Genomic DNA, 72,089 nt, shown 5'->3' on the forward strand with positions numbered 1-72,089 from the left:
AACCCGTGAGAGGACGTGAGAGCTTCCCGTTTACCATATGTGGATGACCAATAGGGTTGATGAGTCCGTAGTCAGGGACTATGAGGACTCTAGTGTGAAGGATATAGGAAAGGATCGTCAGGGACGAGGAATGGACGTATCTGGATCTGACTTGATGTAACTGAGTAGAAGACTTGCATTTGGCTAGGCTTTAACCCTGACATGCGCCGGTACTTAGACCAATGGTGATGTGAGAGAGTGGTGACCTATACCCCAGCCATGGAATGTCCTGAGGGATGAAGGACCCATTACCAACTGATGATGAGTGAATGAGACTTTCCTAAAGAAGTACGGTGCTATGACTTAAAGCATGTCTTCCATTAGAGACCAGCATACATAGAGTTAGATTCATACATTCATTGTTTGTCTCATACCACATTGCATTTATGTTTGTTTTGTAATCCTGCCATTTTATGTTATTATGGATTTAATCGCTTTATCGAGTTTCTTTGAAACTCATTCCTTTTGTACAATGTTTGTTAGACTACTCTACAGGGTCTGAGTATCATGATTGCTCGTATGAAGAAGCGCAAGGAGAAGAGGCATATCTCCAGGAAAGTGATTGCGGTTACGACAATTACACTGAAGATTCCGCGTGTGGTTATGCTCCGTACGATGCTTAGTCCGACCATAGAATGGAAGCGCCCTTGTGCCATTTATGAGATTTATACTTATAGGGATATTGTCTATAAGATTGAGAACAATTTAGTTACCTATTGTATATGCTATTGGGATTAGATTCTATTCTGTTTCTTCTCTTTTAGAACTACATTTCTGCTGGTTGTAGAGTGGGATTTCGCCTCACTTTACTTATTTGATTTAGACACTCTGATTATATTTAGTACTCTGATTTATATATATGATTCATTCTTTCCTTATTTGGATCTATGGTTTATCTTTCGCACATCGATTATTATTGTTCATGATTATGTTATTGTTTATGTGGGAGGTTGATTACTCGATACCTGATCTTCGGGCTGTGGATCACACTCTCGGGTATGCCAGTTAGGGTACCGGCTAGGAGGATGTGACACAAAGTCACATCACCATTGTCACGGGTCATCCGGCTTCAATTCCTCTACTGAAAGGACAATAGTATGTGGGGTACCTAGCCATTCAATTCTAGACTCCCTATGTATGTTATCCAGTAGTCATGGTAGTGCTCGAGGCATAATTGAGCATGTGTCCCATACCACAACCCTTTGATATCTCAAGCCAAGATATCCCAATGGAATACCCTTTTCATCACAACTACTAAACACTATTCACCATCACACCACAACTAGTTGTTCAATATCATAAATGATAAAGTACATAAAAGAACACCACAAACATCAAGTATACAATAGTATCATCATGCTTTATACAGATACATCAAGGTACATGATTAATGAATAGTAAAGAAAGCAACTGATTCATCATGTACATGTTATAGCATATAGATAATAATGTATGTCCTTACCTGTAATTGAGTAGAAGCTTTCTAGAGAGCAAACCAATCACAATTAGAAGACTTTCTGTGAAACCTAGCCCTAACCTTGACCCAGAAACCCTGTTGTTTGTAGGTCCGAAGACCCGAAGTAAAGGAAGAAACCAACTGTAAAATCCAGCCCAAACCTAGCCCAGGATACCCTATTTGTTTTGGGATAAAGAAAGACTTGTTTAATGTTAGACCTTGAAGTTGGACCTTGATTTCAATGTTGTTATCCTTGAAAGCCTTAGGAGGCCATGTCCGGCCTTATCCTTACCCTGACCCGGCCCGGAATTTGTATTGTCTGTAGATCCAATGACCCAAAGTGGTGGGAGAAGTCCTTGTGGACCCTTTTGGTTGATGATTTGGTGTCGGAGCCCAAGCCCATGGACATTGGCGATGATGCCCCTCACTTGAGAGCATTGTCAGCGTTAGTTTTGAATTTGCGCACCGAAGAGGGGTGAATTAGTTGAAATACCTAATAAACTTCTGTGCTCAATCCAAAAGTATTTCCCGAAACTAGACTTCTTGATGGACTTGGAGGAGAAAAGCCCACTCAATTTGACCCCATATAGCCCTCCAAGTCCACACCTTAAGTTGTTGAACTATGTCTGGAAAATCCTGCTTGCGCATCGAAGAAGGTGAGCTTAGTTTATGGACCTAATGAACTCTCATGCTTGATCCAAAGGTACTTATGGAAATTAGACTTCTTTATCGACTTGTAGGAGAAGACCTCACTCAATTTGACCTTGTATAGCCTTCCGAATCCCTGTTCGAAGTTGCTGAACTATTCCTGAAAATCCTGTTGAGACTCTGTTGGTCGATACTGTTGGTCGATACTATCAACCAAAGGTATCAACCAAAACAAGCCCAGAATCGTGAAAAAGATGCTTTTTGGATATTCCTTTGTCCTTTTAAGTAAAACCTCGAACCTAAATCATTATATCACTCATTCCAACATCTGAGAACGTGGCAAAGCTCCTCTAAGCCTCCTCCTTGGCTTGGGTGTTGATCTTCTTCAAGAATCATTGTCTCTCTTCTCTAATCTCTTCTCTAATCTCTTCTCCAAGGTATGTAATCTCTCACTCTCTCTCTAATCTGCTCCTACCCCATCTAGTTCTTGCTACTGAGTTTGTGAAGAAGGTGCTGCAACCTTGCAACCACCTCTTCTACAAGCTCTTTTGCTTTGATTAAACCTCTCTTCATCCTTTCCATGCTATGATTCTCATACATGATGTTCTTGCTTTCTTATTTTGATTTTCCTCTTCTTTACAACATGAATTCATCTCTTAATCTGATTTTCTCTTTCAATTAGGTCTGATTATATGTTAGTAATTGTCTATATTCTGTTGTTTATCATTCTATTGCTTAAATTCCTAAGTTCTCTTGCAATTGCAATTGATTTCATTGAAGAACATGATTCTTGCAAGTTTGAACCTAAGACCTCAAATTGGGGGTTTTTCAATTCGACCATTGGATCATGTTAATTCTTGCTACGTAGTCTCTTGCTACTGTTCTTAAGCATCCCTCCAAGTTTCGTATCTATCCGAGACCCGGAAGACAAATTTTGAGCCAAAACCCAAAGAAATAGCCAATGCCATGATTAACAACTCTTGAACTTGATATGCCAATTTGGGGATTTCTAATTTGACCATTGGATGATGTTAATTCTTTGATAATTAGTGTCTCTATATAGTGTTTGAACTGTTCCCCAAGTTTCGTATAGATCCGAGACCCGAAAGACCAATTTTGAGCCAAAACCCAAAAAGCCAGCTTGCTGTCCGAAATTCTTTTGGTCGATGCCTATTGGTCGATACTATTGACCCAATGTATCGACCAACAAGGTTGCTGTCAGAAACTTTTGCCCAGTTTTGATCTGTTCGATCTCCGATTGTCTTGATTTCTTCTCTAATCCTTCATGTATGTTTGTTTAGGGCTTTAAGACTATAATTGGACCATTCTCTTGTGACTTCGGATCATCTTCTTCACAATTTGAGGTAAGGATGGTTATTGCCATATAACATAGACTGTGTGACCTTTACACTATTGTTGGTAACTTAGTAGACTTAACTTATTAATTGATTTTATACATCATATGACTACTGTAGTTACCTTATGATAGTAGCACCATGCTTAATTACTTGATTTATCATGTTCACTTATTCTTGTCATTTATTTATATATTGTATTATGAGATGTTATGACATGTTTTCAATATGATAATGTATTGTTGATATGTAATGGATGGAAATAAGCATGTGATTGCTTAGGTATGATTTGGGATTGGGGAGTGCTCTATTGGTACTTCTGTCCTTGGACATCGGAGGGAATAGTATGGGATGTTCTCCGAAGATGCCCATCGACGCTTTCCTGGATCGGATGACATACATAGGACTTGTCTAGATGTATGGCTAGGATGTCCCTGTCATATCATACCCGAATCGGAAGGGCATTGAGACCGAACGACCCGTGGTAGTAGTGTGGATTTGTGGGCTCTCAAGACCGGTAACCACTCCATGAGAGGACATGAATTGCATTGCGGTTACCCAAAAGGGGCCATTTATTGGTAGGGTTGCAAATGGCTAGACTTGGGCTCATGGGCGCTCAAGACCGGTGAAATGATCCGTGAGGGGACGTGAGAGCTTCTCGTCTACTATTTGTGGATGACCAATAGGGTTGATGAATCCGGTGAGTAATATCCGTGACTCTAGTGTGAAGGATACCGGAAAGGATCCCGAGAGGGGAGGAATGGACGTATTTGGAACTGACATGATATGACTAAGTAGATGACTTGCATTGGGCTAGGCTTTACCTGGACATGCGCCAATACTTAGACCAAATGGTGATGTGAGAGAGTGGTGACCGAAACCCCCAACCATGGATTTGTCCGAGAGGGATGCAGGACCCAATTTCCCCCCGGTGATGAGTGACTGAGACTACCTAAAGAAGTATGATGCTATGACTTAAAGCATGTCTACCATAGAGACCAACATACTTAGAGTTAGAATCATATTTGCATCATATGTCTCATATCATATTGCATCATGTTATGCTGTGCATCATATGATTTATGTATTATGGAATAACTTTCCATGCTGAGTTCTTTTGAACTCACTCATTTTTGCAACATATTTTGTTAGACTTTCTGCAGGTACTACTATTGTTGACTGTGACGGTCAACACTTTGAGGACTAAGTTGGTGACTTATACCACTTTGGCTACGGTGACTACATCGGTGAAGGCTATCAGTTCAAAACTCATATTTGTCAGGAGTAGATCCGACCTGGTTTAGTTTCTTATGATTATGTTATTGAGGAGACATTGTATAAGTTAGAAGAAACTATAACTTAGTTGCTTACCTTGTTATTTCCCTTCTTTGGAGATCTGGTTGTAATCTTAACCTTAATTTTAGTCGATCTACCTTCCGCTATTATTATAAGATGGGTTTCCTCCCTCCTTTTCACACTTGACTGTTTATCCTATTTGAATCATTTCCTCACTCTGATGTTATTTGTGAAACCTTCTGAGATCCTTTCTTGATTTTACTATTAAATTATTTGAATACAAAGAATTGTTCTTGCTTTTGATTATATTATTGTGATAAGTGGATATGATCGTTCCTAAACTGGATCTGTTGGGCTGTGGATCACTCCCGAGTAACCCAGATAGGGTACCCCCTGGGTGGATTTGAGGCGGGATGTGACACCAACTATGGGCCATCTCAGTGGCAGACATGGTGTTTGACCCAAAACCCATGGAAGTTGATAAAGGTGTTCCATACTTGGAAGCTTTGATAGATTTGGAAATGAAACTGCACCTTGATGAAAATGAGACTAGTTGATGGACTTAAAGAGTAGTTGGACATGATTTAAAGGCATTCCTCTATACTAGGTAAGCTATATGTTGAGTTGGGAGAAGCCCATTGGATTTGGATTAAGTTTAGGTCCTCATTTCCCTGTTTAGGCCTTGATAGCATGCTTGGTCGACTGGACCAGTCAACCAGCCAATCAACCAATAGGGACAAAATCTGCCAAAATCCTCTGTTTAGGTCTTTTGGTGCTCTATATAATAGAAGTGCGTGTTTCTTAGCCTCCTTTGTTTCTAAAACCCTTAGAGAACGTGGAGAATCCCTCTCAAAGCCTCTCTTGTGATTGAAGGAGATCTACTTGCAAATTTTCGAAGTTTTCATCGATTGTTCTTCAAGCAAGGTTAGTAATCTCTCATACTTGTTGCTGATTTACTCTTGCATGATCTAATCTTTGTACTATGATTATGAAGAAGCTATTGCATACTTGCAAACACCTCTTTTACAGTATTCAAGGTTGGGATGCATCTCCATTCACTCCAATGATCTTCATACTTGATCATAGCTATGATTCTTATGATTTCTTCATGAAGCCATGATCATTCTTTCGATTTGATTTCTCTAGCATGTTAGATCTATTTTCATGTTAGATTCATGTATGATCTACTGTTTATGTTCTACTAGAATGAGATCTTATCTCTTGAGTTCATAGCTTCTTTTCATTGAAAACTATGATTTTTACAAAATTAGAAAGTCATGTTTCCAAATTGGTATGTATTGTTTCTGATCATTGTTAGTGCCTAATCTATGCTAGGTAGTCTTAGATTACTGTTCCTAATGATCCCTTGAAATTTCAGAGTGTTTTGAATCTCGGAAGATGAGTTTCAGATCAAAATTCTGATTTCTACTGCGTATTGTTCAGGTGGTTGATTGCTTGGTCGATTGGACCAAGCTACCACCCAATCGACCAAGGCTAACAGTAGATGTGTTCTTCATCCGATTTGATTCATTTGAACTTTGATCTTCTAGGCCTCTTTTCTGATGATGTATCTATGTTTGTTTAGGGTTTATTTGCGAACTTTGGAACCATTCTCTTTGATCTTCGGATATCCATAGAAGCTATTTAAGGTAAGGACAGTTGTTTCCATATTAACATAGATTGTGAGAATCTAAGTTTCCATTTTGGGAATTTCATAGATTCACTACCATTCTTATACTTTCTTTGTCACATCCACCTAGCTAGTACCCTACCTAGCATACCCAGGTATGTGATCCACAGTCCCAAGGATCAAGTATCGAGCAACCATGCCTCCCACATACACGATAACACAATAATGAATAATAAATAAATCAAGGTTATAGCATATAAACAATGAAATCATGATAAGGATAAGAAACAATATAATCAGAGCATGGAATTAAACGATACCATTGTATATAATCAAAAAGTAAGAGAGTGAGCAGAAATCACTCCCTTAGTAGCAACGGAAAGTAGATCAATCAAAGTTAAGTTTTACATATCCAAATCTTAAAAAGGGGAATTAACAATATAGAATCTAAACAATAGTTTCCTCGGTCTTATACAAAATATCTACGTAGGAATAAACATAAGAGACCAAGCATGGCCACTCCCACACCAGTGTCAAACTAATCCTGGTACGAAGCATAATCACCCTCAGGATCTTCACAGTGATCTTCATGGTAGCTAGTACCCTGAGGGTAGTATGCCTCATCGGGGTTCGTCTCGATGTAGGCGCCATCAAATCCTTCCGTACTTGTAGAATAGTCTAACAAAACAATTGCACATACTGGAATGAGTTCAAAAGAACTCAGCAAGGCAGTTATTCCATAATACATAAGATACATGATACAAAACATAACATGATGCAAGATGATATGAAACAGATGATGCAAATATGATTTTAACTCTATATATGCTAGTTTCTATGGCAGACATGCTTTAATTCATAGCACCATACTTCTTTGGGTAGGTCTCAATCACTCTTCCCTCAACCATTTAAAATATCTTGGGTTCACCATTGGTAATTGGGTCCTGCATCCCTTGGGACAATCCATGGCTAGGGTTTAAGTCCCCGCTCTCTCACATCACCATTGGTATGAGTATCGGCGCATGTCAGGTAAAGCCTAGCCCAATGCAAGTCATCTACTCAGTCATATCATGCCAGATCCGGATACTTCCCTTATGGCTACAACCAACTCGGTTTGGCATCCTTCACACTAGAGTCACGTATCTTATGGCACCAACCGACTCAGACTATGGAACTCATCAACCCTATTGGTCATCCACAAATAGTAGACGGAAAACTCTCACGTCCTCTCATGGATTGGTTACCGGTCTTGAGCGCCCGTGAGCCCAAGTCTATCCATTTGCAACCCTACCAATAAATGGCCTCTAACGAGTATCTGCAATGTGATTTATGTCCTCTCACACGTTGGTTACCAGTCTTAAGCGCCCATCAAACCACATTACTACCACGGGTTTGGTCTCAATGCCCTTCCAATTCGAGTTTGATACAATAGGTGTCACATCCACCCAGCCAGTACCCTATCTAGCATACCCGAGTGTGTGATCCACAGCCTCGAAGATCAAGTGTCGAGGAAATCATCCTCCCACATAAGCAATAACATAATCATGAACGGATAAAATCAATTGTAATATTATAAATAAAATATCCAAATAAGGAAAAGAATGACAGTATAATTAGAGTGCGGAAAAATGATACTAGATGTAAACATCAAAAATGAGTAGAGTGAGGCAAAATCTCACTCTATAGTTACAGTAGAAATGTAGCACGTAAGTCTAAAAGAATACAAATGTTCTCAAAAGAAAGTAAAGGAATGGAAATCAAACTAAGCTAAGAGTCTTCTACTATATAGATAACGTCTTCAAAATAGTGGACTTCATCAATCCAACTAAGACGTTCCCACTCCACATTAGGTCTAATTGTAGTACGCAACGTGACCAAACGTGGGATCATCAATGTGATCTTCATTGTAGCCAACACCTTGTGTGTAGTACGCTTCTTCAACTGGTGCTTCTTCATATTTCCCTTCATAGAAATCAGTACCTGTAGAGGAATCTAACACAAGAGGTTGCACAAAAAGGAGTGAGTTCGAATGAACTCAGTAAGGCAAGTTAAATCATAGCAACATAAATAACATGCTGCAGAACATAACAAAATGCAATGCAATATAAATCAACAATGTATGTATGCATCTAAACTCTATGTATGCTGGTCTCTATAGGCAGACATGCTTTAAGTCATAGCACCGTACTTCTTTAGGAGGGTCTCATCTCACAACACCGGTTGGTAGTGGATCCTTCATCCCTCGGGACAATCCATGGATGGGGGTTAGGTCACCGCTCTCTCACATCACCATTGGTCTAAGTTATGGCGCATGTCAAGGTTAAGCCTAGCCCAATGCATGTCATCTACTCAGTCATATCAACTCAGTTCCAGATACGTCCATTCCTCGCCCCTAGTGATCTATTCCGGTATCCTTCACACTAGAGTCAGCATAGTCCCTAACTACGGACTCATCAACCCTATTGATCATCCACATATAATAGACGGGAAGCTGTCATGTCCTCTCACGGGTTGGTTACTGGTCTTGAGTGCCCATGAGCCCAAGTCTACTATATGCAACCCTACCAATAACTGGCCCCCACAATGTGATTCCTGTCCTCTCACGGGTTGGTTACCAGTCTTGAGCGCCCATGAATCCCCATTGCTACCACTGGTCATTCGGTCTCAATACCCTTCCGAATCGAGTCTGATATAATGAGGACATCCTAGCCAAACACTGCTAGACAGCCCTAGGTATGACATCCAATAATCCTAGAAAGCGTTGATGGGCATCTTCGGAGAACATCCCATACTATTCCCTCCGATGTCCAAGGACAAAAATGTCAAAAGGACATTCCCCAATCCCAAATCATACCTAATCAATCACATTCTCAGATCAGTCACATCCGACATCTCATCACATAAGAGAATATGTAAAAGTATTCATTAACAACATACATGAGTAAGCATACATATATACTTGAATAAAAAAAAGACAACATAAGTAAGGTACTTTTGTACATATAGCAGTGCATCATATTAGAAAGTATAATATCAGTAGCATAACTAAGAGTTTCCGAAATCAAAAACAAACATACACGCAATCTATGTCATTATGAAGATAATTGTCCTTACCTAAATTAGTGTTGAAGATTATCCAAAGGTCAAAGAGAGAGGTTCCAAACCTAGCAAATAAACCCCTAACAATCATAGATACAACATTAGGAAAGAAGCCTAAAAGATTGGAGAGCAAACGAATCAAACTGAGCAAAAAACAGAGCTACTGACTTGCTTGGTCAATTTGTTGGTCTACTGACCAATTGGACCAACCAGTTGACCGAGTTAGTACGAAGCAAATCAATGGATTTTGATCCAAAACTCAATCTACAAGATTCTAAACTTCACGAAACTTGGAGGAAACCTTTAGAACAGTAAGAAAAACACTAAAGGAGTATAGACTAGGCCTTAATAATGATTATAAACACTACCTTCCAATTTGAAATCATGGTTTCCCCAATTGGGTGAAAACCCTAGAATTCGATAAAAAATATACTATGAAATCACAAAAAGGATTAAAAGAGATTAGATCTAATTCTAGAAGAAGGTAATCAAAATCAAACACAAGTACGTCATGAGAATTGGATTCAATCATGCTAAGAAAGTGATTAGAAAGGGTAAAATTAGGGTTTCAAAAGGAGTTTATCAAGGATTAGGGTTAAAATTATAATGTTGATCATAAACCCTTAAGAAAAGAATCATGGAAGAGATGGTTGCAAGAATGCAGCATCTTCTTCCCAATCTCAATCAAGAATAAGATCGTAGAAGGATAATTCACAACACCCAAGAGATTACTAACCTTAGATTGACAGATCGGAGATGAGAAGCTTCAGATCTAATCAAAGATTCTTCGAAATCACCAAAGAGAGCTTTGAAAGAGTCTTCCCACGTTCTCAAAGAGTTTTGGAGGCAAAGGATACTAAGAAACACGAAGTTAACTTAAATAGAAAGTGAAAAACCCTAAAATTGGATTTTCACGGATTTAACACCCTGTTGGTCGACTGCTTGGTCGATTGGCCCAGTCGACCAATCAATCGACCAAGCTGGTCAGCAAGGCCCAAATAGGGAATTGGAGGCCCAACTCAAGTCCAAACCTCATGAGCTTCTCCCAACACAACATATGACTTATCTAGTATAGAAAAATGCCTTCGAATCATATCTAACTATCCTTCAAGTCCATCAATTAGACTCTCCTTTGCCAAGCTGCAGCTTTCTTTCCAGATCTGCACAGACTTCCAAGTATGGAACTCCATCATCAACTTCCATGGGTTCTGGGTCAAACACCATGTCTTCTACTGAGATGGCCCATAGTTGGCTTCTTCCTTTACTCCGGGTCTTCGGACCTACAAACAACTAGGTTTCCGGGTCAAGGTCAGGGTTAGGATAGGGCTGGATTTCACAACAGGGACATCCTAGCCAACACTTCTAGACAAGTCCTATACATGACATCCAATAATCCAGGAAAGCGTCGATGGGCATCTTCGGAGAACATCCCATACTATTCCCTCTGATGTCCAAGGACAGAAATGTCAGTAGGACATTCCCCAATCCCAAGTCATACTTATCCAATCACATTCTCAGTTTCATCATATCATACTTAAGTGATACTTCATCATATTGAAAAGTAAGTCATAACATCACATGATCAATCATATATGTAATTGACAAGAATGAATAGTCATGATAAGCAATAGTATATAAACATGGTACCACTGTTCTAAAGTATGTACAACAATCATATGATGTTCAAATACAACCAAGGAGCTAAGCCTACTAAGTTGCCAACATCAATGTAAGATTCATATAGTGTATGCATATATGGGGATAATTGTCCTTACCTTGAGTCGAGATGAAGATAATCCAATAATCACAAGAGAATGATCTAAAGATAGTATATAGACCCTAGACAAACATAGATGAAAGATTAGAAAATAAATCATGAAAATCGGAGGTCAAACGAGTCAAATCGGCAAAGTACACAATTCAGCAACCAATTGGTTGGCTAACTTGGTCGACTGACCCAGTCCACCAAGGGAACAGTGCGGGGCTGAATAGTGGATTTTGATCGGAAACCAAGCTTTCGGGGCTCGGATCGATCTGAAATTTGGACGGATTGATAGTAATAGTATAAGAACATTATCTAGCAAGTAATTAGCATAATCCAATGGTCTAAATAGGAATCCCCAAATTGAAACCCTATGTTCTATATGCAAGAATCATAGTCTTCAATGAAATCAAATGCAATTGCAAGGGAAATTAGGGAATTAGCTAGGGGAATTGATATGCAATAGATTAGGATCATATGCTAGCATAGAAATCGGACTTAGCATGCTTCATAAATCAGTTTAGGATAAGATAACAAGATGCTAAGAAGAAAATCATGGAAATGCATGTACAAGGATCAAAATGAGAGCATAGCATAGGTAGAAATGGAAGGGGCTTATGCATCTGTAAGGAATGAACACATGAAGTTGTGGTTGCAAGGTTGTAGCACCAACTTCATGGTTACAACAGCAAGTAAGAGAAGGGAATAGAGAGTAAGATAGAGAAATCATATCTTAGAGATGATCTTGAAGCTAAGAGACAATGATTGATGCAATATTCCTTCACCACTACCAAGAGAGTGCCTTGGGAAGCTCTCCCCTCTTTCTCAGCAAGCTAAATGAGTAAATAGGGTTCAAGTCATGAGGCTCACTTAAGTAGAGAAGAGAATATCCAAAAAGCATCAAAATCTCAGACTTGGGAATCCTTTGGTCGACTGGCTTGGTTGATTGGCCCGATCAACCAAGCTAGTACAGCAAGCTTGATCCAGGGAATTGAAAGCTAGCACAACTCAAACTCAAGTGGGTTTTCTCCTACAAGTCAATCAACAAGTCTAGATTAGAGTATTACCTTTGAATCGAATCTGGAAGTGCATTAGGTACTTCAACTAAACTTCCCCTCTTCTAGGTGTAGCTTCTCACTGAACACTGACAGTGCATCCAAGTAAGGGGTACCATCATCAATGTCCATGGGCTCAGAATCAAACACCGAGTCTTCAACTAAGAGGGCCCACAAGTCTCTCCTTCTTCCACTCTGGGTCTTTGGACCTACAAACATCAAAGGTTCCGGTCAGGGTCAGGGTCAAGGTTAGGATAGGGCTAGATTTCACATTCTTAATATGATGCTACTGCTAGAAGTACTTCAAGTATAGTAGTACCTTGTTCATGTATTTCTTTATTACTTGAATCATGTATGATTTCTTATTCTTGTCATTTACATATGAAATTGATCATGTTTATATGTATCTTTCTATATGATGAGATATTGATTGTGTATGTTATGATTGCATTGGGAATGTGATTGATTAGGTATGATTTGGGATTGGGAAATGTCCTTTTGACATTTCTATCCTTGGACATTAGTAGGAATAGTATGGGATATTTCTGATGGTGCCCTTTGACACTTTCCCGAATGATTGGTTGTAATACCTAGGGCTTGTCTAGCAGTGTTTAGCTAAAATGTCCCTGTTATATCAGACCCGATTCGGAAGGGTATTGAGACTGAGTAACCCGTGGTAGCAATGGGGATTTATGGGCACTCGAGATCGGTGAGTTATATCCGTGAGAGGACATAAATCACATTGTGGGGACCATTTATTGGTAGGGTTGCAAATAGTAGACTTGGGCTCATGGCACTCGAGACCGGTGAGTTATATCCGTGAGGGGACATGAGAGCTTCCCGTCTATTATTTTTGGATGACCAATAGGGTTGATGAATCTATAGTCCGAGTTGGTTGTAGCCATAGGATATGCTGACTCTAGTGAGAAGGATCCCGAGAGGGGGAGGAATGGAAGTATCTAACTCTAACATGATATAACCAAGTAGATGACTTGCATTTGGCTAAGCTTTACCTTGACATGCGCCAATACTTAGACCAAACGGTGATGTGAGAGAGTGTTGACCTAAACCCCGGCCATGGAATGTCCAAGAGGGATGCAAAACCCATTACCCAACCAAAAGAGAGTGATTTGAGACCTACCCAAAGAAGTATGGTGTTATGGCTTAAAGCATGTTTACCAATAGAGACCAACATACATAGAGTTAGATTCATACATGCATTATCTATTTCATATCATATTGCATCTGTTATGTTTTGCTATCATATTATTTATGTTGTTGTGGAATAAGTTGCCTTGTTGAGTTCTTTCGAATTCACTCCTTTTTGCAAACATTTTTGTTAGATTGTTCTGTAGGTACTGAAGAATATGACAACCAGTACTATGAAGCACAAGCCGATGATGCATACTTGTCACACCCCACCCGCCGGTCTCGGTTACCCGCCCGACAACCCGTGGGAGTGATCCGTCACAGGATCCACGGTTTTAGTCTATCAACAATAATAAATACAAATAAAGACAATCAAGAGCAAGAATAGTGTAATTAATGAATTAACAGATTACAGGAGTCCAAATACTCCAATAAAATAATCAATGAAAAAATAATAGATTATGAGAATACGAGTTCAGTGGAAGCAATCAAAAAGAATCAAATTATTTTCCTTCCAGTTTCTTTTTCTAAAGCTAAGTAATGTTTTTCATAAATATCAAAAAAAGGGGTCCTCCAGTTTTTCTCCATTCGCTGAGCAAACTGTCTAGCAATCTGTCTAGTATGCCCATGAATGGGTGCGATAAGCGTACTCCATGCACTCGCAGGAGCTCCCGCACAGGCTATCTCCATTTCCCATTACCGGTGCCACATCTTCTTCATACGGGAAGGTTCCTTCATAGGAAACCAATCCATCTTCCGACACATTTCCTCCATCTGCGTAGGCTAATAAACATATACAAATAAAGGAATGAGTTCTAGAGAACTCAGTAAGAATAATAACAATTCCCATCCTTATGTCAAACAAATCAGCAATGCATAAATTATATGTATGAATGCAAAATATGAATACCATTAAGATCTAACTATGCAAGTCTCTAATAGTTGACATGCTTTAAGATATACACCAACCCTCCTTTGGGTAAGTCTAATCACTCTGATCCGGTAAGGACTGGTTACCTCTGTAGGGATCCTGGGTAAAATGGAAAGTCCACACCTGGCTCTCTAACCATGGCTGGGGTTAAGTCAACACTCTCTCAGCATGACCATTGGCATGAGTACTGGCGCATGTCGGGGTTTCTAATACAATGCAAGGTCATACAGGTAACATACTACATGAAGTTCAAATACATCCCCTATGGCACCAACCAACTCGGTTCAGTATCCTTCGCAACCTAGGAATGATAACCCTCATGGACTGGCTACCACTATTGGACTTCATTCCATAACCCTATGGTCATCCACATATTGTTGGGGCAGAAAGCTCTCATGACTCCTCACGACACCCAATCTGTTCCTTGGACGTCCATGAGCTCAACCCTAACATATGCAACCCTACCATTTATATGACTAACAGTGGACCGTCGTCACATCACTGTCATCACAGGTCATCCGGCTTTAATTCCCCTACCGAAAGGGTAGTAGCATGTGGGGTACCTAGCCATGCAACTCTAGACTCTACCTAAGTATGTCATCCAGTAGTTATGATAGTGCTGGAGACATTAGCAGGCATGTGTCCCATACCACAGCCTTCTGATATCCCAAGCTAAGATATCCAAATAGAATACCTATTCCATCAGAACCACGTACTATCAACCAACATCATATCACATTCATAATCGACAAAGTGTGGTATAAACAATACAAATAGCAGTCATATAACAAGATCAGCATGTGAAACATGATTACAGCAGCATATAAAATGAAAGATTAATACTGACAGACACTGGACTAGCATGTTCAAGTCAATTCATAAAGATAGGATTGTATGCCCTTACCTACATATAAGTAATTCGTCCATAAAAAGTAATCCGTAAACAATTATAAAACTTTCTCTTCAAACAGAGGACACCTATATATAGGGTTACAATAAGGTATAAGTCAAATGAATCAAATCGGATCAAAACCAAAAGCCATTTGGTCACTGGAAACTAGCCGGTCGCTTAGGTTGAGCGACCGCCACTAGTGACCGCCCAAAAAATAAAGAGTTTCAATCCAAAACTCAAGGCTTCGATCATTCGTTTTCAATCCGAATTTTGCATGATCATAGTCCGAATCTCAAATCTATTACTCTCATAACCACGGGTGATACTAAACCTAAACAAAGACATCAAATTGGTTATCCAGAAACCTCCCTCTTGATTAGATCAGCCCTTTTCACGAAAGCAGGGTTTCATTTTTGGATCTGATCTCACCAAGATTAATAAAAAGGTAGGCGGTGCAATAGAAGGATCAAGAACAACCAAAGGGAAACACTAATCTACTTTTATCATAGCAAGTGGTGAAGTATGAGTGAGCAGGGAATCACTTACCTCAACCAGATCAACTATGAATGACAGTAGAACCTTCTGGGACTCTAACAACACTTCAGATCTGCTTCCAGCACTTCTCCACAGCCATTTAACCTCCAAAAACGATAACCACAAATAAAATATTTGTAAAATAGGCGAGGGTTACTATTTATAGGAGTCGGGGGCAAAATCCCGCAACCAGAACTAGGCGGTTGCTTGGTTCAATTGACTGCCACTAGCAACCGCCCCCATGTATTTTGCTATACAAGGGTGCTTTGCTAGGGGGTTGATGTCCAAGTACAACCTAACCCTAAAGAAGACATGGGGGAGATCTTACCTACCTTCCGAACATCTCCAGACATCACTTGCCTTCCAAAAGTCCAACTATCAAGCAAGGCAGGCTCTTTAGTCAGAGAATCCAGATCCATGGGTTCAGGGTATGGATCATGAACTTCTATCGGGACACTCCACAAATTTACCCGACTAGACCTTCGGGTTCTCGGACTTGAAATACGGATCCCGGGTTAGAAATACAGGGATTGTTATAATACTTCTCTCAAGGTGCTAGCTATTACGAAGATTACAGTGAAGATTCCCCGTGCGATCATGCTGCGTACCAAGATTAGCTCTACCTTGGAATGGAATTGGTCGTGTTTAGTTTCTCTAGTTTATGTTTATGAAGATGTACTTTATAAGATGGGAGAGACCTTAGTTTAGTTTGATTATTCTTTTCTTAACTTTCTTTTGGGAAGTAGTTGTAATCTTTTTCTTTTTAGTTTCGAGCTACATTTCCACTGTAGTTGTGGAGTGACTTTTCCACACACTCTACATTTTGATTTATATATTGGTATCATTCTTTCCGCACTCTGATTATATTGTATTGTCATTATCTCTTCTTATCTTGATCTCTTTGTTTATATAATGTTACTTTGATTATATCTTGTTCATGATTATGTTATTGTATATGTGTGAGGATGATTTCCTCGATACTTGATCTTCGGGGCTGTGGATCACATACTCGGGTATGCCAGGTAGGGTACCCGGCTGGGTGGATGTGACACTTTCAATAAAGACAGAGAGCACCTAAACATAGGGTTACAAGATCATATAAGATAAATAACTCAAATCGAGTAAAAGCCAAAAGTCACATAGCTACTGTGACCTAGCCAGTCGCTTGGCTCAAGCTGTCACATCCCGCCCTAAATCCACCCGGGGGTACCCTATTTGGGTTACTCGGGAGTGATCCACAGCCCAACAGATCCAGTTTAGGAACGATCATATCCATTTAGCACAATAATATAATCAAAAGCAAGAACAAATTATGGTATTCAAGTAATCTAATAATAAAAGTTAAGAAATGATCACAGAAGGATTACAAAGAACATCAGAGTGCGGAATAAAAAGTACCAAATCAAAAGACAACCATAGAGTATAGGGGAAATATACTCTACAAACGTGTGCGGAAGGTAGATCGAAATAAGGTAAAGCTTACAACCAGATCTTCAAAGAAGGGAAATAAAAAGGTAAGCAACTAAGTTACAGTTTCTTCTAACTTATACAATGTCTCATCAATAACATAATCATAAGAAACTAAGCCAAGCCGGATCTACTCCTGACAAATATGAGTCTTGAACTGATAGCCTTCACAGATGTAGTCACCGTAGCCAAAGTGGTATGAGTCACCAACTTAGTCCTCAAAGTGTTGACCGTCACAGTCAACAATAGTAGTACCTGCAGAAAGTCTAACAAAATATGTTGCAAAAAGGAGTGAGTTCAAAAGAAATCAGCATGGAAAGTTATTCCATAATACATAAATCATATGATGCACATCATAACATGATGCAATATGATATGAGACATATGATGCAAACATGAATCTAACTCTAAGTATGCTAGTCTCTATGGTAGACATGCTTTAAGTCATAGCACCATACTTCTTTAGGTAGTCTCAGTCACTCATCACCGGGGGGAATTGGGTCCTGCATCCCTCTAGGACAAATCCATGGTTGGGGGTTTCGGTCACCACTCTCTCACATCACCATTTGGTCTAAGTATTGGCGCATGTCAAAGTAAAGCCTAGCCCAATGCAAGTCATCTACTTAGTCATATCATGTCAGTTCCAGATACGTCCATTCCTCCCCTCTCGGGATCCTTTCCGGTATCCTTCACACTAGAGTCACGGATATTACCCACCGGACTCGTCAACCCTATTGGTCATCCACAAATAGTAGACGGGAAGCTCTCACGTCCCCTCACGGATCATTTCACCGGTCTTGAGCACCCGTGAGCCCAAGTCTAGCCATTTGCAACCCTACCAATAAATGGCCCATTTCGGGTATTCGCAATGCAATTTATGTCCTCTCACGGGATGGTTACCGGTCTTGAGAGCCCACAAATCCTCACTACTACCATGGGTCATTCGGTCTCAATGCCCTTCCGATTCGGGTCTGATATGACAGGGACATCCTAGCCATACATCTAGACAAGTCCTATGTATGTCATCGAATGATTCAGGAAAGCGTTGATGGTCATCTTCGGAGAACATCCCATACTATTCCCTCCGATGTCCAAGGACAGAAGTACCAGTAGGGCACTCCCCAATCCCAAATCATACCTAAGAAATCACATGCTTATTTCCATCCATTACATATCAACAATACATTATCATATTGAAAAAATGTCATAACATCTCATAATACAGTATGTAAATAAATGACAAGAATAAGTAAACATGATAAACCAAGTAATTAAGCATGGTGCTACTGTCATAAGGTGACTACAGTAGTCATATGATGTCTAAAATCAACTAATAAGTTAAGTCTACTAAGTTACCAACAACAGTGTCAAAGTCATACAGTCTATGTTATATGGCAATAACCGTCCTTACCTCAAATTGTGAAGAAGATGATCCGAAGTCACAAGAGAATGGTCCAATTATAGTCTTAAAGCCCTAAACAAACATACATGAAGTATTAGAGAAGAAATCAAAACAACCGGAGATCAAATGGATCAAAACTGGGCAAAAGTTTCTGACAGCAACCTTGCTGGTCGATACATTGGGCCGATGGTATCGACCAACAGGTATTGACCCAAAGAGTCTGGGACAGCAAGTTGGATTTTTGGGTTTTGGCTCAAAATTGGTCTTTTGGGTCTCGGATCGATACAAAACTTGGGGAACAGTTCAAACACAATATAGAGACACTAATTATCAAAGAATTAACATAATCCAATGGTCAATTTAGAAATCATCAAACTGGCATATCAAGTTCAAGAGTTGGAAATCATGGCATTGGTTATTACTTAATGCAAATTGGGGGAAAACATAGTGAATTAGGTAGGGAATAGATTAGGAGCATTATTGTAATCATAGGCTACCTTTCAGTTTTGGTTAATAAAGCAAGTTGGTGAGCAACAAATTATGGAAATGCATAGTTAATGATCAAGAAGTAAGTAAATCATAGCAAGATTGGGGAAAACATTAATGTATTAGGTAAAGAAGACTCATGGCAAGGTGTTTGCAAGGTTGCAGCACCTTGGCCATGGTCCCAACAGCAAGAATAAGGTGAGGTAGAAGTAGATTAGACAGAGAGTGAGAGATCACAAACCTTGTAGAAGAGATTAGAGAAGAGAGACAAAGGATTCTTGAAGAAGATCAACACCCAAGCCAAGGAGGAGGCTTAGAGGAGCTTTCCCATGTTCTCAGATGTTGAAATGAGTGAAATAATGTTTTAGGTTCGAGGTTTCACTTAAAAGGAGGAAGGAATATCCAAAAAGCACCTTTTTATTCGAATCTGGGCTTGTTGGTCGATACCTTGGGTTGATGGTATCGACCAACAGTATCGACCCAAAGCAGTTTCAACAGAATTTCCAGAAATAGTTCAGCAACTTCGGATGCGGATTCGGAGGGCTATACAAGGTCAAATTGAGTTAGGTTTTCTTCAACAAGTCAATCAAGAAGTATAGTTTCCAGAAATACATTCTAATCAAGCATGGAACTTCATTAGGTCCACCAACTAAGCTCACCTTCGTCGATGCGCAAGCAGGATTTGCCAGACATAGTTCAGCAACTTCAGACAGGGATTTGGAAGGCTATATGGGGTCAAATTGAGTGGGGTTTTCTCCTAAAAGTCCATCAAGAAGTCTAGTTTTGGGAAATACTTTCGGATTGAGCACAAGAGTTCATTAGGTATTTCAACTAATTCACCCCTCTTCGGTGCACAGATTCAAAACTAACACTGACAATGCTCTCAAGTGAGGGGCATCATCGTCAATGTCCATGGGATTGGGTTTCGACACCAATTCATCACCCAAAAGGGTCCACAAGGACTTCTCCCACCACTTCGGGTCTTCGGACCTACAAACATAACAGATTCCGGGCCGGTCAAGGCTAGGATAAGGCTGGACATGGCCACCTAAGGCTTTCAAGGATAACAACATTGAAATCAAGGTCCGACTTCAAGGTCTAACATTAAACAAGTCTTTCTTTATCCCAAAACAAATAGGGTGTCCTGGTTAGGTTTGAGCTGGATTTTACATTCTTCCCCCCTTAAAATAATTTCATCCTCGAAATTGGGAGAGTACTAGGATTCTAAAGAGATGGAGGCCATTGCTTTTATCTTGACCTTTCTTCTCCCAAAATATTCGGAAAACAATTAACAATAAATCTTTTGTAAGAAAAACAACGAATAAATCTAACATGCCTTGAAATAAAATCGAAAGTATGATCATGGCTTCATGAAGACTTCACAAGGATCATGGCAAAGATCAATATGAAGATCATAAAACCTTAAGAATGAAAGGAGATTGTAGAAGAGATGGTTGCAAGGATGCAGCATCTTCTTCTAAATCTCAATCACAAAGGATAAAACATAGTAAGAGTAGATCAATACAACAAAAAAGAGATTACTAACCTTTGATTGAGGAATAGGAGATGAAAAGCTTGAAGTCTTAAAACAATTAGAAGGAATAACAAATCATGAAGATCACACTTGATTTCCCTTCAAAATCATCATGTGGAGAAATCACAAGGTTATAGAGTGTATGGAGATTCACTCTAGAACAACAGGGATAGAAGGATCAGTCATGGGAATGACTTAAGATCACCCTCCTATCAAAGGGAATAAAAGGTACTAGAAGAAATAGTAGAGAGGATAGATCAGCTTCGGGGTAAACTTCTACCAAATGAAATTAGGCAACTCATACGACAGAGAATAAATCGAATAATGCATATGGTAGGTATGGATTCGGCACAGCAGCAAGGTTAGGACTAGGTGGGATTTCACACAAACGACTGCCTAAAAAACAGACAACTTTAAATCCGAAACTCAGGCTTTTAATCATCTGATTTCAATCCTATTTTGGGATGATCTCAATCCGAATTTTGAACTTAACAAATCTATAACCAAGGAGTAAAAAAAACTCTAAAATTAACACAGATCTATCACCCAATTCCTCCCCCCTTGATTAGATCCATCCTTTATTCGAATGCAAGAATTCATTTTCGGATAGGATCCTTTCAAGAACATTGAAGAGGGAATACCACTAACAAGATTGGTAACTACCAACAACATGGGGATAGATCTACACTATTCAAGAGGTTGAAGAAAGAGAAAATGTGAATGGGGATTCACTTACCTCAACCAAAACAACAAGAACAACGGGGGAAAGATTCCAGATCTCAACCAACACTTCGCTCTCCTTCCAGCACATCTCCACTGCCACCTAACCGCCCAAAATAGCAATCCTGAATATAATAATATGTTAATAGGGTGAGGGTTGCTATTTATCGAGACCAGGGGAGAAATTATGGCAAAATCTAGCAAGCAGGACTTGGCAATCGATTGGGGCGATTGATTGGCCCAATCAACCGCCTTAAGCAACCGCCCCCTAGTACATTGCTATACTTGGGTGCTTTGCTCAAGGGGTTGACTCCCAACCTCAACATAACCCTAATCAGCACATGGGAAGAGGTCCTACCCTCATTCCGAACATCTCCAAACACCACTTGCCTTCTACCAGAGATCCAACTTCCCAGTAAGGCAGGTTCTTCATCAAGAGAATCCAGATCCATGGGTTCAGGATATGGATCATGGACTTTTATCCGGACACTCCACAACTTAACCCAGCTAGACCTTTAGGTTATCGGACCTGCAATACAGATTCCAGTTAGAAATACGGGGGTTGTTACACTAATAGTGTGAAGTGTGAAGGTGCCATGTAAGGTTTTGATTTTGGAGAGGGTGCGCCATGTTTCCAATGGAAGTGAAGGGGGCTAATGTAAAAAAAAAAATTACAATATTATTTAGGATTTCAAATAAATTTATAAGGTGAGGGTAAAATTGTAAAAGCAAATTTGAAACAAAAGAAAACTTGATGGTGTTAAATGTAGATGGGGGCTTTGTAAGGTTTTTGAGGGGGTGCGTTGAGTTTTCAATTGAAATAGAGGGGGCTCATGTAAAAAACACTCTATTTTGTATAATGGATAAATGAAGATCGAACAGTTTTAAGGAGAATTGTCACAGATAAACTTTTGAGGGGATCAACGAGTCTACTCAGAACCAATTTTAATGAACTCAGTTAATATCTCCAACCTGACCCTGATCTCTAAATCAATGGTTGGAACTAGTAATCTACTCTAGCAGACTGATTTACATTATTACTAAATTAAACATTATTGGATAGTTTTCTAGTTGGCCCATTAGCTCAGTTGGTTAGAGCGTCGTGCTAATAACGCGAAGGTCGCAGGTTCGAGACCTGCATGGGCCATTTTGAATTTTTTATATCTATTTTGGTCTCATTTTAAACCAGAACTTTCAGTCTCTTACAGTAGTAGTCTGTAAACTTTGTAACTGTTTCAATATTTGCAAATGTATCTGCAAATCAGAATCGCTATGAATATTATTATTCTTCATTTTTTCTGGAATAATTTAATCTGGAAAAACATTTCTATCATGTAAATTTATTCTTGGTAAGAAATTGTAAGAAAAAATGATAACTCAGAAAGGATACAAGAACAATATGCAACTAGTGTCCCTGATCATTAACTCATTTACTGCTGCTGTTGCTGCTGTAGGCTGATTAGCTTGTAATAAGGGCCTTTCTTGTTCCCTGTTAAAGTAGAGTGGCTACCTTGCTCTATGATCTTTCCATTTTCCAAAACTGATATAAGATCAGCATTTTGGATGGTAGACAACCTATGTGCCACCATAACTGTTGTTCGATTCTTCATTATCCTGTGAAGGGCTTGTTGAACAACAAACTCAGACTCCACATCAAGAGCACTGGTGGCTTCATCAAGAAGTAAGATTGCTGGGTTCCTGAGCACAGCTCTAGCAATGGCAACTCTTTGCTTCTGGCCACCCGATAGTTGCACGCCACGTTCTCCTACTTTGGTTGAGTAGCCCTCAGGAAGGCTGCTGATGAAGTTGTGTGCATTAGCAAGCTTGGCAGCCTCGATGACTTCCGATTCAGATGCTCCCTCTTTGCCATAAAAAATGTTGTCATAAATTGTTGTGGCAAACATTGCTGGTTCTTGTTGGACAAGGCCGATGTATTTTCTGAGGGATTTGAGCTTAAGTTTCCTAATATCTTTTCCTGCAAACATTACATGGAAACTCTTATGTTTAGAGAAGGCTCAAACCATTTTTATTCATGGTTATACACATAAGCCTCTTTGGCCATCCCCTTCAGGTTTGTACCCATTAATGAAGATTGCTTATGACCTGTGCTTTCATTGCATCATTGCCATACAAAAGTGAGTGAGGTACCATGAATGTACTTGTGCTAACCCATGAAAGAAACTTACAAAATTTCAAAATTATTTTCATAATTTATGTTGGAAATGCTTACCATCAACCATCACCTTTCCTGCTGTTGGATCATAGAACCGCAGTATAGGGGAGAGAACAGAGCTCTTACCGGATCCACTGGACCCTACTAATGCCATGCTCTTCCCTGCTGCTACTTTGAGATTGAAATCTTTGAAGATGACAATATCTGGCCTAGAAGGGTAACTAAACTCAACCCCTTTTAGTTCAATTGTCCCCTCCACCTCTGTCACTTCCTCTCCAACATCCCCTACAACCTCTGTTTCCCTGTCCAATACAGCAAAAACTGAAGCCAACATCTGTGTCCCTTTCACAAGGTCTGTTGCTAATGCAAGTGTCTCTCCCATGGCCAATGCTGTTATAATTAAAACCATGAATGATTTAATGACTGATTTGAAGCTGCAGAGTCCTTTGCCCATTAAAACAGAACCATACCTGCACAAATTCCCTCCTGGTATAATTTACTGAAGCTACGATAGTTGGTAAGCAGACATTTTTAGCAGAAATTAAAAGCCTAAAACACATACCACAAAGCCAGGCCATACGATGAGAAAATGAAAAATTGGGAGACACCGTATGCAATGCCAGCAAGTTGCCCTCAACGGAAGGAGTGTTTTGCGGGCTCTTCTAGCTCACGTGCATATAGATCTACCACCTTAGCTTCAGAACAGAATGCAGCAATGGTGCGGATGTTGCTCACTGCCTCCCCAGCAAGCATGTTAGCTTTGAGATAAGCCTTGTTCAGATCAACCCCATAACCTTTCATAAAGAGTTTCTGTGACATATATTTAGGTTCTCCTTGTTAAGCTTGATCTTGAACAAAGCATCATTTGGTAACCAACTAAACAGAAGGGCAAAAAGAGAGAAACCTCGCTGATGTGGCCGCTAACAATCAAGGGATAGGTTGCAATGACAACTAGCGTGATCCTCCAATTCAAGACGAAGGCAATGATGAATGATGTAATAACCAGAGATATGTTCTGTAAAAGAATTGTCGAACGATCAACAACCATTCCCCGTAGTAGTGTTGCATCGGTTTCTAGGCATGAAGAGAGCATTGAACTTGTGTTACTCATGTCATCAAACCATCCTATCTCATTCCTTAATATGGCTGCATTGGAGAAATATATGGCTAGATTAAGTTAAAAAATGGTTAGCAGTAAGGTACATGGAAAAAATAAACTAAAATGGCGCCTATATGATGTGATTCTAGTTTATTTAAAGGAAGTAACTGATCAACTTCTGTTTAATCCATTGTCAATTAGTCCAGTTAAATAGGTATCCCTTAATCTATCTAGGCTCATACATCTATGGAGGCATCTGTTTGTAAAATTCTAAAAATAGCTTGGACTTGTCTTTTAAAGATTGTTTGTTTATCCAAGAATTGCATATGACAGGATAGTTGTACCTGCAAACATCTTCTCTCTCACCCTCAATGTTAGTCTCTCTCCCATGATTCCAAAGCTAAGGTGCTCAATGATGTGAAAGATTATGGTCACAACAGCACCTCCGCAGAAGAAAAAAGCTACTTTTCTGATTTCTTGGCGTGTGGCATCCCAATCCATGTAATAGGAAACAAGAGCATCTGTAATTCCAACAGCGAACAATGGCATCTGAGTACCACAAACCATTGCACCAATAATACCAAAAACCCCATATATCCAGTCAGGAGCCACCATGGAATATATCCTTTTCAACGAAATGCTCTTTATTATAATGGCCTCATCAACTCCGCGACCTAATGATGATTCCTTATCAGATCAAAAACTGGTCCTAAAACTTGAGGTTGTGCGTGATAATTCTCGTGAAAGTTTCACACTGCCACAACAAGAAAGGTATGATTTGTCAATTGCCACATCTATAATTCTAAAACCCAGTGGAAAAAAAATGACTTAACAATGGTGGTGCTAATAGTTAGCTTACATTAATTCAATGCATAGGTTCATTTAATCCATGGAAACATTTTGTGTCCAAGGAGGGTTAGCAGTACCTGAAAGGGCGTCCCATAACAGGACCTAGTGAGGATTGGTGCTGCAAGGAAGCTGTTTCTTGGAGCTGCACAAGTGTTGTGTAGGCACTACTTGGGTTGGAGATCAGCTCTTCGTGACTCCCAATTTCAACAATCTTCCCACCATTGACTACGGCAATCATATCTGCATTCCTAACTGTGGAAAGCCGATGGGCCACAACAACAGTTGTCCTACCCACCATGACACGATCAAGTGCCTCCTGTACACTCTTCTCAGATTCAGCATCAAGTGGACTTGTTGCTTCATCAAGGAGAAGTATTGAGGGATTCTTTAGAATTGCCCGAGATATTGCAATTCGTTGTTTCTGTCCACCGGATAATTGTATCCCTCGTTCACCAACCTGTGATCATATCAGTCACACAGCAATTAGTAATTTAAATTTCAACATAAGATGGTATGAGATTGTTATTAGAATGAGAAGCAGAAGGATCACCTGTGTCTCATATTGATCAGGAAGGTTGTTGATGAAAGAAATGGCACCAGAGAGACTTGCAGCATGATTAATCTCTTCAAGTGTTGCATCATCTTTTCCATATAGGATGTTCTCACGAATCGTTGTGGCGAAGAGGGCAGGCTCTTGATTAACTAATCCAATTTGCGCCCTAAGCCATTTAAGCTCAATATCTTTAAGGTCAATACCATCTAATAGTATCTGTCCTGAGAGGGGCTCATAGAATCGCTCAATTAAAGAGATCACTGTGCTTTTCCCTGAACCACTTCCTCCAACAAGAGCAACGATATTTGCCGAAGGTATATCAAGAGAGAGATTATCAAAGATCACTACATCAGGCCGAGATGGATAACTGAAAAAAACATCCTTAAATTTTATGTGCCCTTCCACTTTTTTGAGTCTCCTGCTCACCATCTTGGAGGCGACATTAATTGCTGTGTTCTTCTCTATCATCTCAAAAATGGGGTATGCAGCGGCTTTTGCCTGCGCGAAAGTAGAGAGATTTGGCCCAGCCAGTCCAAGTGATCTGAAATTGATCAAGGTTTCGAAGTGAGCAACTTAGGGTTGGGTTCGTATGCCAATAATGTTTTCCAATATAAACAACAAGAAATCTGAAAAGCAAAACAGAATCAGAAAAGAATGACAGAGATTCAAGATGCTACATCCACAGGCAAATATGAAGATGGTTTTTGAATAATGGAGGAGAAACACAATGGAGACCTCTCAATAACATCAAAAGTCACAGCAAGAAGCCTCCCTAAAAGAAACCCTAACATGAAAACTCCCCTCATAACTTGCTTCCATCTCTTGCTTATGCAAGTAGGCAATTAAACAAGGTTCAAGCATTTGTTGATGAACAGAACTGATTCCCAACAAGTAAATTGCCCTATTGGCCTCCTCAGCTACCATTGTAGACCTCACAAGAAGTTCCCCTTTGCCACTAAAAATGTTGAAGCAGGGAAAACTTCGAGACGGCTACAAGAATTTAAGACACAAATTACAGCTTAATTTGAACATTGAAATTAAATTTTGATGAAACACTGAAGCCATAACCCCTTCATGAAAAGAAGAGGAAAGAAAGCTGAAGCAATATATTTGAAGTTGCAGAGAAAGAGCAAGCTTACAGTCCAGATACGACAACATTGAGCATGGTGGTGAAGGAAACTCCACCATTTGCGATCCCTTTGTGAACGACGATGCTTGTGAACCATATGAGCAGAGCCCATGAAAAGAAGAGAACACAGTGCATGAAACCAAGTCCCACACCCTTAGCTAGTCCTCCCTTCTTTCCATACTCATAAGTCTTCTTCAGAGCATTCTTGTATGAAAGTATCATCTTCTCTTCACCAACAAATGCTTGAACAGTTCGGACATTGGCAATTGCCTGCAAATCATAGAAGACAAGTGAGATTCACCAGAGCTTATTCTTTGTAGTAGAAAATTGAAAAAAGAATAAGTTTTCTTAATCTGCCATTTACCTCTTCTGCAATTTCTCCAGCCTTCACATATGATTTCCTTACTCTAGCAATAAGTCCTGTTGCTACATAAGCATAGACACCACCAGCAATGGCAATCAGAGGCACTATAGAAAGGGTCACAAGACTGATCTGCCAAACTTGTGAAAACCCGATTGCAAATCCGGTTAGAAATCGGCTTATGTAGTGCATGAAGTTCCCAACCTGCCAATGTCATTTCTCTTTGCTTAGAGTCCTTTTATGCGTGTGTTTTTGCAGGAAATAGGCATGGAAATGGAATACTACTTTAGTTAAAAGGGGTATTCTGAAAAATACTAGAGTGTTACGGGCATATATGCAAATGCAAATGCAAATGCATAGATAAGAAATACTAGTACTATATATGATTGGGTATCAGTCATTTGTACCATCATTCCATACATTATCAATTAAGATAGTATAGATAATGTGAAGATATGCTTCTAGCACAGTAGTGGTAACTTCTTATACGGAAGCATTAAGACGAATGACTTCTTGAATTAGAACCTTTGTCTCTCCACACGTTTTCCACCTCCCATTCACCCAGGCTTGGATGCCCTAATACCAAAATCTATCGTCACGATACATGGTGACTTCAAATTTTACTTTAGTTGCGCATATAAGAATATATTTTGAAATAAATTAAACACTAAGGTCACGTTGATACTTGATATGCATTCTCTAAATAGATTCACCGCCAAAATGGATTCTGGTTCTAGAGTGTATTCAAATGTTTGATTCAAAATTTTCTTTCTTCACTTTAGTATGTATTTTAGATTCCAAATCTATTCCGAAAACTCCTACCAAACACAATTCCTTACTTATCGTTAAATACCTTCTCAGAGATGGCATCTTGAACCACAATTATATCGCTTGTGATTGCAGAGATTACTTCTCCAGTGGATGACTCAGTGTCAAAGAGGGCGTATGTCTTGATTCAACATTGCTCTTAAGTATGCCAATCTCATTTTCACTGCTTGACGTTCTCCAGTATGCATCCAACATGCTACCTCTAATTTTTCAAACACAAGAACAACCCTACTTAATTAGGTAAAATTTAAAAGTAACAAAACCTAATTCCACAAGGATAATTTTTATTTGGACCATTGAGATGCGGGCTAGATAAAAAATGGCCTCCTTTGTAATATCTAAAAAGTACCAATTAAGAATATATATATAGTCATTTTTATGTCTAAAATGCATTTATGCCCTTTTGGTTTCCTTTTCTCTACTTACCCAGATCCTAAACAAAGGTATGAGTACCAACAATTTGGTATTGTAATAATCTTCTAACTAAATATGGTACTAATTAAGAAAGAAAATAAAAAAGACGTAAAGATACTTTAGTAATAAAAATGTCGTTGTATCCTTAGGTTGGATTTTTAGATACCGTTAGGGAGGCAAAAACAAAATATCAATTTTTTGAATTTAAAATAAATTAGATCAAATCTCAGGTCCAAATAAAAATTACCCATTTCATAATTAAATGATACTTGTAAACCCATAATTATCCATACCAACCCATGAAGAAAACATCACAGCAATGCTCAAATACACGAAATCCAACGAGTACTGCAACCCCAAAGGAAAACATTAAAAAAAATTAAATTTAAACATGAATTAATTACTAATCAAATTAAACTTAAATTCAAATAATTAATCATAAATTGTCATACCTTTGCAACTCTATGTGAAGCAGAAGCTGGAAAGAGGTAAGCAATGCCTATGATGTTTATCAGTTTACCAAAGAAAATAAAGAAAACAGGAACAGAAGTGCCATGAACACATGCACCAATGGATCCTAAAAACATCAAAATATAATCCCAGAAATCTGCAAAGGCAAATAGCTTCAGGAATGGAACTTTATGGTTGTCATGCTTCTTCTGTTCTTCTTTTATTTCACCTTCCGTTTCATTCTTCTCTTCTTTTGCATTCCTTGAAACTGAACCTTGAAAGTTCATCTTTACCTCGAGAGAGAGAGAGAGAGAGAGAGGTTTAAACTTGAGGAGTCGAGGGGGTAACAGGAGTAGAAGGCATTAAATAGTGGCTAACAACAACCATGGAAACTCAGTTACGGAACTTCAGAGCTGTGAAGAAGAAGTCATTAAGTATTGAAGAGAACATGATGGGTTCATTCATGTTCTGCCAGAAAAAAAAAGTGAAATACATATGAAGAAATTTTCTTTTCTCCAAAGTTATCATCAGATGAGAAATGAGAAGAGATAGAATTAGTAATAGTAAGTTGGGGAAGGAAGTTGACAAAGATGGACGGCCAAGGGTGGTGGGGTGGGGTGAGTTGGTGCCAATGGCAGTAGTTGGTTGCATTGAATGCATCTGGTTATGGGTTTGGGTTTGTGCCTTAAGAGAGTCAAGTTTTTGCAACAAGTCATCTTGTGTTCTTATTTTTTGATTTGGTAATGATCTTGTGATGACTGTATGACTGTAAGTTTGAATCTACGAAGTTGTAAATTTGAAACTACAAAACCCTATTATCGCTCATTGGTTCTACAAAAATGGGACTATGATCATTATGGAGCATCCTTTTTTGGTCGTATCAACTAATTAACCTCGAATTATATAACCTTGCTCGAAATATTATACTTTTTTTTAAAATTTCTATCTCAAGAATGGTCACTGTTGATAAAGAAGAATAAAGTGGAATCAATTATAGTTTCAGGACATATCAATAAGCTAAACTCATATATATTGCAAGGTATCTAATGTCATAAATAAACCCTAATGATACTCAAGAAACATGTAGGATGGATGGATTCACATCTTTTACAGCCTACACAATCCTTGTTCTTTGAGCAAAGACTATTTGCTTAGCTTTATCACATTTGTCCCAATGTATCATTTCTAATGCATTTGTTGGGTAGGCCCCTACAGTTTGAGTATATCAGTTAAAAAGTGAATACCCGATTTTGGAGGTTGTTTTGATATCTTGACCTTACAACTGCAGTTTACCGATCATTTTGCTAAGGCCCACCCCTTTTAAATACATCTCTTAGTAAATGAAAAATTAGCAAGACTTGTCCATGGACCATAGTGTCCATTGGTTTCACAGAGACACAAAACTTAGGTTGCAAACAAATGAAAATGGACCCTAAATGGATCAACTCATTTTCCATATCCAATGGTTCAGCAAATGGTTATATAAGACCCTAAATGAACCAACCCGTTTAAATATCCAAAAGTTTATAAATGCATGGATAGGTCGAATTATATAATCCGAACCAAATCAAGCTAAGCCATATCATCATCAACCAACAAATGATGTTTTGGAATATTATTTTCTCCCAAAAACATACTCATGCATTATATATCTTTACTGAATGTGACAGTGGATCTTAAAATTTCTGAACATCATAAATTCTCGATCTAGTAGAAGGAAATGAAAGTGGTGAGATGTAATAGATACCAAATGAACCCAACGATTTATGGGAAATATTTTGATTAACTTACTTTTCCTCCTTTTTATTTTATTTTATTTTTTTAAGAGGTTATTTAATTCATTCAGAAAAGGAAGGACAAAATCAGCCCGGGACACAATGGGGGGGGGGGGGAGGAGCAAGGATACAAGGACTCTAGGTGGAGACATCCACCACACCTATGAAAGTTTCAAACTAGAAGAACGAAAGGCAAGATAATCCTCCGTGGCATTCTCCGATCCATTAAAGTAACAAAATGGAATCAAGAGGAAATCCTGGATGAGACCTTTCGCATGCAAGAGAAAAGCTGCAGAGGCCAAATCACTAGAGGATGAGGTTCCATTCATGTATGAAATAAGTCTCTAGCAATCATTGTACATGGTGATGTCACATCCGCCTAGCTGGTATCGGATCCATCTGAATACCCAAGGGAGTGATCCACAGTCAAAAGATTAAGTTCACATGCAGTCACCAACCAATCTACATAATAATATAACCATAAGCGAGAAACAATAAATCTATAATTAGTCACTGCTAAGTATCAAAGAATATTCCCAAAGTATCAAAATTGGGAATAATAATAATGTCAAACTAAAAGGAAAGTCAAACTGGAAATGAATTCAAGACTCCCAAGGTTTACATTTCTTTTTTAAATGTCTATTCTAGAGGCCACGATAAAGTCTAACAAGGAGGAAGAGAACATAAATAATTCCTATCAAGGTCACCACACTCTTGTATGTGATCTTTTGATGCTCAGAAGGGTTGGACTCCATAAGAGCAATCCCAACAAGGGCATGAGTCTATGTGTCCCTCGGAGTCCTCTCTTGTTTGTTCGTTGCATTGTTGCACCGATGTCAAACTCTCAGGGAAAATGGTTCCCTCAAATCCTACAAAGAAATCTAAAAAAAATATCCACAAAGTGTTCCAAAGAACTCGATGAGTAATTCAACAATATATATTCACATAACAATATATATTCACATAATCAAGGTGATGCGTCCAAAATCTGCTCAGCCCTTGGATCTCCGGGTGATGTCCTGCAAAACGAAAGTGTCAGATGTGGCCCGACCGCTGGGGTCGGGAGTCCACCTCCGAAGGCTAAGTCAATTGATGAACTTAATCACAAATGGCTCTGCTAGAAGCGCAGAGCTAAGGAATGAAGAACTGGGAAAGGTGATCTAGATAGCAGATCGCTGATAGTTTAGGTCTATCAGTATGTATCTGAACCTGAGTCTCAGATAGTATTCTTTTTCGATCCCCTCACCTTGTATGGTAGTGAGGTTTATATAGAGTGTACCTTCGAATCTCCTTCGTTGGATGCACTTAAGCCTTCTTCGGGTAGTCGTTGGATCTTATCAGTGAGATCCGTTGAGCAATAGACTTCTACTTGTTTGGGCTAGTAGAGGACTCCTGAGATAACCTTTAGGTTATACGATGTTTATCCCTTCGATAATGATTATCCGCAGCCTTCAATTCGAGTTTGCATCATTAGGGTGATTACCCTAATCCATAAGTAGGATTAGGGCACGCTTGCAGCCGAATAAGCTTTCTTCTTTAGCAAGCCATCTTGTGGATCCGGTTCGCTCGGGAGCGAGTCGGTTCTTTCCGTCTCAACCGGGGTCGAGGGTCGGACCAGGTATGAACTCGGTCTGATCATAAACTCTCCATATCACGAGCCCCCCAGTCCAAGCGTTCGGTCGATCCCGAGGGCTTGGTTTTTAACTGGGTTCGTCTTCAGGTGATAATCTTTGCGTGCTTCATTAAATGGCATATCACATTTAATGCGGTGGTCACTTTTCCTCGAGCATTGTGAGTGTAAGGCCACATATCTCCTTGCAGTTGATCTGTCGTGGCTCACGTCATCCAAGCGACGGTTTCCGAAAGCCTATTTCGGATTCGTGAGTTCAAACTTTCAAAACGTCTTTCAATCTTGATCGCTGATTTTGAATCAATCTCGATCGTTCAGATTCCCGAACACTCGTGCGGGGGTTTTAAAAGCGGTTCGTTGTCTTCGTAGGTTTCATTCTTCCTGTTTGGAATTTGAACCTTTGTTGTCCGCTTCGTGCCTTCCTCGCTCTCAAGCTTCCGTCCTCCACTGAATCGGTAAGTTTCTTGGTCTTTTTCTTTTTGTAGTTTCTTGAAACGAGTAATGGCCGACGATAGGGCTTCTTTAGTACCCAGTGTTGGTAATAGCAGCGATGCTTTTGCTTCTCCTGCTCCCGAACAGTCGGATAGTGATAACGAAACCCTAACTGTCCTCTGGTGCGAGTTCGCTGAAGTTTCTCAAAAAGGTTTTGAAAGAAAAACCGAAACTTCTCCTGTCCTTCTCGAGTCTGGATCTTCCAAGATTGTCGAGTCTTCTAGGCAGCCTCAAACCTCCGGGTCCAATGGTGGACCTGGCTCTGTTCCCTCCATTTACAATGAGGAAACCCTTCTTTCAGCTGTCCAAGATTTTGATCTTCCTTCCTCATATTAGGTTAGGGCTCCCCACCCCGATGAGAGGGTTGATTCATCCCTTTCGGGTGAATTTTCTCTGTATATAGATGCACTGGAAAGCGGGGTTCGCTTTCCCTTTTTTAATCCTTTGTTCTCCGCAGTTCTGAATCACTGGAACATTTGTCCCGGAATGCTCCTCCCCAATAGCTGGCGTCTCATCGTCGGCTTCTTGGGTTTGTGTTTTGAGCTTGGCATTACGCCATCTCTTTCTCTCTTTGTACATTTTCATGTTCTTTCTATCTCCCATCCTCCCGGATGGGTTTTTCTCGTCCAAACGCAATAAGGCTGAACTTGATTGGAGGGGCAGCATCCTTGTCAAAGGAACTTGCCCTTCTAACCACAAAAGATGGCGCGAACGATACTTTTTTCGTCGAGCGCCTCCATCGGATCTTAACTTCCCGACCACCTGGAGGAGGTTTACTTCTTCTTCCGAGAGTAACCGAGGCCTTCCCTTATCCGAGAGAAGACGAGGCGGCCATCGGGAAGATCAAATCCATTCCGTGGTATCAAGAGATACATGGATTTGAAGTGGGGTATAACTCCATCCTTCAAGATCTTGGGGCTTGGCTCATTGTGAGCTTCTAACCATCATCCTTTGATTTGACTCGAAGTGATATGTTTTGAATTCTGACTCTTGTCCTTCTTCTTTGCAGTGTCTCCCAGAATGAACCTTGAAAGCCTGCGGGTTTAGGCCGCTAGGGCCGTTGTGACAGCCGAGCAATGATCGCCCAGGGTCTTGACCGTAGATCAAGAGGCTTCTCTTCCCTCTCCCGACCCCTCTTATAGGGGTATCGGGAATATCGGGCCCGTAGGCGATGCTTCGGGTAAAGGGAAGAAACCGATGGTGGAGAGGTCTAATGTCTCTTCCTCCGCCCGGACCAAGAGGAGGCATGACACAATTGATGCTCCCTCCAACAAAAAATCCAAAGCTTCAACGGATGGTGAGGAGGTCTTCACCCCCCAGTGGACCCTGAAGATGACCGACAGGGTTACTCGGGATTCCAAGAAAGCTGCAGAATGGAGCTCCCTCAGTCTTGCTCCTTCTGATCGTCAGGAGTTTGAAGCCCTGGATGACACCTCCCTTGTTAGTCAATCTACAAGGTACCGGTCTTCTTGCTTAGTTATTTTCTCATAATTCCTTATGACTTCTTCTGATATTTTCCGCCTTCCCAGGAATGTTGTGTTGAGCTTTTATCAACACATGGAAGCATTGAGCCGGGTTGGTCGCACCAGCTCCTTGCTGCAAACCTGTGAAGAGAATTTGGCGAAAGCCAATTCTGAAATAGACCAGCTGACTGCAGCTGCCGTGGAGCTGCAGAAAAAGCATGAGGAAGAAGTGATCTCCCTCAAGGAGGCCCTCGAAGCGTCGAAGATTCGTGCCGCTGCTGCCGAGTGCTAGGCCAAGAAGCAAAAAGCAGCTGCCACGTTGTTTGGTGACAGCCTTGAAATCAAAAGTAGGGAGCTCGAAGAACATCTGAAGTTGGCGATCCCTAGCAAGCCCGAGCATATAAAGCCAGAGCTTCGGAAGGAGTGCATTCGGAAATACCTGAACAGCGTACCATTCTCCGAGCTGCTAGGTCTCTACAACCTTCAAGCTTATCGCATGGGGCAGAACGACGTTTGGGAGCGAATCCTTGGATGTATCCCTGCCTTCGACACTGCTCCGTTTCGTGAGGTGTGCCACAAAGAGGTCTTCGGGAAAGTTGGTATGGATCTCCCGGACTGGGCTCAGGAAGAAGATGATCCTTTTCCAGCTGACCCTCAATATGAGGCATACCCGATCGACGAGCCGGCACTTCCGGAGGAGAAATCACAAGCCGAGTCTCAAGTTGCTGCTGTAGAGGACTCAGCCGATGCCATTCTTGAGGAAGGCTCTTCTCATGATCCTGAGAAAAGTCCTCCCGACCAGGGTCCCTCGGGCAACAATGAAGAAAAGGCTTAGGGAGTTATCCTTTTGTACAGATTTACCCTCTATTTAATGAATAAACATTTCTTTCTCATGTTGGCCTTTATATTTCCCCGTCTCCTGCCGAAATCTTGCCTTGAATATCAAAGTACTAATGATAAAACTTATCACTTAACTTTTCATTCCTCGCCGAATAATAATCTTGTAGAAATATTGTGAAGATGCGTTTCGGGAAGATGCATTAATCTTCCCCACTACTTCATTTATTGCAAAGTCCGCACGTTTCCCTTCTCGCGAAGTTCAAACGTTTTCCTGCCTTTGTATACCATTCACTGTTTCCAATGAATCTAAAATACATCCATTATTTTAATGGCGGTGCGACGATTGGAGGTATCTCTGCATCAGGTGCTTGCTTCCACATGTTTCCATGTGGCATCCCTCCGACCGTTGATCTTGCTTTCTGCGGATTTCGAAGGGTCATTTCGATCTAGGTCGTCGGTTGTCCTTAGCCTTCAACCGTCGTCTTAATACCTGAGGCTATTTAAAGCCTTCGTGGGTACTCTCCATCTATCCTGACCTCTGCAAGTTAGATTTGCTAAAGTGTTAAAGCGACCTTTCGTCCTTCGGCCTGCTTCCGTATTCCTCGTACTCCAACAACAGCTCTATCAACTTCGAACAAGTGAGTTTTTTGATTACTCATCTCTTTCCCCACTTCCCCCCGAGTAAACCGCACAGAGTAGTCATACTTGGGGTTTAGTTTGTTGTTTTGTCTGAAGTTATAGAAAACTAGGGTTTCCCCCCTGTTGTTGTCGTTTATTTCTGTACTGATACGGCTTGTTTTTTTTTTGCATAGTGACTCCCAAGATCAACCCGAACTTTATCAGAGCGAAATCTTGCAAGAAAATCGTTCCTTCGGTGGTGGTTGGGGCCGGTGCGGTGGTTTCAGCTAGTGAATCCTCCAAGCGTAAGGTGATCGCTGCTGCCGGTGAATCTTCAAGTCGATTCCCGCAGGTTTTCGTTGATGCCGATCGCGCCTCCTTTGCCCGGCGTGATCGCTCGTCTTTCCCGGGAAGATCTTGATCACTCCGTTGCCGATGGTGCTGCCGGCGCTCCTGCTGGTGAGCCTGTTGGTGCACCCCCGAAGGAGACTCTTCGGGCATCCGAGGCAACTATGTTGGCGTCTCGATGAAGGTGTGGTCCCAGCAGTGCTGCTCCTATTTCTCACTCTAGTGCTTGTTTGGCATCCTCCTCTCCTTCCGAGTTGGAGGATTTTGCCACTAGGAAGCGCCGTCGGGAGACAAGTGATGAAGCTCATCCTTTTTGGTGTAGCTCATCCTTCTCATCCTTCGCTCTGAATTAGTGTCAAACGAGTTTGACAGAGCGTTTGAATGGTGTACTGCTGCTCGAATGACTTCGAGAGCGCAGCTTCTTTCCAAACTTCCAGATGAAGTCTTTACGAAGTCACTTGGTGATGTAAGTCTTTCTTCATTATCCTCTCGATTCTGAAAAATTACTTTTTCTGCTCCTTGCTAACCCGGAAGTTGTTTGCGGGAGTCTTCTTGGTAACTTCCACAACCAAGTGGAAGCGGTTTCTAGGCTCGATAGGTTGAGCAATGAAGTTTCTAGGCTTCGGGAAATCTCGAAGCTAAAGATGTTGAGATTGCTTGCCTTCGGAATCTAGCTTGGGAGGTGGCGGAGAGAAAAAATTCGATGATTGGTCGTCTTCGGTCGGACTTGGATGATGCCGGGGAGAAGATCCGGCGACGGAACGAACAGTTGGAAAGTCGGGAGCCAAAGGATCTCGAAACGTTACCCGAAAGGCAAGCTGTTGTTCCTTTGCCCAAATCCCTTCCAACGATGTTCGCAGAGCTGCGTCTTCAAGTATTTACACAAGTAAGCCTTTTGTTGATATGCTGAATGCTTATAACTTGCAAAGCGTCGTCCGGGATGGTGAGAACGAAGTATGGGAATCAATATTAAGGAAGGATCCTCATTTTGATACGACTCCCTACAAAGTCTTGTTTGCCATCCTGAAGTATTTACCGACACTGGGTATTCCTCCTCCCAACTGGACCAAGGATAAGATTGATCCTCCACCTTTCGATCCAGATATTATGCAATATCTGGACGATTCTCCTGTTTATTCTCCCCTGGAAGAAGTCAATTATGACGAGCTTGTACTGAATGCGAGTTTGGTCGAGGACCATACTTCTCTTGGACAAGCTGGACAAAGAGTATGAAATTGCGGAGGATTTTATGCATACCGAAATATTTTTGTAATCCTCATTTCTTCTCTTCTTTTCCTTGAATCCCCACCAATGGTTGACTCATCTGTTTGTTCTAGCAAAGTCGCGTCGATCTTGTATAACTTCTTAACAGTCACTTATGATGACTTTCTTTTTTGATTGAAGATTGTATCCAGCTCTTGTAATTGTTTTGATACTGGCCTCTTTGGATCTTTTGAAGAAATAAGAAATTACTTTATCTTGAACTTTGCTAGCCACTTGAATCGCCGTTGCATTAGGTCTTAGTTGTTTGAAACAATGCCTTTACTTAAGGATTTCCGGAGAAATACAATAAGTCTGAGAAGGAACTCACTCGGGTTTTAAACCGATGCCTTTACTTAAGGATTTCCGGAGAAATACAATAAGTCTGAGAAGGAACTCACTCGGGTTTTAAACCGATGCCTTTACTTAAGGATTTCCGGAGAAATGCAATAAGTCTGAGAAGGAACTCACTCGGGTTTTAAACCGATGCCTTTACTTAAGGATTTCCGGAGAAATACAATAAGTCTGAGAAGGAACTCACTCGGGTTTCAAACCGACGCCTTGCAAAAGGAACTCACTCGGATTTTCATCCGATGCCTCGACTTAAGAAAATTCGAAAAATTTCCATAAGTGTTGAAGGATCCACACGAATTTTCATCCGATGCCTTATAGTTGGATCTTGTTCTTGAATGTGGTGTATGATGCCCCCCAATCAAAAGATAGTTTGTTGAAAGCCAAAAATTGCATTGATTGAGTTGAAAATGATTACATCGCGAACAAAATTGAAATCATCCTCAAGGATAAAACTTTTTGAGATGCCTAGCATTCCACGAACGATCCAACTCTTTCTGGGTATTGATGTTCTTCAGCCTGTAAGCTCCTGAACCGACTGGTTTCACAACCATATAAGGTCCTTCCCAGGAAGGGTCCAATTTTCTTTGGTGACGCGGGTCGGAAGCTAGGGTGTTTCTCAACACCAAATCTCCGGCTAAGTACCGACGATTCTTCACTCGAGTATTATAATGAGATGCTATCCTTCTTTGATAATGTTGAGTTCGTGCTATTGCCTTTGCCCGAACTTTGTCCAACAAATCAAGACTATCAAGCAGTCCTTGTTCATTTGCTTTTTCCTCGAACTCACGATCCCGTAACGTCCCTGCCATTATCTCCACTGGTGCCAATGCTTCGGATCCATATGCCAACCTGAATGGAGTTTCTCCTGTGGGTGTTCGAACCGTAGTTCTATAAGCCCACAGTACATTATGAAGTTCTTTGACCCAAGAAGCTTTGTCAGCTTCAAGTCTTCTCTTTATTCCTTCCAGTAGCGTTCGGTTAGTAACCTCTACCTGCCCATTGCTTTGGGGATATGCCACTGAGGACATACGATGCTCGATCATATATGTTCCACAGAATTGCTCAAATTGTGGACGATCGAACCGAGTACCATGATCGGTGACAATAATCTTTGGAATCCCAAAGCGATATATGATTGATTCAAGCACAAATTTCTCCACTTTTTTCTTAGTAATTGCCGCCCGAGTAATCGGCTTCTACCCATTTTGTGAAGTAATCAATTGCTACTATCGGATATTCCCGTCCGCTTTGATGCCTTGGTGAATTTGCCCATGATATCAATTCCCCACATTGCAAAGGGAATGGGATTTAGAATTGAAGTCATAGTTTCGCCGGGCGCTTCGATACTGTAGCATGAATTTGACAGTTACCACATCGACGAACGTACTCCATAGTAGCCTCTTGGACCTTAGGCCAATATAACCCTAGTCTTAGAATTTTGTGGGCCAGGGCTCGGCCACCCATGTGAGCTCCACAAACTCCTTCATGAACCTCAGCCAAAGCTGATTTTGCTCCTTCGGGGCCTATACATCTCATAAGGGGTCCAGCATAAGATCTTTTGTATAGTCTCCCATTCTGAATGACAAATCTAGCTGATCGAATCTTGATCAACCTTGCCTCTACTGGATCCTCGGGTAATTTATCATCCCTTAGATATTCGATTATTGGATCCATCCAGCAACGTTCGCTTCAATATAAGAAATTTCTTTCTCATGATAACTTGGAAAAGTTATCTCTTCAATGTAGACCGAAGGGTCTAGATTCTTTTCCTTGGCATTGGCTAGTCGGGATAGCTCATCTGCCACTGAATTTTCATTCCTCGAAATCTGAGATATCTTCAAATTCTGAAATTGGTTTTGAAATGCTTGCACTATCTCCCGATATTTCTGCAAGCGCAGTTCTTTAATGCCATACTTGTAATATCCAGCCCTATTCTAACCTTGACCCTGACCCGGATCCACTGTTGTATTCAGGTCCGAGGACCTGAAGCGGTGGAAGAAGAGATCTATGGACCATCCTGATTGATGATCATGATTCGGAGACCGAGCCCATGGACATTGACAATGATACCCCTTGCTTAAATGCATTGTCAGTGTTTAAGGAAAGTCTGCGCATCGGAGAAGATTAATATGGTTGATGTACCAAATGACCTCCTGTGCACAATCCGAAGGTATTCCCCGAAACTAGACTTCTTGATTGAATTGTGGAAGAAAACCTCACTCAATTTGACCTTGTATAGCCTTTCAAATCCCTACTTGAAGTTGCTATTCTAAACCTGAGTTTTCTGCTGAAATCATCTTGGTCGATACCATCGACCAAAAGCATCGACCAAAATGTCCCGAGTCTGCCAAGTTAATGATTCCATGGAATATTCCTTTTCTATTTAATATGACCTCGAGCCTTGAGCCTTTTGCAATCATTTTTCTCACCTGGGAATGTGGGGAGAGCTTCCCAAAGCAGCTCCTTGGTTAGTGTGAAGGGTATCTCATCAAAGACACTTAGTTTATCATTGATTCTTGCATTCATCTTCTACACTAAGGTAAGACTCTTCATTCCACTCTCTACCCTACCATTTTCTACTCCTTTCTATTGTCATCTTGTTGATGGGACATTTGGAATGGTGCTGCAACCTTGCAACCACCACTCCAAGTGCCTACTCATGCTCAATCCATGATTCCCTTAGCCATTCATTGATGCTAATGCTTATATCTCATGCCTAGCATATGTATTCCATGATTTACCTATTAACATCATACCATTTGATATCAAACTGAGCTATAAAGTGTGTTATGTTCATGTTTAACATTGCCATATGATTCCAATCGAATTTCTATTAGTTCCTCTAGCTATTGCATGCTATTCCTCATCAATGCAATCAATTCCAGCTCATGCCATGATGTTTATCACTTGAACTTGATAGCTCAAATTGGGGCTTTTTAATTAGACCATTGGATTGGGCTAATTCCTTGATTTATAGTGTTCTACTACTGTTGTTAAGTATGCCTCCAAGTTCCAGATTGATCCGAACACCGGAAGACTCATTTCGGACCAAAATCCCAAAAATCGACTATTCTGCCCGAGGACTATTTTGGTCGATCATTTTGGTCGATACCATCGACCAAAACCATCGACCAAAGTTGTTGCGTTGACAAGCAACCTTGGTCGATTTTGACTCGAATGACATCCGATCTTCCCGACTTCTTTTCTAACTTATTATTGATGTTTGTTTAGGGCCTTAACACTTCTATTGGACTATTCTTGGTATTCTCAATTCATCATCAACTCATCCAAGGTAAGGATGGTTATATCCATAAACATATAAGTCATCAAATATTGAACTATGCTTTATTCAAAGAATGAAGTCCCTAAATTTCTTTCAATCATTATGATACTGATACATATGTGTTGGAACAGTAATATTTAAATCTTTATACAATTGTTGTGTTACTCTATCATTTTGATTTGCTTATGTTTATAATGATTCGTTTCAATATCATGATTTGAGTACTATTATGAATATGCATTGGATGCATGAGAAATGATGAGATCTGATGTGTGATTGCTTACGTATGACTTGGGATTGGAGGGTGTCCTACTGACACTTCTGTCCTTGGGCATCGGAGGGAATAGTATGGGATATTCTCCGATGGTGCCTATCGACACTCTCCCGAGTTATTGGATGACATACATAGGAGTGTCTAGTTGTGTGGCTAGGTTCATCCTTGTCGTGTCAGACCCGAATCGGAAGGGCATTGAGACCGAACAACCCGTGGTAGTGTATGGTTGGATGGGCGCTCTAGGCCGGTAGCCAATCCGGTAGGGGACATAAACCATGCTACGGATACCGAAAGGGGCCATTTATTGGTAGAGTTGCATATGGATAGACTTGGGCTCACGGGCGCTCAAGACCGGTAACCAATCCGTGAGAGGACGTGAGAGCTTCCCGTTTACTATATGTGGATGACCAATAGGGTTGATGAGTCCGAAATCCGGGATTTCGCTGACTCTAGTGTGAAGGATACCGGAAAGGATCGCCGGGGGCGAGGAATGGACGTATCTGAATCGACTTGACCGATCGAGTAGATGACTTGCATTGGGCTAGGCTTTCTTGTGACATGCGCCAATACTTGACCAAATGGTGATGTGAGAGAGCGGTGACCGATTCCCCTTACCATGGTTTTGATGACTTTACCGATCTTCCCCGGGCATTCCCAAGATATGGAAATGGGAGAGTGACTGACGACCCAGAGAAGTACGGTGCTATGACTTAAAGCATGTCTACCTTAGAGACCAACATTCATAGAGTTAGGCTCATATCTGCATCATATGTTCCATATCACATTGCATTATTATATGTTCTGAATGTGTATGATTTCTAATTATGGAATAACTTCCTTGCTAAGTTCTTCGAACTCATTCCTTTTGTGCAAATGTTTTAGATTACATTCCAGGTACCGAAGACAACGATGGCACCTCCTATGAGGCGGACTATGATTCCACATACTAACCTCCTGGTAGTGGCGTCGGTGAGGATTCGTATATTGGAGCCGAGGAGGATTATTATTCGCACCGGGGTTAGCCCCACGGTTGTGCGGGAGCCGCAGTGCTGGGTTTACTTCATCCGTCTTGTTGAGGAGACTACTATTAGTATAGAAGAAACCCTAGCATAGTGCCCCATTCCCCTGGTGTATTTGTGGAACCATTGGTCTTGTAACTAACTTATCTTTGAGTTTATCTTTTGACATTTAGACATGTATTTGACGTTATCACACTTCTTTTCCGCTATTCTGAGAGAGTGGTTATCATACCTTCTCTCACCCTTATGATTATGCTTTAATGTTATTGCCTTCCGCACTCTGATTTATTTAGTCTTATCTTATTCATGATATTTAGTATTAACTATTTTTACCATTGATTATTACTGTTCATGATTGTGTTACCGTGTATGTGGGAGGCATGGACCTCAGATCATTGATCCTTGGACTGTGGATCACATTCCGGGTATTCCAAATGGGGTACCGGCTGGGTGGATGTGACATGATTGGTATCGAGCCCAAGATCAAGTGGAACCCCGACCACGAAACGGTGACGGAACATTCCGAGTCACAGATCCGAAAGTGACTCAAGTGCTCCTAGAAGTGAATAATAGATAACCTGGACTAGAAACCAAAATATGGAAACATAACTTGACTCATGAATCAGACACAATAATATAGACAAAACAACTGAACTTCATTGATTTCATAAGGAAATTTTTACAAGTCTGAAAAAGAGAAATACATCCATAATGACATAAAAGAAAATTCATAGTGATGTCTATGTAGGTGAACGACTCCTGCGATCTGTCTGATCCCTTCTAGATCTGAACTCCTCTTCCAGTCGTGCAAACCTCTCACTGAGGGTGCACATGTGTAACTCCATCCTCGCCGCCGAGCCTTGATCCTCTCAAGAATAGAGTAAATCGACGAGCCGATGGGAAGCCACATCCGGAGCCTCGAAGTCGTGTGTGATGGGCCTCCGACCTCAGTAAGTCGTGGAGCGGGAACCTCCTCATGCCTCGGAGCATCATCATGACCCTGATCATCATCCTCACTATGCTCATCATCGTTACCACCGTCATCATCATCAGTACTATCATCCTCTGAGTCGTCATCTCCTGATGCATCATCGATATCATCCTCATCCTCTGATCTGACTGCATCCTGGAGCCCCATCTTCCTGATCAACCATGCACAAATGGGCTCACCTAAATCTCGACCCTGAATCGTGGGTGTATGCTCCAAGTCCACACCAAAGTACTCAAAGATACGAGTCAAGAGTCGACCGAAAGCCAAGTTCCTATCCCCAGGAAACTCGATCCGATCAATCATGACATTTTGCATGATGTATGCTAAATCGATTTGTACTCCAGTATACATACTATAAATGATCAGTGCCTCCATCGCCGACACTTTGCTATGATGCCCTGCCTTAGGAAGGATGTTTCGCCTGACGATGCGAGCGATAACTCTAGCTGAAGGACGCATCGCGGTACCACACCGGGGCACATAACAGTCAATGTCATCCCATAGAGTCATGCACACCTCGTATACCTCATAAGGAAGAAGCACCTCTGTGATATCTGTACCAGCAGGAATCCACCAACGGGAATCTCGTACGATTGGTACATCTAAGATGCGAGCCAGTGTCCTCGTGGTGAAACTGATCTCTCTACCTCCGACCATGGAATCTATGACAATCCTAGAACCATCCCTCGGATCATCCTCTATACGGTAAGTCAGATTACTATAGAAGTATCCGATAAGAGTGGGTAGGCGGCTGTGCCGTAGTGTATAAGTGAAGCCAATCCATAGCCTCTAATCTCTCTCGGATGCGAAATACCTCTAAATCATCCACATCCACCAATCGTCCGTGCTCGATCGGTATATCATGGAAATAATGCTCGTATAGAAACTCCGCCATAGGAGTAGTGAAATGCTCCTCGTCTATGACCTCAGCCCGGGGAACAAGTCTTCTACCCCTGTCCACTCGTCTCCCTCTTCTAGGCATGGTGTATCTGTTGAAACAAGGAAAGAAACTCATTTGGATTAGTCTTAGTGTATGATTATTAGATGAAGGGCATTTTCGTAAATTTTCAGAAAATTTGATTTTTGGTGAAATTTTGGTTTGATCATTCTAACATATGCATAAGACCTACACAAGCATGCTAGAATACTTTATTTGGTGAAAATCCATCTTTTTGGCATATTCAAAGTGAAAATTCAGCAAGTAAGAGAGAGAAAAATCCCTCTTTTGGCTTGCATTTGTGATTTTTGAAAAATTGGAATTTGACCGAATGGAGAGTGGGAACACTTTACCCCTAGTAGATCAGTGTTGTAGAAATTTGTTTCATGTCAAAATTCTTTTTGGGTTGAAAATGAGACAAGTGCTTGTAAAGTTGAGTTTTTGTGAAATGAAAGTGAAAAGGTGTCTTTGGTGGAACCATCTTTTAAATGGATGCAATCATGTGTTTGGAACTTATGTATATGTATGATTCTAACCATTAGCTGCAAGTATTACTCAGTTTTATTGAAGAACACAACAGTGGTGAACGAAGTTTATAAGAAAAGAGAAAAAGAAAGAGAACTTACTTGTGTAGATGATCAAGTGAGATTATCAAGAATGATTGAAGCCTTGAATCAAGTCCTAGCACTCTTGAAAACCCTAGAAAATCGCTTTCTCTAGAGCTAAACTCGAAATGGTTGAGTGAGAAATGAAAATGAAATGAGAAGTGGGCCCTTTAAATCTGATTTTTCGCGCAGAATTTATTTTGGTCGATACCATCGACCAAAAGCATCGACCAAAATCCTTCATTTTTCTGCATTGGGTTATTTTGGGAGTTTTTGATTCTTGGACTCATTTCCTTTGGATTTTGATCAATGCTGATTTATTTTACTGTTATATTGATAATTCTAACCATGATTTGGTTATCCTATTCGTTGTCCAAGTTGTCTTTGTCAAATTTGAAATTTTGGTATCCTTATCTTTGATCCTTGCAGAATGGTCTTACTTAGAAATCGTTTCGTCGGATCCGGAAGCAACGGAAACGAAGAAACCCCTGCTGGGGGCTCGATCGGCGAGACACGGGACGATAGCCACACCACGATTGGCATTCCTGGTGCCCCCGATATCGGAAGCTTTAGAGATATCGCCAGCGTCATGACCAACATGATGCAACAGCAGGCTGCCCAATTTAATCAAATGATGACTGGTTTTGCTACCCTTCGCAATGAGAACCGTGCCGGAATTGGAACTTCTGGAGCCGCAGCCCCTCTTATGGAAAGATTCACCGGGACACCCCACACCCGTTTGATGGAAAGTTTCCTAAAGTTGCAAGTACCTTCCTTTACTGGTGTAACAAAGGACACCCTCTTTCCGAACAAGTGGCTTCGTGAGTTGGAGAAGGCCTTGAGACATTTGCAATGTTCTGATGCTCAGAAAGTGTTGTTTGCCGAGCAGAAGCTTCAGCAAGAAGCTGATGCATGGTGGGCTTCCACTAGGCCTATCCTTGAGACCTTGAATGGTGGTGTCGTTACCTGGGAGAAGTTTAAGGAAGCTTTTTGCAAGAACTACTTTCCGGAAGCTGTAAAGGACGCAAAGGAGGCCGAGTTCATGGCCTTAGTACAAGGTACTTTGTCTGTGCTTGAGTATCAACAGAAATTTGAAGAACTTTTCTTCTTCGCCCCCGAGTCTATTAAGTCTGAAGAAGCCAAGGCGAAAAAGTTTTTCAAGGGTTTGCGACCTTCTATTAAGGCATACCTCACTGTCTTGCCTCTTGAAGGATATGCTCAGGTGGTTCAAAACTCGAAGAAGCTTGAAAAGAATGAAAAGGAAAATGCTCGAGTTCAGAAACCCTGGCAGCCTAGATTTTCTGGATTTGTGGACCGCACTAATCGGCGTTTTGCTAGACCTACTCCTTATCCTGCACCCGCCTTTCAGCCAAGACATGTTGGTCAGAATCCTAATTCCCTTCCTGTGAGCTATGATGGTCAGTCCAGTGGAGCCAGACCTCAGGGAGCTACTTATCCTCCTAGGCCTGGGATGGTGAATCCTAGACCAGCTTATCAGAGACCTCCCCCTGCTGCAGCCCCTATTGGACCGAAAGATACTACTTACTTCCTCTGCAAGCAAGCAGGCCATTATGCTCGTTCTTGCCCCAACAAGTCTGTGCAATCTCAAGCTCCTGTAGTGAAGAGTACTCTTGCTGCTACTTCTGCCCCTCCCTCTGGCAGAGTGTTTAGTATATCCGGTACCGAGCAAGACCCCCGCCACGATGTTGTAATGTGTACTCTGTTAGTAGCTTCTCTTCCCGCATTTGTATTATTTGATACGGGTGCATCACATTCATTCATATCATCTACTTTTGCCTTGAGGACTAACTTGACACCTCGATGTTTATCTAGTCATTTGTCTATTTGTACCCCTGTTGGATCTACTGTTAACCTAGATAAAGTGTTAGAAGATTGTTCTATTTTGATTTGTGGAAGGAATCTGAAGGCAAACCTTGTATTATTTGACATGAGAGATTTTGATGTAATCTTGGGAATCGACTGGTTGACCTTCTACAATGTCGTGATCTTATGTTCCTCAAAGAAGATTCAGTTCCGTGTAGAAGAGAATTCGGTTTTCGAATTTCAAGGAGAGAAGGGAAGATTTAGCAAAAAGACCTTGTCCACTCTAATGCAAGTCCATGCCTTTTTGGGAAATGCTTCATCGGAAGTAAGGTCGAGAGAAGAAGAGAGACTTGAAGAAGTCGAGTTGTTAGTGAATTCCCCGATGTTTTTCCGGATGACTTGTCGGGTTTGCCTCTCGATAGGGAAGTTGAGTTTTCTATAGACTTAATTCCCGGAGCGGCTCCCGTATCCAAGGCCCCTTACGGAATGGCACCTACCGAACTCGAAGAGTTGCAAACTCAATTAAATGAACTCTTAGAGAGAGGTTTCGTGCAGCCAAGTGTGTCACCTTAGGGAGCTCCGGTCTTGTTTGTAAAGAAGAAAGATGGTAGTATGCGTACGTGCATTGACTACCGGGAATTGAACAAGCCGACAATCAAGAACGAGATATCCTCTGCCTCGGATTGATGACCTTTTTGATCGGTTGAAAGGTGCTGCTTGTCTTTTCAAAGATTGATTTGAGATCGGGATATCACCAGCTGAAGGTGAAGTCAAGTGACATCCTTAAGACAGCGTTCAGAATAAGGTACGGACATTATGAATTTAAAGTGATGCCTTTCGGCTTGACTAATGCCCCCGCCGTGTTCATGGATCTCATGAACCGAGTATTTCACGATGTACTCGATAAATTTGTAATCGTCTTCATTGATGACATCTTGATTTACTCAAAGAATGAGGAAGAGCATGCGGAGCACCTGAATCGCACGTTGCAAAGGTTGAGAGAAAAGAAACTCTATGCTAAATTTAGCAAGTGTGACTTCTGGCTCTCAAGTGTAGTGTTTCTTGGCCATGTTGTTTCAGCTGAGGGTATTCGTGTTGACCCAGAGAAAGTCCAAAGTGTTACTGATTGGGAAAGACCGAAGACTGTGACCGAGATAAGAAGTTTTCTTGGATTAGCAGGATACTACCGAAGATTCATTGAAAACCTTTCTAGGTTGGCTGCCCCTATGACTAAGCTAACTAGAAAAGAGGAGAAGTTTGTCTGGACCGATTCTTGTGAGAAGAACTTCAAAGAGCTGAAAGTTAGATTGACAAGCGCGCCGGTTCTGACTATACCTGATAGTTCCGGTGGATTGACGGTCTACACTGATGCTTCTAAAATCGGTTTGGGCTGCGTGTTGATGCAACACGGAAAGGTAGTGGCTTATGCCTCTCGACAACTAAAGGATTATGAGCGGAACTACCCCACTCATGACTTAGAGCTTGCAGCTGTTGTATTTGCTTTGAAAATTTGGAGACACTATCTATACGGTGAGAAGGTCGCCATCTTCACGGATCATAAAAGTTTGAAATACTTCTTCACCCAGAAGGAGTTGAATATGAGAGAGAGAAGATGGTTGGAGTTGGTCTCGACTATGATTGTGACATCCAAGTACCACCAGGTAAAGCAAATGTAGTGGCGGATGCTCTTAGTAGAAAGAGTCAAAGAAAAGAGTTGGATTTAAATGCTTTGAGTCGGCCTTTGTTGTCTCGATTAATGATCATGATTCGGAGACCGAGCCCATGGACATTGACAATGATACCCCTTGCTTAAATGCATTGTCAGTGTTTAAGGAAAGTCTGCGCATCGGAGAAGATAATATGGTTGATGTACCAAATGACCCCCCGGGGGCAAACCCGAGGGGGTCCGCGGGGGGGGGGCGGGCCGCCCGGGGGGGCTTGGCCCCCCCCCTTGCCGATGGTGCTGCCGGCGCTCCCGCTGGTGAGCTTTGTTGGTGCACCCCCGAAGGAGACTCTTCGGGCATCCGAGGCAACTATGTTGGCGTCTCGATGAAGGTGTGGTCCCAGCAGGTGCTGCTCCTATTTCTAACTCTAGTGCTTGTTTGGCATCCTCCTCTCCTTCCGAGTTGGAGGATTTTGCCACTAGGAAGCGCCGTCGGGAGACAAGTGATGAAGCTCATCTTTCTCTTGGTGTAGCTCATCCTTCTCATCCTTCGCTCGAATTAGTGTCAAACGAGTTTGACAGAGCGTTGGAATGGTGTACTGCTGCTCGAATGACTTCGAGAGGCAGTTCTTTCCAAACTTCCAGATGAAGTCTTTACGAAGTCACTTGGGGATGTAAGTCTTTCTTCATTATCCTCTCGATTCTGAAAAATTACTTTTCTGCTCCTTGCTAACCCGGAAGTTGTTTGCAGGAGTCTTCTTTGGTAACTTCCACAACCAAGTGGAAGCAGTTTCTAGGCTCAGTAGGTTGAGCAATGAAGTTTCTAGGCTTCGGGAAATCTCTGAAGCTAAAGATGTTGAGATTGCTCGCCTTCGGAATCTAGCTTGGGAGGTGGCAGGAGAAAAAAATTCGATGATTGGTCGTCTTCGGTCAGACTTGGATGATGCCAGGGAGAAGATCCGGCGACTGGAACGAACAGTTGGAAAGTCAGGAGCCAAAGGATCTGAAACGTTACCTGAAAGGCAAGCTGTCGTTCTTCTCAATCTGGTTTCCGTTGCTTCCGGATCCGACAAAACGATTTCTAAGTAAGACCATTCTGCAAGGATCAAAGATAAGGATACCAAAATTTCAAATTTGACAGAGACAACTTGGCCAACGAATAGGATAACCAAATCATGGTTAGAATTATCAATATAACAGTAAAATAAATCAGCATTGATCAAAATCCAAAGGAAATGAGTTCAAGAATCAAAAACTCCCAAAATAACCCAATGCAGAAAAAATGAAGGATTTTGGTCGATGCTTTTGGTCGATGGTATCGACCAAAATAAATTCCGTGCGAAAAATCAGATTTAAAGGGCCCACTTCTCATTTCATTTTCATTTCTCACTCACCCATTTCGGGTTTAGCTCTGGAGAAAGCGATTTTCTAGGGTTTTCAAGAGTGCTAGGACTTGATTCAAGGCTTCAATCATTCTTGATAATCTCACTTGATCATCTACACAAGTAAGTTCTCTTTCTTTTTCTCTTTTCTTATAAACTTCGTTCACCATTGTTGTGTTCTTCAATAAAACTGAGTAATACTTGCAGCCAATGGTTAGAATCATACATATACATGATTAGAAACATGTTTTCATAACTTTTCAAATAAGATTAAGTTCCAAACACAAGATTGCATCCATTTTGGTTACCAAAACACTATTCATTTCACAAAAACTCAACTTTACAAGTACTTGTCTCATTTTCAACCCAAAAGGAATTTTGACATGAAACAAATTTCTACCACACTGATCTACTAGGGGTAAAGTGTTCCCATTCTCCATTCGGTCAAATTCCAATTTTTCAAAAATCACAAATGCAAGCCAAAAGAGTGATTTTTCTCTCTCTTACTTGCTGAATTTTCACTTTGAATATGCCAAAAAGATGGATTTTCACCAAATAAAGTATTCTAGCATGCTTGTGTAGGTCTTATGCGTATGTTAGAATGATCAAACCAAAATTTCACCAAAAATCGAATTTTCTGAAAATTTACGAAAATGCCCTTCATCTAACAATCATACACTAAGACTAATCCGAATGAGTTTCTTTCCTTGTTTCAACAGATACGCCATGCCTAGAAGAGGGAGACAAGTGGACAGGGGTAGAGGACTTGTTCCCCGGGCTGAGGTCATAGACGAGGAGCATTTCACTACTCCTATGGCGGAGTTTCTATACGAGCATTATTTCCATGATATACCGATCGAGCACGGACGATTGGTGGATGTGGATGATTTAGAGGTATTTCGCATCCGAGAGAGATTAGAGGCTATGGATTGGCTTCACTTATACCTACCCAGCTCTTATCAGATACTTCTATAGTAATCTGACTTACCGTATAGAGGATGATCCGAGGGATGGTTCTAGGATTGTCATAGATTCCATGGTCGGAGGTAGAGAGATCAGTTTCACCACGAGGACACTGGCTCGCATCTTAGATGTACTGATCGTACGAGATTCCCATTGGTGGATTCCTGCTGGTACAGATATCACAGAGGTGCTTCTTCCTTATGAGGTATACGAGGTGTGCATGACTCAATGGGATGACATTGACTGTTATGTGCCCCGGTGTGGTACCGCGATGCGTCCTTCAGCTAGAGTTATCGCTCGCATCGTCGGGCGAAACATCCTTCCGAAGGCAGGGCATCATAGCAAAGTGTCGGCGATGGAGGCACCGATCATTTATAGTATGTATCTTGGAGTACAAATCGATTTAGCATACATCATGCAAAACGTCATGATTGATCGGATCGAGTTTCCGGGGATAGGAACTTGGCTTTCGGTCGACTCTTGACTCGTATCTTTGAGTACTTTGGTGTGGACTTGGAGCATACACCTATGATTCAGGGTCGAGATTTAGGTGAGCCCATTTGTGCATGGTTGATCAGGAAGATGGGGCTTCAGGATGCAGTCAGATCAGAGGATGAGGATGATATCGATGATGCATCGGGAGATGACGACTCGGGAGGATGATAGTACTGATGATGATGACGGTGGTAACGATGATGAGCATAGAGAGGGTGATGATCGGGGTCATGATGATGCTCCGAGGCATGAGGAGGTTCCCGCTCCACGACTTATCGAGGTCGGAGGCCCATCACACACGACTTCGAGGCTCCGGATGTGGCTTCCCATCGGTCGTCGATTTACTCTATTCTTGAGAGGATCGAGGCTCGGCGGGGAGAGGATGGAGTTACACATGTGCACCCTCGGTGAGAGGTTTGCACGACTGGGAAGAGGAGTTCAGATCTAGGAGGGATCAGACAGATCGCAGGAGTCGTTCACCTACATAGACATCACTAGGAATTTTCTTTTATGTCATTATGGATGTATTTCTCTTTTTCAGACTTGTAAAAATTTCCCTATGAAATCAATGAAGTTCAGTTGTTTCGTCTATATTATTGTGTCTTATTCATGAGTCAAGTTATGTTTCCATATTTTGGTTTCTAGTCCAGGTTATCTATTATTCACTTCTAGGAGTACTTGAGTCACTTCCGGATCTGTGACTCGGAATGTTCCGTCACCGTTTCTGTGGTCGGGGTTCCACTTGATCTTGGGCTCTGATACCAATCTGTCACATCCACCCAGCCGGTACCCCATTTGGAATACCCGGGATGTGATCCACAGTCCAAGAATCAATGATCTGAGGTCCATGCCTCCCACATACACGGTAACACAATCATGAACAGTAATAATCAATGGTAAAAACAATTAATACTAAATATCATGAATAAGATAAGACTAAATAAATCAGAGTGCGGAAGGCAATAACATTAAAGCATAATCATAAGGGTGAGAGAAGGTATGACAACCACTCTCTCAGAACAGCGGAAAAGAAGTGTGATAACGTCAAATACATGTCTAAGTGTCAAAAGGGTAAACTCAAAGATAAGTTAGTTACAAGACCAATGGTTCCACAAATACACCAGGGGAATGGGGCACTATGCTAGGGTTTCTTCTATACTAATAGTAGTCTCCTCAACAAGACGGATGAAGTAAACCCAGCGCTGCCACTCCCGCACAACCGTGGGGCTAACCCCGGTGCGAATAATAATCCTCCTCGGCTCCAATATACGAATCCTCACCGACGCCACTACCCGGAGGGTAGTATGTGGAATCATAGTCCGCCTCATAGGAGGTGCCATCGTATCTTCGGTACCTGGAATGTAATCTAAAACATTTGCACAAAAGGAATGAGTTTGAAGAACTCAGCAAGGAAGTTATTCCATAATTAGAAATCATACACATTCGTAACATATAATAATGCAATGTGATATGGAACATATGATGCAGATATGAGCCTAACTCTATGAATGCTGGTCTCTAAGGTAGACATGCTTTAAGTCATAGCACCGTACTTCTCTGGGTCGTCAGTCACTCTCCCATTTCCATATCTTGGGAATGCCCGGGGAAGATCGGTAAAGTCATCAAAACCATGGTAAGGGGAATCGGTCACCGCTCTCTCACATCACCATTTGGTCAAGTATTGGCGCATGTCACAGTAAAGCCTAGCCCAATGCAAGTCATCTACTCAGTCGGTCAAGTCGATTCAGATACGTCCATTCCTCGCCCCGGCGATCCTTTCCGGTATCCTTCACACTAGAGTCAGCGAAATCCCGGATTTCGGACTCATCAACCCTATTGGTCATCCACATATAGTAAACGGGAAGCTCTCACGTCCTCTCACGGATTGGTTACCGGTCTTGAGCGCCCGTGAGCCCAAGTCTATCCATATGCAACCCTACCAATAAATGGCCCCTTTCAGGTATCCGTAGCATGGTTTATGTCCCCTACCGGATTGGCTACCGGCCTAGAGCGCCCATCCAACCATACACTACCACGGGTTGTTCGGTCTCAATGCCCTTCCGATTCGAGTCTGACACGACAAGGATGAACCTAGCCACACCACTAGACACTCCTATGTATGTCATCCAATAACTCGGGAGAGTGTCGATAGGCACCATCGGAGAATATCCCATACTATTCCCTCCGATGCCCAAGGACAGAAGTGTCAGTAGGACACCCTCCAATCCCAAGTCATACGTAAGCAATCACACATCAGATCTCATCATTTCTCATGCATCCAATGCATATTCATAACCATCCTTACCTTGGATGAGTTGATGATGAATTGAGAATACCAAGAATAGTCCAATAGCAGTGTTAAGGCCCTAAACAAACATCAATAATTTGTTAGAATGAAGAGTCTTACCTTAGTGTAGAAGATGAATGCAAGAATCAATGATAAACTAAGTGTCTTTGATGAGATACCCTTCACACTAACCAAGGAGCTGCTTTGGGAAGCTCTCCCCACGTTCCCAGGTGAGAAAAATGATTGCAAAAGGCTCAAGGCTCGAGGTCATATTAAATAGAAAAGGAATATTCCATGGAATCATTAACTTGGCAGACTGGGACATTTTGGTCGATGCTTTTGGTCGATGGTATCGACCAAAATGATCGACCAAGATGATTTCAGCAGAAAACTCAGGTTTAGAACAACAACTTCAAGTAGGGATTTGAAAGGCTATACAAGGTCAAATTGAGTGAGGTTTTCTTCCACAATTCAATCAAGAAGTCTAGTTTCGGGGAATACCTTCGGATTGTGCACAGGAGGTCATTTGGTACATCAACCATGTTAATCTTCTCCGATGCGCAGACTTTCCTTAAACACTGACAATGCATTTAAGCAAGGGGTATCATTGTCAATGTCCATGGACTCGGTCTCCAAATCATGATCATCAATCAGGATGGTCCATAGATCTCTTCTTCCACCGCTTCGGGTCCTCGGACCTGAATACAACAGTGGATCCGGGTCAGGGTCAAGGTTAGAATAGGGCTGGATATTACACTAACCAACTCGAACTCCACTTCATTTTAACCCTATTGGTCATTTATATATGATGGGGATGGGGAGAAGCTCTCATGTCCTTTCATGGGTTGGTTACTAATTTTGAGCACTCATGAGCCCAACCCTACCAATGAATGAATGGCCCACACGCTACGACTGTGTCCCCTCACGGGTTGGTTATCAGTCTTGGGTACCCAACATTGCTACCATGGGTCACTTGGCATCAATACCCTCGTCAATTGGGTAACAACATGATGGACTTGACCTGGTACAACTAGACATCCTAAATGTGCAACCCAAACTACATGTCCATCCTATGGTTTCAAGAGCTATGGTCATGCCACAACCACCGGTCAAGTTCATTCATAACCTTGTTGTCCCACACTCATCCATAAAAACTCATGAATCAATAAATCATATATAGAGTATGATTCAAAAAAAATTCATTTTCCAATATGAATGAAAGAATCATATAACAACATAAAATCACCATGAATGTTTAGTAATAATCAAGCTTCAATCTTAAACATACATAGTTGAAGTGACCAAATGATGGCCTAACACATCCCAAGTTATCCTAAATAAATATTGGCTCATGTTAGAATGAACTTAGAAAGTCAAGCATTAGAGTAGAGAATCAAATTGCAAATAGTAGAGGGGTAGGTAGTTTGGAGTGGTTGCCCTAGGAGACCCCTCCGATTGAGCTAGGGGGTAGGGTTGCCCAAAATTAATAGAGCAGGATGTGTCGCCTAGGGCAACCCCTCCCGGCGACCCCTGTCAGGTGCGTAGACAAAACAAGACAAGGTTCTTATCGGCTTCATTTTCTGGTTTCAAACCACTTCTAGAATGATTAGGGCTTCCCAAAAATATCCCCAAACAAGGTCCAATCACAATAACAGATCTAGAACTCAAATCCAAGCAAGAATCAAACAATACAAGATATAGGCCTTTACTAAATCTTTCTTTCCGTGAAGAAAAATCCAACATTCTTGAGTGATTAAAGAGTCACTCATATTGCTAGATCGAAATAGGGTTTAGGTTCCCTATATTAATTTGATCTTCCCTCATGATTTCCTCCATCAATAAAATCAAAAGAGATGAATTAATAGAAAGGAGGAATTAACTAACCTTTAGTTTTGCGGTTAGAAACTCGGATCACTCCCTAGATTAATTCTGCAACTTTTTCCTCTTAAATGGCTTCTCTGACACATACTAACATTCTTTGACGATTGGGAATACAATAATTCATTTTAGGGTGAAAACGACTTTAAATAGGGGTCCACAATGCAAAATCTCAAAAGTACCCTTTTTCACCTTTGAGTACCAGCGTGGTTGCCCAAGGTGGTCGCCTGGGGCTGCCCACCCAATTAACTCACCCCTAGAATTTGCTTCAGGAGTGGTGTTTCTTGGGTGGTTGCTCCATGGCACTACTATACCACTTAGCACACACTACATGATGGTCTTACCTAAACTAGGGAACCTTCCAAATGCATCGACTGTGAACTCCTAATCCACCTTCTCAATCCATCAATGTTTGCATCAAATCTTCTTTCAAAACTTAGCAAAACTTCAGATTCTTCATCTCCACCATCCAAATCCATTGGTTAGGTTTTGATCCATTGGTTTCTACTTGGATGGTCCACAACTGCATTCTACTCGTGTTCCAAGTTCTCAAACCTACAAGATGGGTTTCGGGTTAGGATCTAGGAGATTTCACAGGTGATGCACTGTAAATGGATGGCCCTAGAAAGGAGAACTATCCCTAAAAACTTTTGCTTCCATGGCCAACGTAGTGAGGGAGCCACCATACTTGCACTCACCAATACAAAACTCTCTATTGGGTTCCCAAATCAGAATGTGTTTGCCAACCAAGTTTTACTTTTCATGCCAAGCTCCATCAATATGAAATATGGTGAGCAGGTATGTCACACCCCACCCAATGGCACCAGATTTGCCCTAACTGCCCATGGATGTGATCCCAGTCACAAGATCAGGTTACACCCATAAAAATAAATAATGCACACAAAGCCATAATCAAGAACAAAGGATAATATGTTCATCAATAAATGAAAGTAATAAATGTCCAAATTTCGAAAATGAATCTCAAAGGAAGTCTATACGCAAAAGCAAAGGAAATAATCTAATTAAGGTTTACAATTATTCTTAAGCATTTCATAGGTCTTTTGCTCAAACTGTCTTAAAACGGTGTCATGAAACTGGTTTCTATCTCATAATCCTAGCGGCAGGCTATCACAATCCAGTCCCTATTGATGGTGCCGTAAGAGCACTCCATACATCCACACGAAAGGTCATGTGCATCGTAGCCAACTCCCAGTAGCATCTCCTTATATCTTTAGTGGTGATCTTACTTGGATATAGGGTTTCTTCTGTACCTGCATAGCCATCTAAGAGAAACAAGGAAGTCCACAAGGATGAGCTCCACAGAACTTAGTAAGGAAACAATCCACATACACCAAGATAGCATGAGATACATAAACATTATGAGTGTAGTGATATACTAAGCATGTAGCTGATAAACTAACCATGCAAGTCTCTACCTAGGTAGATATGCATTAAGATGAACACCAGTCTCCTCAAGATGGTCTCACACAGACCCTTCATGGCATCCAACCGACTTTCGGGAATCACGACTGAGCTATGAGGTATGGGATACAAGTCCAATCTGACTATGGCTAATGTTATAGGGCCACACTCTCTCACCACGATCATTGGTATGAGTCTGGCATGCGTCGAGGTATTCTAGTCCAATGCAAGGTCATAAGGTAATATACTACATGTGGTCTAGATTGTAACAACCCCCATAATTCTAACCCAGGATCTGTATCGTAGGTCCAAGTACCCATGGTTCTAGCCAGAAGAAGTTGTGGTCTATCCAAATTGAAGCCCATGATCCATACCCTGAGCCCATGGATTTGGATTCCACCAATGAAGAACCTGCCATAGTGGGAACCTGAATAAGATCCAATGGAAACCCTGATGGAATAGAAGGATGGATCTCTAGCCTGAGACAAGTCGAGTTTGAAGATGTTCGAGGTCAAGGTAAGGACCCCCACATGTTGGTTTAAGTTAGATTGGTGTCAGGATCAAATGGTTAAGAAAAACACCCAAGTATTGAAAAGTACTAGGGGTGGTTTCTTAAGGCGGTTGATTGACTCAACCAACCACCCCAAGCGACCGGCAAGGTCTAATTGCGAGTTTTAAACCTTGCTTTGCCCTAACTCTCTATAAATAGCGGTCCACGATCAAATTTCATATTATTTCATTCGTCAAGGCTACTATGGACGGTTAGGAGGCAGAGTGTCACATCCACCCAGCCGGTACCCTATCTGGCATACCCGGGATGTGATCCACAGCCCCAAAGATCCATAGTTCAGAGACCACATCAGCCACATCAACAATAATACAATCATGAACAATCAATATTAAGCTACAATCAATAAAATAGAATTCAGGAATAAGATATCAAGGATAATCAAAGTGCGGGAATAAATATCAAATCAGATAAATTAAGAAGGCAGTGGGCGGAATCCACTCCTTCACCAAGCGGAAGTGAGGTCAAAATTTAGTTAAGTACAAGTTTCAAGTTATGAAGATAAGTTAAAGTTATTATAATTCTTCTAAGTTTAATTATCAACAAAAAGAAGGGGTAACTACTCATAAGTCTCCTCCACAATGGATATGTCCTCTTCAAAGGTGAGGACCATGGAGATCCAACATGACTGCTACCATACAACTCCAGGGCTAACCTTGGTACGTCGGGTGATCTTCTTCGGTATGGTCACCGAAGTCTTCAATGTAGCTAGTCTCCGTGTCACATCCCGCCCAAATACACCCAGCCTATACCCTATCTAGGTTACTCGGGGGAGTAATCCACAGCCCAAAAGATCAAGTTTAGGAACGATCATATCCATTTAGCACAATAACATAATCAAAAGCAAGAACAAATCATTGTATTCTAATAAGTTAACAATAAAAGTCAAGAAAGGATCACAGAAGGATCACTAAAGCATATCAGAGTGCGGAATAACAAGATACCAAATCAAAAGACAACTGTAGAGTATAGTGGAATTATACCCCACAACATATGCGGAAGGTAGATCGAAATCTAAAGCAAGCTCTAAGATAATACAAGTAAAATAAAAGTCTAGAAGAAACAAGAGAATCTAATCCACATCTTCAGTCGGCTCTTCTTCTTCTTCAGTCTTCATCCTCTTCACTTTAGGGTCATGCTCTTGAAGCTTCAGATTAGCATCTAGTGCACGATCCCATCGGCAAATAAGATGATGCCGGCTGCCATCAATAGGAGTCGTCAGTGCAGCCCAAATCCAAGTGTTGGCTGCCTCGCTGTTCATTACCTTGTCCAAGGACATCCTGTCACATCCACCCAGCCGGTACCCTATCTGGCATACCCGGGATGTGATCCACAGCCCCGAAGATCCATAGTTCAGGGACCACATAATCCACATCGACGATAATACAATCATGAACAAATAATAATCATAAACTAACAATGAATGATCATGGAATTCAGAAATAAGGTGTCAGACATAATCAGAGTGCGGAAATAAATATCAAATCAGATAAATTAAGAAGGCAGTGGGCGGAATCCACTCCTTCACCAAACGGAAGTGAGGTCAAAATTTAGTTAAGTACAAGTCTCAAGTTATAAAGGTAAGTTAAAGTTATTACAATTCTTCTAAGTATACTGTCACAAAAGAAGGGGTAACTACTCATAAGTCTCCTCCATAATAAATATATCTTCTTCAAAGTTGAGGACCATGGAGACCCAACATGACTGCTCCCATACAACTCCGGGGCTAACCCTGGTACGCCTGGTAATCTTCTTCGGTATGGTCACCGAAGTCTTCAACGTAGCCAGCCTCCGGATGGTAGTATGAGGTATCTGGGTCCGCCTCAGGGAGGGTGCCATCAGAGTAATCACTTGTAGAATAGCCTAACAAAATATTGCAACAGAAAAGGAATGAGTTCAAAAGAACTCAGCAAGGAAGTTATCCCACCACACATAAACAACAAGATAATCATAAAATGATGCAGATGATATGAGGCATATAATGCAATATGACTTTATTCTAAGTATGCTGGTCATCTATGGTAGACATGCTTTAAGTCATAGCACCATACTTCTTTAGGTAGTCTCAATCACTCATCACCGGGGGAATTGGGTCCCGCATCCCTCTCGGACAAATCCATGGTTGGGGTTTCGGTCACCGCTCTCTCACATCACCGTTTGGTCTAAGTATTGGCGCATGTCAGGGTATAGCCTAGCCCAATGCAAGTCATCTACTTAATCATATCATGCCAGTTCCAGATACTTCCATTCCTCCCCTCTCGGGATCCTTTCCGGTATCCTTCACACTAGAGTCACGGATATTACTCACCGGACTCATCAACCCTATTGGTCATCCACAAATGGTAAACGGGAAGCTCTCACGTCCCTCTCACGGATCATTTCACCGGTCTTGAGTGCCCGTGAGCCCAAGTCTAGCCATTTGTAACCCTACCAATAAATGGCCCCTTTCGGGTAACCGTAATGCAATTTATGTCCTCTCACGGAGTGGATACCGGTCTTGAGCGCCCACAAATCCACACTACTACCACGGGTTGTTCGGTCTCAATGCCCTTCCGAATCGGGTCTGATATGATAGGGACATCCTAGCCATACATCTAGACAAATCCTATGCATGTCATTCAATAACCCGGGAAAGCGTCAATGGACACCTTCGGAGAACATCCCATACTATTCCCTCCAATGTCCAAGGACAGAAGCACCAGTAGGGTACCCCTCAATCCCAAGTTATACTTAAGCAATCACATGCCCAAGTTCATCATATCAGTTCACAAGATACAACGTCATAATAAACATTCAATTCATGACATTGACATAAGTCATCATATATTGAAATTGATAAACATGATAAAACATTGAAGTAATATAATGTAAACACAAAGCTACTGTTAAAAGACATATGTAGCAAGTCTAACACGATAAGAATATGAAATAGAAACTATATTTACTAGGTTAGGAATACCAAGTCAAGATTTCCATATCCTAGGTAATTACATCGATAACTATCCTTACCTTGAATCGGAGAAGAGAATGGTCCAAGATCACAAGCAAGTGGCCCAAATAGTCTTAAAGTCCTAAACAAGCATATATGAAAGGTTAGAGAAGAAATCGGAACAATTGGAGATCAAACGAATCAGAACTGGGCAAAAGTTGCTGATAGCAACTCTATTGGTCGATACATTTGGTCGATAGTATCGACCAATAGTATCGACCAAATCAATTCCGGGACAGCAAGCTGGCTTTTCGGATTCTTGCCCAGATTTGGTCTTCCGGGTCTCGGATTGACATGAAACTTGGAGGATAGTCTAAGCACAACATGGGGACACTAATTATCAAGAAACTTTCATAATCCAATGGTCCATTTGGAAATCCCCAAATTGACATAATAAGGTTAAGAGTTGTAGATCATAGCATTGGCTATAACTCAATGCAAATTAGGGGAAAACATGGGGGATTAGGTAGGGAATCATTTAGAAGTAACATGGAGCACATATGCAAGGTATAGATTAGGTTAATCACGAGCTTCATCTCAGTTTTGGTAAATAAAGCAAGTTGGTAAGCAATAAATCATGGAAATGTGTAGTCAATGATCATGAGGTGAATCAATCATAGTCTTATCGGTGAAAACATCATTGTATGGGGTTTAGAAGGTTCATGGCAAGGTGTATGCAAGGTTGCAGCACCTTGGCCATGGTCCCAACAGTAAAATAGAGAAAAGATGAGTGAGAAAGTGATTAGGAGAGAGAGTCATACCTTTAAAGTGGAACAAGAAAGTAGGAATGAGTGGTTGGCAATGATTGATGAAGAAGATGCTTCACCACTACTAAGGAGGAGTTCTTGGGAGGCTCTCTCACGTTCCCAGATGTTAAAAACGCGAGAATAGGGCTCCAGTCTCGAGGAATAAATAAATAGAAAAGAATATTCCAAGAATCTTTAAATCTGGGCTCAGCAGACTTGTTGGTCGATACCTTTGGTCGATGGTATCGACCAAAACAATCTCCACAGAAATTTTACAGAATAGTTCAGCAACTTTAGGTGCGGACTTGGAGGGCTATACAAGGTCAACTTGCATGGGGTTTTCTCCTACAGTTCACTCAAGAGGTCTAGTTTCAGGGAGTACCTTCGGATTATGCACAGGAGTCCGTTTGGTATTTCAACTGTCTCGCTCTTCATCAGTGCGCAGATTCTAACTTAGCACTAGTAATGTGCTCAAGGAAGGAGCAGCATCATCAATGTCCATAAACTGGAATCCCGACATTACGTCATCAACCAGTAGGGCCCATAAGTCCCTCCTACCACCACTTCGGGTCTTTGGACCTACAAACATAACAATGACCGGGTCGGGTCAAGGTTAGGTAAAAGCTGGATTTTACATTCTTCCCCCCTTAAAAGAATTTCGTCCTCGAAATTGAAAGCGTACCTGTGCTCCCAAAAAGATGAGGAAACTTCTCCTTCATTTCTTCTTCCTTTTCCCATGAAGCCTCTTCCGGGGTATGGTTCTTCCACCGAATCTTCACCAAAGGGATGGTGCGATTCCGCAGCTGCTTGTCCTTTTTATCTAGGATTTCAGCTGGTCCTTCATCGTAAGAAAGATCAGCACTAAGTCCTTCGGGTGCTTGCTGTAGTATGTGTTCCGGGTTCTCTATGTACTTCCGAAGCATCGAAACATGGAACACATTGTGAACTCCAGCAAGAGATGGAGGCAAGGCCAAGCGATAAGCAACAGGTCCAACCCTTTCCAAGATTTCAAAAGGTCCGATGAAGCGGGGGCTAAGCTTTCCTCTCACATTGAATCTCATCACACCTTTCATAGGTGATACTTTAAGGAAAACTTTCTCTCCAATAGGAAACTCCAGATCGGTCCTTCTCTTGTCGGCATAGGATTTTTGTCTTGACTGAGCAGACTTAATCCTCTCTCTAATCATGTCGACCATAGCACTTGTAGCTTCAATCATTTCCGGGCCTAAGACTTTTCTTTCACCTGTCTCAGTCCAATACAAAGGCGTTCTACAAGTGTTACCGTACAAAGCTTTAAAAGGAGCCATGCCTATTGTTGATTGATAACTGTTGTTATAGGCAAACTCCACTAAAGCTAAGTGTTCATCCCAATTTCCACCCATGTCCACCACACAAGATCTAAGCATATCTTCTAAAATTTGAATCGTCCGCTCTCGATTGTCCATCGACTGGGGATGATGAGCTGTACTCGGGTTTAATTGGGTTCCCGGTGGCTTTCGCAATCCATTCCAAAACCTTGAGGTGAACCTAGGATCACGGTCGGACACAATACTCACCGGCACACCGTGTAGACGAACCACGTTGTCCACATAGAGTCTAGCTAGCTTGTCCAAAGTGTAGGTGATCTTCATAGGTATGAAATGGGCTGATTTAGTCAACCTATCTACAACCACCCACACAAGTGTCATTTCCTTTACTTGTCCGCGGCAAGCTAGTCACGAAGTCCATGGATATATCTTCCCACTTCCAACTAGGAACGGGAAGGGGCTGAAGCAATCCGGACGGAGGTTGGCGAACGGCTTTAACACGCTGACAAGTCTCGCACTTGGCAACAAAGTCTTCCACATCCGCTTTCAAGCTATTCCACCAAAAATGTTCCCTTAAGTCTTTATACATTTTGGTACCCCCAGGGTGTATTGTAAAGATCGACTGGTGTGCTTCTTTCAATATTTCCTTCTTGATTTCATCAACAGCAGGCACACAGAGTCTACCTCTAAACAATAAGGCACCATCTAAAGATGTACTAAAAGCAGGGTCCATCTCTGAATTCGTGGCAACCTTCCCAATCTTCTCTCTCAGTTCAGGGTCAGAACTTTGCAAAGCGACGATCCGGTCTCTAAGGGTGGATCTTGCCGTCATGGCAAAAAGAATACAATCCGAACCCTCAAGAACCACTTCTAAGCCAAACCTTTCCATTGACAGCAACAAAGGTCGACTCAAAGCACACAAGTTCAAATCCTTCTTCTGACTCTTCCTACTAAGAGCATCCGCAACTACATTTGCTTTACCTGGGTGATATTGGATGTCACAATCATAGTCAGAAACCAACTCCAGCCATCTTCTTTGTCTCATATTCAGCTCTTTCTAGGTGAAGAAGTATTTCAAACTCTTATGATCTGTGAAGATAGCGATCTTCTCACCGTATAGGTAATGTCTCCAAATCTTTAAAGCAAAAACAACGGCGGCAAGCTCTAAGTCGTGAGTGGGATAATTCCGCTCATAGTCTTTCAATTGCCGAGAAGCATAAGCCACAACTTTGTCGTGTTGCATCAACACGCAACCCAATCCGATCATGGAAGCATCGGTGTAGACTGTCAACCCACCGGAACTATCAGGTATAGTCAAAACCGGGGCGCTTGTCAATCTAACCTTCAGCTCCTCAAAATTCCTCTCGCAAGACTCGGTCCAAACGAACTTCTCTTCCTTTCTAGTTAGCTTAGTCATAGGGGCAGCCAACCTAGAAAAATTCTCGATAAATCTCCGATAGTATCCCGCCAATCCAAGGAAACTTCTTATCTCGATCCACGGTCTTCGGTCTTTCCCAATCGGTAACGGTTTGCACTTTTTCCGGGTCGACACAAATACCTTCGGCTGAAACAACATGGCCAAGAAACACTACCCTTGAGAGCCAAAAGTCACACTTGCCAAACTTAGCATAGAGTTTCTTTTCTCTCAACCTTTGCAAAGTGAAGTTCAGATGTTCCGCATGCTCTTCTTCATTCTTCGAGTAAATCAAGATGTCATCAATGAATACGATCACAAACTTATCGAGCACATCATGAAATACCCGGTTCATGAGGTCCATGAACACGGCAGGGGCATTTGTTAAGCCAAAAGGCATAACTTTGAATTCATAGTGTCCATACCTTGTTCGGAACGCCGTCTTAAAGATATCACTTGACTTCACTTTCAACTGGTGATACCCTGATCTTAAGTCAATCTTCGAGAAAACAGACGCGCCCTTCAACTGGTCAAACATGTCATCAATCCGAGGCAACGGGTATCTGTTCTTGATCGTTAACTTGTTCAACTCTCTCGTAGTCAATGCATAGGCGCATACTACCATCTTTCTTCTTAACGAACAAGACCGGAGCTCCCCGGGGTGACACACTTGGCTGCACAAAACCTCTATCCAGGAGTTCATTCAGCTGAGCTTGCAACTCCTCTAGCTCGGTAGGCGCCATCCTGTAAGGAGCTTTAGACACCGGAGACGCTCCAGGAGTTAAGTCTATGGAAAACTCAACCTCTCTATCAAGGGGTAGTCCTGATAAATCGTCTGGAAACACATCAGCGAAGTTACAAACTACACTGACATTTTCAGGTCTCTTCTTTTCCTTAACCTTGCTTCCAGATGAAACATCTTCCACTAGGGAGTGGACTTGCATTAAAGCGGTCAAAGTCTTCTTGCTCACTCTTCCCTTCCTTCCTTGGAACTCCAAAATTGAATTCCCCTCCAATCGGAATTGGATCTTCTTTGAAGAGCACAAGATCACAGCATTGTAGGATGTCAACCAATCAATTCCCAAGATCACGTCGAAATCTCTCATATCAAACAACACCAACCTTGCCTTCAAGTTCAAACCACAAACACAAACAGGACATTCCTCTAACACTTTATCTAGTTTAACAGCAGACCCAATAGGGGTACAAATTGATAAATAACTAGACAAACATTTGGGTGTTAGGTTAGTCTTCACAGCAAAAGTAGATGAAATGAATGAATGAGATGCGCCCGTATCAAACAATACAAATGCTGGTAAAGAAGTGACTAACAATGTACCTGTAACAACATCATGACAAGCTTCTTGGTCGTCAGATCAGATATACTAAAGACTCGCCGGCAGGGAGGGGCGGGGACACTCTTCTCGAACAGGAGAGCACCGGGCTGAACAGACTTCTTGGGGCAGAGGCGGGCAAAATGGCCGGGCTGTTTGCAAAAGAAGCAAACATTATCCTTCGGTCCAACAGAGGTAGCTGCCACTGGAGGTCTCTGAAATGCAGGCCTGGGGTGTACCATTCCGGGTAGAGAAGGCTGAACAATTCCCGCAGGTCGGGTCCCACTAGTCCGGCCATATTGCCCTACATGAGCAAGACTGGGACTCGGCCCAACACTCCGGGGCTGATAGGTGGGAGTGGGGTACGGTGCGAGCTTCACAAAACGACGGTCAAGACGATCAACAAATCCGGAAGGTCCGGATTGCCAAGGTTTCGTGCTCGCACATTCTCCTTCTCGTTTCCTCAATTTTCTTCGCATTCTCCACGGCCCGAGCATAGTCTCCAAGAGGTAAGGCGTGCGGTGAGGTGGACTTTGATCGAAGGTCGCAGCCCTTTGAAAAATTTCTTCGCCTTGGCAACATCGGAACTCAAAGAATCAGGAGCGAAGAAAAAGAGTTCTTCAAACTTCTGCTGGTATTCCAGCACAGAAAGGGCACCTTGTACCAATGCCATGAATTCTCGCCTCTTTGGCATCCTTTACCGACTCGGGGAAATAGTTCCTACAAAATGCTTCCTTGAACAACTCCCAAGTAACCACACCAGCATGAAGGTTCTCGAGAATAGGCCTGGTGGAGGTCCACCATGCATCGGCTTCATGTTGGAGCTTCGTTTCGCAAACAACACCTTCGATTATCTGAACACTGCAGGTGTCTAAATGCCTTTTCCAATTCTCTCAACCATCTATTAGGAAAGAGGGTGTCCTTGGTCATTCCGGTAAAAAATGGTACTTGGAGTTTAAGAAAACTTTCCATCAGCTTGGTATGCGGGATCTCAGCGGACCTCTCCACATACGGAGCTACACGGCCAGGGTTTCTTGAACCACTTGCTCGGTTCTCTTCTCGCATAGCCAAAAATCCGGCCATCATTTGATTGAACTGTGCCGCTTGTTGCTGCATCATGTTGGTCATAATGCTAGCAATGTCTCTGAAGCTTCCGATTTCAGGAGCATCGGGAACTCCATTAGGGGCGGGGTGCTCTCCTTGTCTTTGCTGGTCCGGGGTCCCAGAGGCACATCTTCAACTCCGGAATTATCGGAACCAATCAAACGATTCCTCGAAGCACCATTCTCGCAAACATCGGAAATTTACAACATCGAAAATCAACTTGTCAAAATCACTTGATCAATAGAATAGAATGCCCAAATCATGCTTAAAATCATCAACATAGCAAGATTATAGTCCAACATTGACAAGAAACAAATCACAAATCAGATTTCCACAAAAGCCCAAAAGCAGAAATTTTTTTCCTTATTGGTCGATACATTTGGTCGATGGCATCGACCAATAGTATCGACCAAAAACATTCTCGCGTGAAAAACAGAATATATGGTTCACCCGTTTCATTTCCAAAACATTTCCATTTCAAACTTGGCTCTGGGGAAAACTTCTCCTTAAGGTCTCTAAGGGTTTTAGGGGTGATTTGAGACTTCCAACACTCTTGCAAGCTTGTATTGATCAACAACACAAGTAAGTCTCATTCTCTTCTTCTCTCTTCTTGCGTTTTCATTTACCAAGATATGATTTTTCTTCAAAACTGCAAAATGGTTGATGCTAATGGTTAGAATCATGTCTAGGGACGTTTAGAAACATGCTCCCACCATTTTACAAGCCAAACTAAGCATGAAACACAAGATTTCACATTCTTGGATTCAAAAATCACTATTCATCTCAATATTTCCAACTTTACAAATACTTGCCTCATTTTTAAACCAAAATGAATTTTGACATGAAACCAAGTCCCACATGACTAATTTACCATGGGGAAGGTGTTCCCACATTCGGTTTGCCGAAATTCCAACTTTTGAAAAATCTCAAACATAGCCCAAAGAGGGATTTCTTCCTTCACCTTCTTGCTGAATTTTCACTTCTACATGGCCAAGATGTTAGATTTTCACCAAACGAAACATCCCAGCATGTTTATCCAAGTCTTATACACATGCTAGTATGTTCGAATCGCATTTTCGCAACAATTTCAAATTTTCGAAAAATTACAAAAATGCCCTTCATCTAACAAATGAACAAGGGAATTAATCAAAATGAAATTTCTTTCTTGTCTCCGCAGGGTCATCATGCCCAGAGGAGGACGGAGGGTTGACAGAGGTATAGGACATGCTCCACGGCAGGAGGTGATCGAGGAGGACCTCTTCATATCACCTCAGGAAGAGTTCCTGTTCGAGCACTACTTCTATGACATACCGATCGAGTACGGGCGGTTGGTAGTCTTAGATGAGCTAGAGACCTTTCGCATACGGGAGAGGTTAGAGGCGATGGGATGGTTACCTTTGTACACCACGCCATATCCGGTCTACCCCAGAGCTTGTCGGTACTTTTATAGTAACTCGACCTACCGATTCGAGGATGACCCGCGAGATGGTCCTCAAATTGTCATCTGCTCCGTGGTTAGAGGCGTTGAGATCACATTCACTACCAGCGAGTTGGCTGGGATCTTGGGAGTGCCGTCTGTACCAGACTTTCGCTTGTGGATTCCTCCTCGCACTGACATTCTGGAGGGTCTCATTCCATACGAGACACACGAGATATGCAAGCACTGTGGGACGATGAGAAGCTGCTTCATGCCCAGGAGTGGCACTTCTATGATACCATCTGCCCGAGTCATCGCTCGCTTTGTCGGGCGAAACATTATTCCGAAGGCGGGGGCATCACAAGTAGGGTGACGATTATGGAGGCACTAGTCATCTATTGCATTTACACTGGCGTGCAGATAGACTTGGCTCACATCATGCAGCATATCATGATAGACCGAGTTGAGTTTCCCGGGGTCAGGAACTTAGCTTTCGGCCGGGTCTTGACACACATTTTCCAGTACTTCCAGGTGTATTTAGAGGACACACTGATGATTCCTGATATAGAGATAGGTGAGGACCTCTGTGCATGGTTGGTCAAGAAAATGGGGCTTGGTAATGCGGTTAGATCAGACAATGAGGCCGACATTGATGGGGATGCCGAGGATGACGATGTAGATGAGCATGGAGACGATGATGATCAGGGTGATGGTCCAGTTCAGGATGATGACCAGGGGCATCAGGAGATTCCCGCTCCACGATTCTCCGAGGATGGAGGTCCATCTCACCAGACTTCTGAGGCTCAAGGTGTGACTTCTCATCAGTCTTCGATTTATTCCATACTCGAGAGGATCGAGGCTCGACAGATGAGGATGGAGACATACATGCACACTTTAGGTGAGAGGTTTACACGGCTCGAGGATGAGTTCAGATCGAGGAGGGATCAGACAGATCGTCGGAGTAGATCACCTAGATAGATAGCATTAGGAGTTTTCCTTTTTATGTTTCCCAGATGTACTTTCTTTCAAACTTGTAAAAATTTTCTTATGTGATAAATGAGATCAAGTTGTTTTGCTTATATTATTGTATCTTATTCCATAATCAGTTAAGTTTCATTTATTCAGTTACTAATCTCGGTTATCTATTATTCAGCTCTAAGAATAGTTGAGTTACCCTTTTTGATCGGTAACTCGGAATGTTCCATCATCGCTTCCGTGGTTAGGGTCTTACTGAACACTGGGGCTCTGATACCACTCTGTCACATCCACCCAGCCGGTACCCTATCTGGCATACCCGGGATGTGATCCACAGCCCCGAAGATCCATAGTTCAGGGACCACATAATCCACATCGACGATAATACAATCATGAACAGATAATAATCATAAACTAACAATGAATGATCATGGAATTCAGAAATAAGGTGTCAGACATAATCAGAGTGCGGAAATAAATATCAAATCAGATAAATTAAGAAGGCAGTGGGCGGAATCCACTCCTTCACCAAACGGAAGTGAGGTCAAAATTTAGTTAAGTACAAGTCTCAAGTTATAAAGGTAAGTTAAAGTTATTACAATTCTTCTAAGTATACTGTCACAAAAGAAGGGGTAACTACTCATAAGTCTCCTCCATAATAAATATATCTTCTTCAAAGTTGAGGACCATGGAGACCCAACATGACTGCTCCCATACAACTCCGGGGCTAACCCTGGTACGCCTGGTAATCTTCTTCGGTATGGTCACCGAAGTCTTCAACGTAGCCAGCCTCCGGATGGTAGTATGAGGTATCTGGGTCCGCCTCAGGGAGGGTGCCATCAGAGTAATCACCTGTAGAATAGCCTAACAAAATATTGCAACAGAAAAGGAATGAGTTCAAAAGAACTCAGCAAGGAAGTTATCCCACCACACATAAACCACAAGATAATCATAAAATGATGCAAATGATATGAGGCATATAATGCAATATGACTTTATTATAAGTATGCTAGTCATCTATGGTATACATGCTTTAAGTCATAGCACCATACTTCTTTAGGTAGTCTCAGTCACTCATCACCGGGGGGAATTGGGTCCTGCATCCCTCTCGGACAAATCCATGGTTGGGGTTTCGGTCACCGCTCTCTCACATCACCGTTTGGTCTAAGTATTGGCGCATGTCAGGGTATAGCCTAGCCCAATGCAAGTCATCTACTTAATCATATCATGCCAGTTCCAGATACTTCCATTCCTCCCCTCTCGGGATCCTTTCCGGTATCCTTCACACTAGAGTCACGGATATTACTCACCGGACTCATCAACCCTATTGGTCATCCACAAATGGTAAACGGGAAGCTCTCACGTCCCTCTCACGGATCATTTCACCGGTCTTGAGTGCCCGTGAGCCCAAGTCTAGCCATTTTTGTAACCCTACCAATAAATGGCCCCTTTCGGGTAACCGTAATGCAATTTATGTCCTCTCACGGAGTGGATACCGGTCTTGAGTGCCCACAAATCCACACTACTACCACGGGTTGTTCGGTCTCAATGCCCTTCCGAATCGGGTCTGATATGATAGGGACATCCTAGCCATACATCTAGACAAATCCTATGCATGTCATTCAATAACCCGGGAAAGCGTCAATGGACACCTTCGGAGAACATCCCATACTATTCCCTCCGATGTCCAAGGACAGAAGCACCAGTAGGGTACCCCTCAATCCCAAGTTATACTTAAGCAATCACATGCCCAAGTTCATCATATCAGTTCACAAGATACAACGTCATAATAAACATTCAATTCATGACATTGACATAAGTCATCATATATTGAAATTGATAAACATGATAAAACATTGAAGTAATATAATGTAAACACAAAGCTACTGTTAAAAGACATATGTAGCAAGTCTAACACGATAAGAATATGAAATAGAAACTATATTTACTAGGTTAGGAATACCAAGTCAAGATTTCCATATCCTAGGTAATTACATCGATAACTATCCTTACCTTGCATCAGAGAAGAGAATGGTCCAAGATCACAAGCAGTGGCCCAAATAGTCTTAAAGTCCTAAACAAGCATATATGAAAGGTTAGAGAAGAAATCAGAACAATCGGAGATCAAACGAATCGAAGCGGGCAAAAGTTGCTGACAGCAACTCTATTGGTCGATACATTTGGTCGATAGTATCGACCAATAGTATCGACCAAATCAATTCCAGGACAGCAAGCTGGCTTTTCGAATTCTTGCCCAGATTTGGTCTTCCGGGCCTCGGATTGACATGAAACTTGGAGGATAGTCTAAGCACAACATGGGGACACTAATTATCAAGAAACTTTCATAATCCAATGGTCCATTTGGAAATCCCCAAATTGACATATTAAGGTTTAGAGTTGTAGATCATGGCATTGGCTATATCTCAATGCAAATTAGGGGAAAACATGGGGGATTAGGTAGGGAATCATTTAGAAGTAACATGGAGCACATATGCAAGGTATAGATTAGGTTAATCATGAGCTTCATCTCAGTTTTGGTAAATAAAGCAAGTTGGTAAGCAATAAATCATGGAAATGTGTAGTCAATGATCATGAGGTGAATCAATCATAGTCTTATCGGTGAAAACATCATTGTATGGGGTTTTGAAGGTTCATGGCAAGGTGTATGCAAGGTTGCAGCACCTTGGCCATGGTCCCAACAGTAAAATAGAGAAAAGATGAGTGAGAAAGTGATTAGGAGAGAGAGTCATACCTTTAAAGTGGAACAAGAAAGTAGGAATGAGTGGTTAACAATGATTGATGAAGAAGATGCTTCACCACACCAAGGAGGAGTTCTTGGGAGGCTCTCTCACGTTCCCAGATGTTAAAAACGTGAGAATAGGGCTCCAGTCTCGAGGAATAAATAAATAGAAAAGAATATTCCAAGAATCTTTAAATCTGGGCTCAGCAGACTTATTGGTCGATACCTTTGGTCGATGGTATCGACCAATAGTATCGACCAAAACAATCTCTGCAGAAATTTTACAGAATAGTTTAGCAACTTTAGGTGCGGACTTGGAGGGCTATACAAGGTCAAATTGCATGGAGTTTTCTACTACAGTTCACTCAAGAGGTCTAGTTT

The 72,089-nt window shown here is 41.7% G+C and overlaps 1 protein-coding gene and 1 non-coding gene across 2 annotated transcripts; one reads left to right on the top strand and one right to left on the bottom strand.

Moving 5' to 3' along the window:
* Window positions 1–22,528: 22,528 nt before the first annotated feature.
* On the top strand, window positions 22,529–22,602 carry TRNAI-AAU (transfer RNA isoleucine (anticodon AAU)). The gene has a single exon. It is a non-coding gene; the product is annotated as a tRNA-Ile (tRNA).
* A 261-nt stretch (window positions 22,603–22,863) lies between these two features.
* On the bottom strand, window positions 22,864–29,598 carry LOC149012204 (ABC transporter B family member 2-like). Its single transcript, XM_089157551.1, is given in 11 exon segments — window positions 22,864–23,430; window positions 23,686–24,098; window positions 24,191–24,438; window positions 24,533–24,774; window positions 25,072–25,481; window positions 25,654–26,033; window positions 26,127–26,670; window positions 27,269–27,528; window positions 27,623–27,823; window positions 29,159–29,209; window positions 29,314–29,598. Coding segments are annotated over 11 exon segments (3,579 nt in total). The 3' UTR covers window positions 22,864–22,885.
* Between the last annotated feature and the right edge of the window lie 42,491 nt (window positions 29,599–72,089).

The sequence above is a fragment of the Hakea prostrata genome, chromosome 6, assembly GCF_041222555.1.
Source record: "Hakea prostrata isolate BN-2017 chromosome 6, UWA_Hpros_2, whole genome shotgun sequence".
Taxonomy (NCBI): domain Eukaryota; kingdom Viridiplantae; phylum Streptophyta; class Magnoliopsida; order Proteales; family Proteaceae; genus Hakea; species Hakea prostrata.